At 43.9% G+C, this 72,089-nt stretch overlaps 1 protein-coding gene across 1 annotated transcript; it reads left to right on the top strand.

Moving 5' to 3' along the window:
• The first annotated feature begins 34,583 nt into the window (after positions 1-34,583).
• Positions 34,584-58,179, top strand: SALL1 (spalt like transcription factor 1). Its single transcript, XM_081963129.1, has 3 exons — positions 34,584-34,728; positions 48,470-51,909; positions 56,448-58,179. The coding sequence occupies exons 1-3, from the start codon at positions 34,653-34,655 to the stop codon at positions 56,886-56,888; spliced, it is 3,957 nt and encodes a 1,318-aa protein (XP_081819255.1). The 5' UTR covers positions 34,584-34,652; the 3' UTR covers positions 56,889-58,179.
• Positions 58,180-72,089: the final 13,910 nt, after the last annotated feature.

Below are 72,089 nucleotides of genomic sequence, written 5' to 3'. Positions count from 1 at the left end.
TAGTCAAAAGCCACTGGAATCAATCATAGACAAAGCGCTCTCTCCCTCCCTCCCTCCCTCTTTCTCTCTCTCTCTCTCTCTCTCTCACACACACACACACACACACACACACACACACTCACACACACACAGAGTAATAGTAAACTGGTGTTCTGACCAAGTAGTAAAACATTAACCTTAAACCAGCACAGCAGTGGCTAAACAACAAACTGAAATTTGGGGGGTTGGGAACTGAAAGATTAGTTTTGAGGATCTAATTCAATTGAAGAGTTTTGGCTAAGATGATCCCTGGGGGGTGCCGCCTGTCCCTTCCTGGAATAAGGAAAATAAATCCTTCCCTTCCCCACCATCCAGTCAGAGCTGAAGAAGCTTCTTGGATGAGAAGTGAAATGTCTTCCAAAGGAAAAAAAAAAACAGAAAGCCCGCTGCCTCCTGAAAAAGCACCTTTGGGACAACCATGACCTGGATGGTTGACAGAGAATCTCTACAGACATTCCTGGAATAAGTCATTCAGTTGTTCATGCTCATCCTTTCCATGCTAAAGCCAACTTATAGATATTCAAGAAGAAGCATCCCTTGGGATTTTACAGAGATTAATTAGCTGTCTTTAATCTTAATTCAAAGCAGAGGTGACTGCCATTTTTTTCAGCTGGGGGAATTTATGCACTGAAGGAAAAGAAAAAGAAAATTTATATTCCCTCAGAATATAAATGAAGAATATATTTCTATTCTTATTCTTATTCTCCTCCTCCTCCTCTTCCTCCTCCTCCTCCTCTTCCTCCTCTTCCTCCTCCTCCTCCTCCTTCCCTTCTCCTCTTCCTCCTCCTCTTCTTCTTCATCTTCTTCTTCTTCTTTCCTCTCCCTCTCCTTCTCCTCCTTCTCTTTCTCCTTCCTATTCCTCTCTTTCTCCTCCTCCTCCTCTCAATTACAAGTTGCCTGACTGTCTTTGGTGTGTTATTTCCTGAAATTGTATATAATTGGTTTTGAAAAAGACTGGAACATAGTTTTGAAGTTGGCTAAAAGCATGCCTTCTTGATCACTGCTTACATCATGTTATTTTGCACTTCCTGAAAATGGATTATCTTTGATAATAAATGCAAATTAGGGGGCAATAAATTACAAGTCAACCCATGTCTGATTATATGGAATATAATTAACTCCAGATTCTTTTACATAGTATTTATCTTAATAATCATCTCATGTACAGTAAAAGAGCCTAAACTTGCTTCTTTTTCATTTTTTTTCTTCCAGTTATTATATGCCATTTTTTAAAAACAAAAATATTTAATTTAATTCTAGACTGGAGTGACAATTTTTGAAAGAAAGATTTGAAATAAATGAAAAGTAAACTGCGCTTAATTTTGAGTAATTGAGTGCTTTCTTTCACTGATCTTTCCCCGAAATTGTTTCTAAAATTGTTTATTTATGTATGTGTGTAGATTCTATATTTATCTTCTTATATATTTATCTCATTTATATTTTGGATTTATTTTATTTTGAAAGTGAGCAAGAATTTAGCCAGCAAGAATTTAGATAAATTTAGATAAAGAGATGGCCATGTTTTGCATTTTATGGTAACTATATATTCTTCACCTGTGATAGTCTGGTTCGGTTAACAAATACACTTAATATATTATATGAATATATTCAGTGCCCAGTAAGAGCTTTGTGTGTTTGAAACAAATATTTTATGGGCTGACTGTCATCAACAAGAGAGGCCTGAGGGGAAAAAAATGTCCCTCAGGAAAAATATTCTCAGCAAACAGAGAGCAGTTATGGTTTAACTTCATACATGATAAACAACCATGCATTAATATTTATATTAACTTCTCCTGTGCTGCTATTTCAAGAACCTTCCCGGGAAAGAAGATAGTCATAGATTTTGGATTCAACATGGCAGCTGGCTCTTCCAGACTAGAAAAATAATGAAAGCTTTCTTACCAAACTTGGCCTAGTTTGAATTTGTTGTCAATTTATTTCTTAAGTCCCATTCCTGGCTTGCTTTTCTGATTTGTCTTTTGATTTGGAGCATTTCCGTGGTGTCATGATGAAGATACTGATATAAGTAAGAAAAATGCCAAATTAATGTGCCAAGGGTGGAATTCTTAAGGTACCTAATTGACGGCTCTGGGATTCACCCAACCACGAGAAAAATTAAAGCAATTCAGGATGCCCCTACACCTCGCAATCAAACCGAGCTACAGGCATTCCTCGGGCTCCTAAATTTCTACAGCGTCTTTCTTAAACAGAAAGTCACCATTGCTGAGCCCTTACATCGTCGCCTGGCAAAGAATGCGAAGTGGTCCTGGGGCAGAGCCGAGGCTGCCGCATTTGAAAAAGACTTCTCTCAGCAGACATGTTCCTGGTGCTGTACAATCAGACCCTGCCACTGGTGCTGACCGGCGACGCTTCCCCGTTTGGCATCGGAGCCGTCCTCAGCCACTGCATGCCCAACGGAACCGAGGCTCCCATAGCCTATTACTCTAGGACCTTGTCCGCTGCCGAGCGGAACTACAGCCAGCTGGACCGTGAGGCTTTGGCTGCAGTGGCCAGAGTAAAAAGGTTCCATGACTACCTATACGGCCATGATTTCGAACTAATTATGGACCATAAACCGCTACTGGGTTTGCTGGCTGGGGACTGACCTACTCCTGTGTCATTATCACTGCAGATGACCATTTTCTTAGCTGCCTACTCCTACCACCTCGTCCACCGACCAGGCTCCACTTTGGGGCATGCTGACGCTTTGAGCCGCTGCCCGCTACCAGAACTTCTTGCTGAACCTACCCCCGAGATACCAGTCCTTCTCATTGACTGCTTGGAGACTGGTCCTGTCTCATCTAGTAACGTTGGCCGCCACTCTGCGAAAGACTCCACCATCAAACAAATTTTGAACTGGGTGTGGAGGGGGTGGCCCATGGGGCCTGTTGGGTCTGAATTCAAAATGTACCACGGTAAGCATGACGAATTGTCTGTGGTAAATGGCTGTTTGCTGTGGAGGGACTGGGTCGTTGTTCCACCCAAACTGAGCATTGCAGTATTAGAGGCTTTACATGTAGGGCACCCTGGAATTGTCAGGATGAAGTCTTTGGCCAGGAATTACGTATGGTGGCCTAACATGGACAGGGAGATTGAAGAATGGGTGGCTACCTGCACACCGTGCCACGGAGTCCAGATCAGCTCCCCCAGAGGCGCCTGCTAAGGAGTGGGAGTGACCTCAAGCACCATGGTCTAGGGTGCAAATAGATTTTGCTGGCCAGTTCATGGCCAGACTTTCCTCGGAGTTGTGGACGCCTACTCGAAATGGCTAGAGGTAGTCCTGATGACCTCCACTATGGCAGAAGCGCAGATGATCAGCGCCCCCTATAGTTGGCAATGATTAGCACAGTAAAATCCCCAGGGATTCCCGCTACCATCCTTCTACCCCCCACAAATAAAGGAAGTCAATAAAGGAAAATTTTGATGTACTTTCTTCAGAGAGTTTCTGATTGGAATGAGATACTCCTGTGGGCGACTTTTGATCTTTGTTATTCTTGCTAAGGTTTTGTGGTTTCTCAGCGTTCTTCCAAAGGGACCGAAGAAAGATAAATGGCAGTTCTGTTACTTTTGCTTGAATTGCAGCCTTTTCCATTGCTTGTGCTAAAGAGATCCATTAGTACAACACAATAGAAAACGTTGATAAATGATGGGAGATTAAACTTTGGACAATGCATTACAAGAAAAACCATAAACCGCATTATTACTCAGACATAAACCATTTCCTACTTGGATGACAAGCAGATTTCTTCTCCACGGGGGGCTCCATCTCACCCCAATTTTCATTATTCACCACCAATATATCTGCAGCCGCCACAAAAGGTTCTCATCATCCTATCTTTCTTTTAAGTATCATAAGAGGTCCCCAATGTGGTCGGGTTTCTCTGAAATCTATAAAAATTCTAATTCAAGCTGGACTACGTCCATGTATATATAATTCCATCAGTGGAACATTGCAGATAAGACCAAAGAAGCTACCAATCTTCATCCCTGCACTTTCTACAATATTTAGCTTTTGGAGAAGGATAACAGAATAACAGAGTTGTAAAGGACCTTGGAGGTCTTCTAGTCCGACCCCCTGCTCAAGCAGGAGACCCTATACTATTCTGGGCAATTGGTTGTCTAGTCTCTTCTTAAAAACCTCCAGTGTTGGAACACACCAGGATGGGTGCTCCCACAACTTCTGGAAGAAAGTTGTTCCACTGATTAATTGTTCTAAATGTCAGGAAATTTCTTCTTAGTTCTTGCCCTAAAAGAACTTTCTCTTGACCACATTCTTCCCAGATCTCTTGAACTACAAATCCCACCATCCCTGGCCCACACAGGAATTGTAGTTCAGGAATTTGGAAGTCAGCAAAGGCAACGATAGTGTTTTGCAAAAATTCATTGTCACCACCATTCCTGAACAAAACGTGAAGATTGTATAAATGGCAATATCCCGCGATTTAGTTAGATTTAGTCAGGCCTTGCGTAAATTGCAGCTCCAGTTTGCAAGAAGATTCTCTAAATCATAACCATTTGGCAACATTTCCTAAAATATTTACACTAGTCCCCATTCTTCTCCATTTTCAACTTGGAAAAGCTGCACAGATTCCGGGTGAGTAATAGAAATGCTTTTTTAAAAACAAAACAAAACTTTTCATTCAGAGGCTACTTTTAAGTTTTCATAAAAAGGGAAATGAACAGTAAAATGGGGCAAGAACAGTTGCGAAATGTGCACAAGGGACATTAAAATCCTTCCTATAATTCAATGTACATGTCTCGTTAGATGTAGCTGCTATTTCTGGACTTCTTGTATGTGGCTAACGTAGAAGAAAAAGCAAGCAAATTCAAATTTAAGCCAATAATATTTATTCTGCTCCAAGCAAAATCAGAGCAGGTTCAAACTATGTCCTTTAAAAAAAATACTTAGAGATAAATTAATAAACTAATTATCAGAGAAGAAAGACCCAGATGATCAGCTGAGATGCCAATCAGCTGGGACTTGGGAGGCAGCAAATAGATGGGGGCCAGCTGGAAGTAGTATTTGCCAGTTCTCTGAATTACTCAAACTTTCCACTACTGCTTTACTAGAACCGGTCAGAACTGGCTGAATACCACCTCTGCACCAGGGGTGAAATTCAGCAGGTTCTGGAGAACCGATAGTGAAAAGTTTGAGTAATACGAAGAACCGGCAAATACCACCTCTGACTGGCCCCCGAGTGGGGTGGGAATGGAGATTTTGCAATATCCTTCCCCACCAAGCCATGCCCGCCGAACCACTGCTCTGAACCTACAAGATTACTTGAGTGACTCATGACCATTTTTCGCACTAACAATCATCGAAGCTTCCCCATGGCCATGCGATCCAAATGGAACGCCTGCAAGAAAACAACCAAGCTCAGAGAGCACCAAGGTAGCTCTCAATAGACATCCTGAATCCATGAAAGACACTGAAATATCCCTGGACGGAATCAGCTTTCTCCCCAAACTATTGAGATAAAAATCTGCTCTTTCAAATGCTTTCAAAGGTCTTCTCCATCAATGGAATCAGAAATAGACTTTCCTCAGTTCCCAGCCACTTCTTATGAATTAGTTACATTTGAACAGTAAGCATTTTCTTTTCTTTTCTCTTTTGGCTTAAAATGGGGGGAAAGGACCCTGTAAAAGCCCCACAATAGATGTCCTTACTACATTTCCAAACATCAAATTCTGAGTTATACAAGGGTTAGACAGCCTGGTGGGTAACTATACTGGCCTTTCATGTCTCATTATGTTGTTAATTAGCTAATGTTTGTAAAGCACTTTGAAGATGAAAGACATCCATATACATTCCAAGTATTATTATCTCTGGAGAACTGAGTTCAGCTAAGAGGTGCCTAATTACACATGCAATAAATTAGATTTAATGAATCTCGGAATCCTGGTTTTGTGTGTGTGTGTGTGTGAGAGAGAGAGAATAAGAGAGAGAGAGATGTAGGAGCTTCGGTCAAGCATTGCAATACACGGAAAGAGGGGTGGGGTTTTTTTTTTTTGCTGAAGATGCAATTGTATATGAAAATCAACAAGGGGAAAATAAATTGCCCAGTGATGGGGGGGGGAGTTTTGGAAGTTGGGGGCCATGTTTCTTGTAAATTTAAAACCGCTCTGTACCATCTCCAGAAATCAGGTTTTGCATGAATGAATCAGCTGCATGCATACAGCCAGTGGTGGGATTCAAATAATTTAACAACCGGTTCTCTGCCCTAATGACCAGCTGGGTAGATGAGGTTCGGTGGTCATGTGACCGTGTGGGTGTGGCCAATTCAACGCCACTCACGTCGATGGGTGTTTCGCCTTAGCTGTTACGATGTAATAAGGGCTAACTGTAGAGGCAGTTTCTGTAAGCAGTGCAATAAAGATGAGGCTAGAAACAACAGAATGTTTCCTTCCTGCCTTCCTTACAGGATTAGCCCTGTAAAGTGGGAAAAAAACAAAATGAGATTTCTCCCAACAGCCGGTTCTCCAAACTGCTTAGAAAGTTAACAACCAGTTCTCCCGAATAGGTGCGAACTGTCTGAATCCCACCACTGCAGGCAGCCCTTGACTTACAAACACAAGTTGGACCAGAAATTCTGTTGCTAAGCAAGATGATTGATAAGTCAGCTGCATCCAATTTTACTGCATTTTGGCCACTATGGTTAAGCGAATCAAGCAGGTTATAAATGTATAGCACGTTTACTTGGGTAAAGATCTGGGATCTGGTCAAACAGTTCCACGAGAAATACCCTCAAAAATGAAGGGACCTCCAGTGGGGAGGAAGAGGTGGTTAATTTGAGCACTGATTAAACTTGTCTTTTTCAGAAGCTTCTCATCAGTTAAGGGGGTCCAACTGTCAGCTTCAGGGTTGCCACAAAGAAGAAGAAGTGACAGGGAGGGGAGAGATAGATATCTGGAGGTTTGTAGTCAAAACAAAATCTTGTGAGAAAGTTTTTGTGGGAACCAAGGACATTCCAACAGGTGGCTGGGGAGAGGAGGAGTGGAGTAACCAAGCAACCAGCCAGCACCTCTATTGGACCATGTAACTGATGACTTGAGGGAAGGGAGAACATTTACTTTTTAATCTGGTGAAAACCACGGGAACTCTCAGAGTCGGTTTTCACCAGTTGCGCCAATATGATGGCTCCAACAAATTGTTGCTTGAGGAATCTATCAGCCTCGGAGTTCTGTTTTCCATGGGTGGATTACTTGGAATACTGACAGCATGGTTTTTAAGCGAATCGGGCTTCCCCTTTTGCCTTTACTTCTCAGACGCCAACTGAAAAGTTGCAAATGGCGATCACATGACCCTGGGATATTGCAACCGTCATAAATATATACTGGTTGCAAAAAAACTGAGTTTTGATCTTGTGGTTGCTGGGATGCTGCGGGGGCCATAAGGGCGAGGCTCGCTTGCAAGTCACTTCTTTCAATACCATTGTCAGCGTTCCAAATATCATGCAGAATTAAATCATTGTCCAAAGCAAAGTTATCCTTAAAACTCCAATTTGATAAGACAGACATGTTGGCATTATGCTGTGAAATTTCAACTCTAACGTACATCCTGTGGGTTCACCCAGTTGAAAGTTCATTATCTATCCCCACACCCCATAATTCATCACATGGTCCAATCTTCATCTTCCACGCTGGCATGTACACCCCTCTGCTTCCGGTCAGGTGTCGAGGTGCGGAGACAAAAGATGACCTTGAGCTTCTAAGAAAATCCATAACAATACATTCCACAATCCTACTCCTTTCTATTCCCCCCCTCCCAACTACTACACTAATGAAACAGCATAAGAAATTAATAAAAAGTGTGGCAGGCCAAAGATCCTAAAAGGAACAGAACTACAGGCCTGACAACCATTGTATCATCAGACAGTTCCTAAACAAATAATGCAAGGATGGCCTGTTTAGATGCCGTTTGCTGTAATTTTTTCTTATTCCTCCTGACAGTCCTTTTGAATTTTAAATTGTGTTATTATTAATGGGGTATTTTAATGGCTGATTTTTAACATTCCTAATGTGATGTAATTTGTTACCTCCTCCGTGCATGTATGTCTTTGTATATGTGTGTATTTGGATGTTTATGTGTTTGCACATATGTTTTATGTTTTTATATGTTTTATATGTTTTATTGTACGCCGCCCCGAGTCCTGTGTGGAGAGGGAGCGGCTAATAAATTCAAATTTATTTATTATTTATTTATTTGAGAAAGGGGGGGGGGAACCTAGCCAATATGATGTAACCAAATTAGATTCTTGCCTGTAAGTATAAGCTATTTCGGGAGGTCCTTGGAATGAACCAATTCCGCTCATCACCGTCTGGATCAAACGTCTGCAGGAAACCAAATGCAGAAGCGCAAATTTCCACATCTGAATCAGAGGCCATGAACTTGTAGCATGAATGACCTGTCCCGTTCTGGTTTCGCTTTTGAAGAAGAAAGTTGGCATTGTTTTGTAATTACTCGAAGAGCAGGACGTGGTCAGGATCAACCATCACCTCAGAAAACACCGCAAGATGGTGGCCACTTGTTAAACCCTGTTGATTTAGGGCAGCAGGTGGATTAAAAACAAAGGTCACATTTTAAGGTCACACTGGGTTTTCTGATATGTTTCCATACTACTTATCCACGTTTTGCCAATCTTTAATACTTGCTTGGGGCACAGTGGTTCAGTGGCTAAGACATTGAGCTAGTCAACCAGAAGGTTGGCAGTTCAGCAGTTCGAATCCCTAGTGCCACGTAACCGAGTGAGCTCCTGTTACTTGTCCCAGCTTCTGCCAACCTAGCAGTTCGATAGCACATAAAATGCAAGTAGAAAAATAGGAATCATCTTTGGTGGGAAGGTAACAGCGTTCTGTATGCCTTTGGCATTGAGTCATGCCAGCCACATGACCACAGAGACGTCTTCGGACAGCGCTGGCTCTTTGGCTTTGAAACAGAGATGAGCACCGCCCCCTAGAATCAGGAATGGCTAGCACATATATGTGAGGGGAAGCTTTACCTTAATACTTGTTTTGTGTTAGCCTTTCAGTCTATTTATACTTAGTAGGTGAAAAAAATGGAAAACTGCTCCACAGAGCAAAAAGGGGGAAAGCGTCCTTAGCTTCATGGATTTTCCCCCTTCAAAAACAGAAAGATGCATTTTCTCATAGCTTGCCCCAAAAGAGGAAAACACCCCCAATGTTGTCCATCACATATTGGCTAGATTCAGACAACAGCCTTGACTACCCCAATGACTCAATTTTATGGATTTACACAAAACAATGTAAACACACTTAGAATACAGCATCCAGTTTTAGTCACCCTATTATATATTAAAAAAAGATGCAGAGACAGCATGCAGAAAGGAGCAACAAAGATGATGAAAGGAAGGACAGGATAGCAGTCTTCCCATATTTGAAGGGCTGCCTCAAGAAAGAGGAGATCAAGCTATTTTCCAAAGCATCCGAAGCAAGAAATTTCCTAACAGTGAGAACAATTCATCAGTGGAACAACTTGCTTCCAAGTTATGGGTGCTACAATACTAGAAGTTTCCAAGAAGGTATTAGAAAGCCATTTGCCCTGAGTAGGGTCTCCAAGATCCCTGCCAACTCTGTCATTCTGTTAAACAAACCAATTAGGCTAAGTTATGAAATACTAAACAAAGTTAAAATTAACCAAGCTTTGCACATCGTGTGAATGCAGCTGCCAGGGTATTAGTTGACCTGGTTACACTAGAGATCCAATCTCAGCTGCCAGAGCCAAGTGATTTCTTCCAAGTTCAATGAACATCCTGGAAGTTTCAAGAGGTTACTTTCAGCCAGCTCCACCACCACACAAACACAAAAAGTCTACTTCTCCTTCTGGCTATTTATAAACCTATAAACAGGACTTCCAATTTTTAGACCGTAAGCATGAATGGCTTCAAAAATGAGAGATAATTTGTATTACTCTCCATTTTTCATTTAGGGTTTGAAGGAGCTCTAAACTTATTAGGATCTTAGCTTCAGGTGTTCAGACCAACATGGGAAGTTCAGAGACAGCTTCTCCTCGCTCCTAACTGTCCTATTGAGATGAATAAGGAGATCGTTTTCTTACACAGCTTCCAAGTGAGGCAAAATTTGCCTTCAGCAACCAAGGGAGACTGTGTGTTCCCATCAACAATTCTTTGGAGAGGTACCTGGTCAAGCTATCTGATCACAGTTTTCCCAGTGAGATGTGTTCCATTAATAATATGGGTAGGGTAGGGTAGGGTAGGGTAGAATAGAATAGAATAGAATAGAATAGAATAGAATAGAATAGAATAGAATAGAATAGAATAGAATAGAATAGAATAGAATAGAATAGAATAGGTTCAAGGTGCTGATTACCATCTTTAAAGCGCTCCATGGCACGGGACCTAGTTACTTGCGGGATCGCATCCTCCCACATACATCCCTGCGGCCAATACGCTCACACAGGGAGGGACTTCTCCTGGTGCCATCCACTGGACAATGCCGGCGGGCGACACCGAGGAGTAGGGCCTTCTCTGTGATGGGCCCAACCCTCTGGAATGACCTCCCCCCCGACATTAGAACCACTTCTGGCCTCCGCTCCTTCCGGCAAAAACTGAAGACTCACCTGTTCCGATTAGCAGGCCTGGCATAATTCAACTGTCCCTCCTGGCAAACGTACTATATCTGGTTATTTTAGGGGTTTTTTAATTTACTGTTATTTGTTTTTAGGGGTTTGAATTTATTTTATATCTGCTTTGTACAGTTCTTTTAACGGCATTTTAACCTCCTCTATGTCAACTGTCAACTGTACATATTTAATTTTATTGTATCTTGTTATATTTTGTATGAACTGTACACCGCCCCGAGTCCCTTTCGGGAGAGGGGGCGGTCTAGAAGCATTAAATTAAATTAAATTAAATTAAATTAAATTAAAATAGAATAGAATAGAATAGAATAGAATAGACCTTGGAGGTCTTCTAATCCAATCCCTTACTCAAGAAGGAGACCCTATACCATTTCAGACAAGTAGCTGTCCAGTCTCTTCTTAAAAACCTCCAGTGATGAAGCACCTACAACTTCTGGTTGCAAGCTGGATAATTGTTCTCACTGTTAGGAAGTTTCTCCTTAGCTCCATGTTGCTTCTCTCCTTGATTAGTTTCCATCCATTGTTTCTCGTCTCGCCTTCTGGTGCTTTGGAAAATAGATTGACCCTCTCTTCTTTGTGGCAACCCCTGAGATATTGGAACACTGCTATCATGTCTCCCCTAGTCCTTCTTTTCTCTAGACTATCCAATACCCAATTCCTGCAACGGTTCTTCATATGTTTTAGTCTCTAGGCCTTTAATCATCTGAGTTGCTCTTCTCTGCACTTTTTCTAAACATCTTTTTTTTTTTTTAATGTGGCGACCAAAACTGGATGCAGTATTCCAAGTGTGGTCTTCTAATTTAGGTATAGCCTAGATCTTCAATTTTGCTACCCAACATAGATATTTCCTTCATCGTAAAACTTTGTTTTTCTCTGTGTTCCTATCTTTGGTAACAGCATACCTCTCTCTTTGCTGTGCTTCATTTCTGAAAAATAAACTCTGAGCTTGCTATCTCCTCTTCCAAAACAAAACCAAAATCCAAACTAATTACAGTTTGAAAATTTATATTTTTTTTTCTCCAGACAGGCAATCCAATAAAAAAGTAACTTTAGATATAACGTCTGCTCTACCCCTCGGGCTGCGATTAAATGTTTTTAAAGTGCGGCAAAGTTCTCAACTAATTTTTATTTAGTTACTTGTTTACCGTGAAGCAAGATTTAATTCCCTAGGGTTTGTGATTTCAAGCTTTTTACAAGAAAACTCGGGGAATTATCAAGCCATCTGAAGGGCCACCCTGCCCATTTCGTTCCATCGTTAATTATAGTAAAGCTTGTTTTTGAAAGTCATTTCATATCGCATCTGGACAGCCATGGAACATGAGAGAAATGGAGTCACAGCCTTTTGTCTGCCGATTTGTTTGTGGGTAAGTTCTTCGTTTCTGCAATCAAAAGAGATAAGATCAGAAGCAGTCAGGGAAACCATTGCGCCGGCTAGATTTTGCATGGGCAATTTTGGGGCATCTACATGAGCTTTCTACTCATCTGAAAGAGTGATGAGTCTTCATTCACATCACCAGCAGAGCTGGTTGACAAAAGCTCTCCTGAACTTCGATGTTGCTTGTCCCAGAGGTGCTTTTTTTTTCAAGAGGCAACTGGACATTCTGGTTTTTCTTTGAAGAAGTTTCACTTCTCATCCAAGAAGCTTCTTCAGCTCTGACTGGATGTCGGGGAATGGAAGGATTTATACTCCTTGAAAACAACTGGTCATTTGCAGACAGCTGGTCGCCTCTAAAACAGTGTAATTCTGAGGAAACAGGTAAACCTCCAAATGGCCTCAAGGACCCTCTAAAAGGATGCAAATGACCAGCTGTCTGCAAGGAATATAAATCTTCCTATTCCCCATCCATCCAGTCAGAGCTGAAGAATCTTCTTGGATGAGAAGCAAAACATCTTCAAAGAAAAACAAGAAAGTCTATTTGCCTCTTGAAAAAGCACTTTTGGGACAACCTTGACCTGAATGACTAAGAATCTCCATAGACCTTCAGTTTGGTTGGAACCTCTTTCAGTGAATGAGAGTGAAGACAGCTCCTCTCTAATAGTCCCCAGAGTATATGTTTTACAGGGATGGTAACATGCTTTAGTTTGGCAAGATTCTGTCTATACATGAGGAACAATAAGAAATCTGCTAAGAATAATCACAATGTGTCTTTCTTGGTTTGTTTGGAGCCTGGAATCATGAAAGAAGTTCCTTTTTGAAGAGCCATGATGGCACAGTGGTTAGAATCTGTATTGCAGGCTAATTCTGCTGACAGCCAGCAGTTCAATCCTGATCAGCTCAAGGTTGACTCATCTTTCCATGCTTCCGAAGTCGGTAAAATGAGGACCCAGATTGTTGTGGACAATATGCGGAAATTTCCTGACAGTGAGAACAATTAATCAGTGGAACAACTTGCCTCCAGAAATTGTGGTTGTGCTCCAACACTGGAGATTTTAAAGAAGATATTAGATAACCATTTGTCTGAAATGGTATAGGGTTTCCTGCCCAAGCAGTGGGTTGGACTAGAAGTCCTCTGAGGTCCCTTCCAACTCTGTTATTCTGTCAGATCATTACGGAATTTGGTACCATGCCAGCCATCTAGCTTAGTACTGTATGAATATTTACCTCAGGCATTTTCCCACAGTTAATTCGGACACGTCTAGATGCTAAGAATTCCGTGCTTGAAATCCTACACTCAAAAACTTTCCTTTATGGAAAAAAACACTATGCTTTGGCTGAAATTGTGCGTGTGTGTTTGTGTGTGTGTGTAGGTAGGTAGGTAGGTAGGTAGGTAGGTAGGTAGGTAGGTAGGTAGGTAGATAGATAGATAGATAGATAGATAGATAGATAGATAGATAGATAGATAGATAGTTGGTTAGTTAGTTAGTTAGTTAGTTAGTTAGTTATTAGTTAGGCAGGCAGGCAGACAGACAGATAGATAGCTATACTCTCCAGCTTCTTTATATAAAAAAACCCTGCCCAAATACTCCTGATCACAGAATATGTTTTAAAGCCGCCTATTTAGGAGCCAACAAATGTAACAGTAAACATACTTAAAAGGTGAGGCAGAGTTTTGACAAGAGACCGATTCCGTACGGATACGGTAGGTTTTTAAGGAGGTGAGAGGAGGAGCAGCCCGGCTTCAATTTGGCAAATGAAACCTTTGCTTTCTCTCGCAAATCATCTAGGCCCACCGGGATTTGCATAGAGATATGATATCTGTTATACTAATTATATCTATTTGCGCAGGTAAAAGCGGGCGTACCCCTGAGCCGTGGCACCTATTAACCGATCAGGCTGTGTGCAGCTGTGTTTTGATCACTGGGAAAGGTTTCCTGGCATCCGAGCCCTGAAATCACCTCCCTCAAGTTGACAAATGCATCCCAGCTCCTCGCAAGCAAAAATCAAGGGTTTGTGGGGGGTGGGGGGGAAGAAAGAGGCAGAGCACAGCCACAAAGGATGAAAGAGGGAAAGAAGCTTCCGTCGTCATGGCCCTGCAGGGTTACGCCCAACTTTTCTCTCCTCCCCGATTCTGTGCATTCCTGACTTGTAAACTCAAAAGTCTCTTTTTTTGGGGGGGGGGGCTTGATACATCTTTCTCCCATTGTTGTTGTTGTTAGTTACGAAGTTGTGTCCAGTGGTGGGTTCCTAACAGGTTTACTACCGGTTCACTGAGAGAGGCCATTTTGCGCATGCACAAAAGTTTTTTTTTTTGCCTGGTGGCATAAGGGATTCTATTGTGAGCAGAGGAGTGGAGGACTCTTCTCATGAAATACCTCTTGACTCGTTCAATTGTATTAATGTCCGATATACAGTGTGGATGGAGCTGTAATCAAGGATTGGTCTGGCAAAGGTTTTGTATGCCCTAGTTTGCAGTACAATGTTACTGGAGATGAAGTTTCGTAAAATCAGGTTAACAACTCTTAATGCTATTTTGGCAATGCTGTTACAGTGAGCTTTGGGGCTTGGATCGTTTGAGATGAGTACTCCAAGGTCCTTGACAGAGCGAGGGTTGTCTACGAGGTCGTATCCACCCTGCTTGTATTTGGTGTTCTGATTTTTGTTGCCAGTGCATCAGACAGAGCATTTGTTGGTTGAGATTTGGCGTTGCCAATTGCGTGACCATTCTGACACATAGTCAGATTTTCACGTAACCTTTAGCCTGGCTAAGCATCCTATCACATTTCCCTCCCTCCCCCCATGGATTTTCCCTTCTTCCCACACCCATCACCCCCTTCTCCCTTCCTTTCACCAGGCAATTCCACTGGGCTATCAGTAATCTTCTCGATTCCAGGAAAGACGTTGTTGAAGTTATCCTCCTTCTGAACTTGGTTTCCTGAGTTCATGGCTAGCATTAGCTCATCGCACTTGGCTGTTGGATTTCTTTGTAAAGATGAGCAATTCCAGGCCTTTCCTTCCATTTTCTGTTTTTCCAGCCTCTCTACCAGTTGTTGCTGGAATAAATTCCAAAACACTGGGCCGTTCTGAAAAATGAATTTAAAGAGGATGGTTTGTGGCCTGTTGGTTTGAGCTCCGAGCTCAGCAATTTGATTGCGAACATGTCGTCACCATTTGAGGAGATGCCGTCAGTGCGTTTCAGAATGCACTAACGACAATATCTAAACCATATATCATGGTTTTGTATCCTGTGTAAGCCAGGCCATTGTGGCTTGCTCAGTAAACCATAGTTGAACAAACTCTCATTGGTTTTAATTAAACAATGGTTAATTAGACCATAATTAATTAAACAATTAACCAGGAGGAATGGCTTGCCTCCAGAGGTTGAGGGTGCTCGAACACTGGAGGTTGTTAAGAAAAGATTGGACAATCATTTGCCTGGAATGGGACAGGCTCTCCTGTTTGAGCAGGGGTTTGGACTAGAAGGCCTCCAAGGTCCCTTGGAACCCGGTTATTTTCTTCTTTGCTGTTTGATATATTTTATTGCATCTGTCAACCATCAGGCCATCCCCAAGCTCTTCCATCTCACAAGCTCCTTCAATCTCCACCTGCTTTTTGGAAAAAAAGTTTCATTTGATAACTTTAGCAAATTCAAGGAAATACCTGGCATATGGGGAGGTGTCAAAGGATTCGCTCTCCACAATGAACTGGCAGCCCCTCTAGAACTTTTCCATTTGCTCTTTGTCTTCTTGACATGCAGGCGTTTATGTATCCCCTCAAGCTCTCTCCACACAGCTGAGAATATTTGTTTCCCTGAATATGATTGATTAGTTGGGTTGTTTCTTTGAGGTAGTGTCAGCCTCTCTCCAGGTGAATTTCTTCAGCATTCAAACTACTCTCCTCAATGTCAGAATTCTTTCTTTCCCCCCCTTCCTTCCTTTCTTCCTTTCTCTTTCTCCTTCCCACTCCCTCTCTTTTATTTTCTTCTCTGCTTTCTTTCTCTTCTTCCTCCCTTCCTCCCTTCCTTTCCTCCTCCCTCCTCTCTTTCTTTCTTTCTTTCTTTCTTTCTTTTCTTCCTTTTTCCCTCTATTCCTTCTTTCATTCTCCTTCCTTCCTTCTTCCCTTCCTTCCTCTTTCTCCTTCCCACTCCCTCTCATTTTTTTCTGCTTTCTGTCTCTTCTTCCTTCCTTTCCCCCTCCTCCCTCTCTTTCTCTTTCTTTCTTTCTTTCTTTCTTTCTTTCTTTCTTTCTTTCTTTCTCTTTCTTTCTTTCTTTCTTTCTTTTCTTTCTTCTTTTTTCTTTTCCTCCTTTCTTTCTCCTTCCTCCATCCCTCCCTTCCTTATGTATATCTAATGGCTAAACTATATCTACATATGTATATAGCTATGTACAGTACATATATATATATATATATATATATATATATATATATATATATATATATATATATATATAAACACTGTATATACTATTATAATCATCTATATTTATCTTTGCTTACATACATAGATACATATATACAAGACATACTGCTATTTTAAAATTTATATATTGTTATTTTAATGCATATTTTGAAATACGTATCTTCTATTCTTATACACAGGTCCAAGAGACGAACACAGGGACAAAACAGTCTCATTTTAATCTCTCTTCTTACGTGTTATTTTACATGTTGCTTCGCCCAGCCTGGCTGTTCTTTCTCGGATAATATTTCAAGATGCCTTCACTGATATCCAGCGTAATGTGTAATCTTTTGAACCTCTAATTAAACTAAAGAGAGAAACTGGGGGGGGGGGGTTTAAAAACATAGGAAAGTATTCTAGAAATAGCAAATCTGACAACACTCAACATGGTTATTATCGTCCATTTCTCGTTTTACATAAAGGGCAGCCCTTGCGCTTTGCAAACAAGAAATAACCAGATTTGACATTTACAAATGACTTTTTTTTTTTTTTGGCAATTTCATATTTACCAAAAGGGTAATTTTGGAGCCATAACCATTTTTAAAAGGAATATGGGCATGGTACTGCTATTCTCTACCTAATCTTATTCATTCTTTTTTCAAGTGGACAATATTTTATAACGAACTTATACCGAGGTTCCACCAGTATCCTTCCCTTAGGGGTTGAATGATAACTTTGTTGAACTCCCATTGATATGAATTCCACCAATGACCATTGATTACAGCAGGAGCAAAGACTTAATTGAGATCCAAACCCAAAGCCTGGGTCACACCTTTTTCTAAACCTGAATATATTTGGTTTTGGCTTCAAAAGTTGTGTGAACCCAACCATCTTTGTTTATAAATTGTGCTTTGTGGCATAAATCAGAGGTGCGTTGCTTCCGGTTCGACATGGATCGGGTTAAACAGTTATGGCAGTGGCGGGAGGTTCGCCCACCCACCCGGACACACGTAAGCGCACATGCAAACCGGAAGTTTAAAAAAATGGAAACCCACCACTGGCATAAATGTAATATGGGAGACCAACCAATTTTGACTGATTGAAACAATGGTTTGGGAACCTGGCTTAATATATGAATCAAATCAGGATTCAAAGTATCAGCTGTAACAAGTGAAGTTAAGCTAGCTTGAAGGCTAATACATGGCTAAGACGCAGAGCTTATTGATCAGAAAGGTCGGCAGTTTAGCGGTTCAAATCCCTAGCGCCGCATAATGGAGTGAGCTCCCGTTACTTGTCCCAGCTTCTGCCAACCTAGAAGTTCGAAAGCTCGTAAAAATGCAAGTAGAAAAATAGGAACCATCTTTGGTGGGAAGGTAACAGCGTTCCATGCGCCTTCGGCGTTGAGTCATGCCGGCCACATGACCACGGAGATGTCTTTGGACAGCGCTGGTTCTTCGGCTTTGAAATGGAGATGAGCACTGCCCCCTAGAGTCGGGACTGACTAGCATAACAATATTTTTTTATACTAATGCTAGGTCTCATTTATTTTTAAGGCTTTTTTAACCTACCAGGGTGTTTTTAGATAATGGCAAGAACAATTTTTCATGCATGTCCAATTTTTGAAAAAGAAAAAGGAATTTTTTTAAAAAAAAATCGTTTCTGAAAAGGAAAATTACAATTAGAGCACAAACGAGCTGAAATGACCCCCAATGTGGTTAATGAGTCCCTTCAGATTCCCTTTAGAACGCTTTCCAGATACAAATTTTGCAATTATTTAGCAGGCTTAAATCAGTTGCCCCCTTTATAAATGATACACTGTTTTAACGTTAAGAGAAAACAATTTATATGTTGCCAGGAATGGTTGCAACTGCCAAGACCCATGTTGGTTCATGCAGGCAAAGGACCCTTTGCAAACCAGCTTATCAAGGGGGGAAAAAACTGTTTCCTAATTCAACTTTTCAAAATGACCCATTAGCTGATTAACAGCCCCATCTCCATTAAATATCATTTGGGGTGACTGACCTTTGATAGCAACAAGGTTCGCCTTTAAAAAAAATACTTCTTAGGGTCGCCCGAAGATCAAAAGAATAAAACGTGGAAACCACTTCTGAACTTTGTGCTTGAGGTGGAAAAAAAATGAAACTTTGATTTTGGGTTTTACCAATTCGATTGATGGATCCTTATAGAAATGTCTAGTAGTTTATATTACTATGATAAAACAAAAAGTTGTAGCTTGATGTTAAACAACAGAAAGAATTGGAAGTCAACACTTTTTTCTCTCTTTTTTCCCATCCCTTCCTTACTTCCCTTTCCCCCCACTGCTACCCTATTTACCATATTTGGTATCTTATCTTATAACTTAATAACATGTTAAAACACGAAAAGAACAAAACAGACATCCCCTAAGTAAGAAGTACATTTTTTCCAATGTTCTTCTATTTCTTTCTTTTGGGCTACTTATTTTGTTTTGGTTTTGCTGGCCATTTCCCTTTTATTTTTGTTTCGTTTCATTTTAGAAAAGAATAATAGAGTTGGAAGAGACCTTAGAGGTCTTCTAGTCCAACCCCCTGCTCAGTCAGGAAACCCTACATCACTTCAGACAAATGGCTCTCCAACATCTTCTTAAAAACGTCCAGTGTTGGAGCATTTACAACTTTTGGAGGCAATTTATTCCAATGATTGATTGTTCTCACTGTCAGGAAATTTCTCCTTAGTTCTAGGTTGCTTCTCTCCTTGGTTAGTTTCCATCCATTGCTTCTCATCCTGCCCTCAAGTGCTTTGGGGAATAGCTTGACTCCCTCTTCTTTCTTTCCGTTCTTTATATGTTTTAGCCTCCAGTCCCCTAATCATCTTTGTTGCTCTTCTCTGCACTCTTTTGATCGTATTAACTCTAGCTCATCTTATGCAATTGGTCTCTAAAAATGATCTGCTTGGCCACCTGTTAACTATTTTCCCTGTGGCGATTTTTTTCTTTCTCTCTCTTTCAGAAACAAACCCGCTGCGCCAAATACACCTCTGACATGCTGTGTTTCTATGGGCAGGGATTATTTCATTTTCATTCCTATCTGCCACGGGAGACCTCCAGTTGGAGTTCTTCTGAATTTTTCCTAAGAGCACAAGAGCCATCGTCCCTCTGTGGGATATGAGAAAAATGCAGATTTATAGTTATGGTGGGGTCAGTGCTACCACTAGCAAAAGGAGATGATAATGAGTGACTTTGACAGGGAAGGTCACCTTTGTTTGTCTCTGTGTGAAGGTTTATGCGTCTCCAATTTGATTCTGGTCCGTTATTACTCTAGGTAATGAAATCCCGAAAATAGCCTTTCTGCCTAATAATGAGTTGTAGCTTTGGGGTCTTGAACTGTGAGCTATCTCAAATTCCCATTCATCATTCAACGGCTGGTTCTAGTCTAGGGCAGAGGCTTCGCAGCCATGGTTCTTCCATCCCCCACAATGAAAGCATGGGGACATCCAGAGTGGTTGGGGTTTTTGTTTAAATCAGAGGCATCCAGCCATGGCACATTTAAGACATCTGGACTTCAACTCCCAGAATACCCCAGCACAGTTGAGGAATTCTGGGAACTGAAGTCCAAAAGTCTTAAATGTGCCATGGTTGGATGCCACTGCTTTAAAGCAAGCCCTTCCATCAGCTCAGCTTTCTATTACTCTCTTCCATTGTCTTGACCAGAAGGACTAGGGCAGCTAAGAAAAGGGTCAGCTTTCCTCTTCTGCTTTTCCCTCCTCCCAGTTTGGAATCCAATCTGTTATCCAATCCTCCATAAGGAGAAGATGTAGCGGGAGATATCACCGTATCACTGGTGGGGCTGCCATATTAGATATCTTCACCCCCTCCCCAACAAAGCACAGAGGTGGGGGCAGATGGTGAACGAAACCCTCGAGGAATTAAACAGGGGCCAATTACATTGGGAAGAACACCCTGGAACAGAATGTAGATGATGCCCTTTCAGCTGTGGCCTTACCGGTTCCAAGATTGGGGTGATTTTAGATCTTCGCTCACTCCTTCTTGCATGTTCCACTCAATCCTATTCTGGATCTGTTTTGGCATGAGAGAGGGAGAGAGGGGGGAGAGGGAGTGGGAAAGGGAGAGGGAGAGGGAGATTGCGACTAAAGTAGAAGGAGGTGAGGGAGAGAGGGAGGGAGATGAGGGAGAAGAAGTGGGAGAGGGAAGGAGAGGGAGATGAGGGAGAGGGAGAGGCAAGGAGAGGGAGAGGAAGGAGAGGGAGATTGAAGAGGGAAGGGGAGGGAGATGAGGGACAGAGAGGGAGAGGAAAAGAGAGGGAGATGAGGAAGAGGGAGAGGCGGAGAAGGAGAAAGAAAGCAAACTGTGCCCAGTTGCTTGCTGGATTCTTCTAAAGATACATACATGCATACATGCATACATGCATACATGCATACATGCATACATGCATACATGCATACATGCATACATGCATACATGCATACATGCATACATGCATACATGCATACATGCATACATGCATACATGCATACATGCATACATGCATAATTTGGAAGCAAAGAGGGAAGGAAACTGGGACCTGTGACATTTAACTTCGGAGGAAAGATGCAGAGGCAGACTTGGTGATACATCTCATTAGCGGAAATCAATACATCTCATTTGGATGAATTTCCAGCAGATTTCCCCTCCCCTCCCCATCCTGAAGGGCTACTCCTGAGTAAAAGAAAAGGCCCTATCCTTCTGCTTCACTTGCACTCCTTCTGCTTCACTTGGGACCTCACATTGCAATTTGGGCCCTGATCTGCTGCTAATTACAGATATGGGCAGGAATGACCACAGGGGTTTTCCTTTCATGTGGTCAGCTCAGCTAGAGGAAAGTCGTCAACCTCCGGAACAATGTCATAAATTGCTCTGAAGGCTTGTTCTCAAAGCTGTCTCTTGGCTGTTCGAGAGAGTTGTGTTAAACTTTTTCATGTTTTTGTTACCACCTAATTTCGTTTTGGGTAAAAGATACAGTCCAGGAAAGCCAAGATCTTGAGACACTTTGGTCAAGGTACCAAGTGGAAACCAATGATACTGCCCCACCTTAGCTGTGAAAGCTGGCTGGGGTGACTTTGGCCAACCACCAGGAGAGCGAGAATTCTAGTCCTGATTTATGCATGTAAGCCAACTGCTTCTGTTATCTTTTCCTAAAATCTATTTTTTTTATCTCAAATACTTGAGCACAAGTGAGCAAATAGATAAATTAAGGGCAAATTTTTAATCCTATTTGCTGAGGGATTAAAAAACACAACCCTGAAAGTATGATTTCCTTCAAAGTAACTGTGTGTTATCCTTTTGTAAAATTGCAGTTAAACAGATAAAAGCTAATGCACTATGTATGTACAGTATGTATGTATGTATGTATGTATGTATGTATGTATGTATGTATGTATGTATGTAAATACATATGTGCTAGTCGTTCCTGACTCTAGAGGGTGGTGCTCATCTCCTTTTCAAAGCCGAAGACCATGAAGTGGGAGACTCTCTGAAGCAACACAAACATCCATTGCACATATCCAGCCCAGGGGCCACAGTTTGAGGACCCCTGATTTAGTGCAATATAAAAAAATGTAAACAATTTTTCTGCAGACCGCCAAAATTTTCTCACAAACTACCAGTGGTCCACAGACTACCAATTGTTGACCGCTGTTCTGGATATTTCCCAGAATTATTTTATTTGCACTTATTTATTAACTGAATTGAATTTATCTGCCCCCCCCCACCTCACAATGAACAGATCCTGAAGCAAAACTGGAAAAGCCAGGCAAAGAATAAAAACTGCAATATACCTACTGTTATAGAACAGATTGGAAAGGGCAAACAGTCAGGAAATGTTAAATGCATTGATTTTATTCCTTTACAAGGTTTGTTTTTTTTATAAAGTTTCAATATTACATGTTCTTAATTCCAATGAGGGCTTCTTCTTATTGAATCGTGGCCTTTGATTAAACGCACAGATTTCAATTCATGTACTTACAACTTCAGTCTGAAATGGAAGGCCTCGTGACTTTTACAATGCTAAAGATGTTTTCTTGTCCAGATTATGCAACACACAGTCAATATGCTCTGCTTCTGTTATCTTTTCCTAAAATCTATTTTTTTATCTCAAATACTTGAGCACAAGTGAGCAAATAGATAAATTAAGGGCAAACTTTTAATCCTACTTGCGGAGGGATTAAAAAAACACAACCCTGAAAGTATGATTTCCTTCAAAGTAACTGTGTGTTATCCTTTTGTAAAATTACAGTTGTACAGATAAAAGCTAATGCACTATGCATGTATGCATGTATGTGTGTAAATTTCCTGACTCTAGGGGCTGGCGCTCATCTCCATTTCAAAGCCAAAGAGCCAGCACTGTCCGAAGACGTCTCCGTGGTCAGGTGGCCGGCATGACTCAACACCGAAGGTGCATAGAACGCTGTTCCCTTCCCACCAAAGGTGGTTCCTATTTTTCTACTTGCATTTTTTACGTGCTTTCAAACTGCTAGGTTGGCAGAAGCTGGGACAAGTAACGGTAGCCCACCCTGTTATGCAGCACTAGGGATTCGAACCGCTGAATTGCCGACCTTTCTGATCGACAAGCAATTATATATATACTGTTATTATTATAAATTATAATAAAAGAATTCATGGATGGATGGATGGATGGATGGATGGATGGATGGATGGATGGATGGATGGATGAATAGGAAACAAGCAAAAAGTGCAGAAAAGAAAAAAAGATTTTTTTTGCTTTTATCCATTGGAACGTTCCTCTTCTCTAATATTCTCATCTATGATGGCAGGCATTCTTAAAATTAATTTCTATTGTTCCTTTATTTCCTTCAATACATTCTATGTTAACAAGTCAAATAGGTGCTATCTTTTGTTCTTCTACTCTGTGTTTCATTCATCATAGATTTTAACACACAGTTTTTAAAAATAACGTACAGTATTAACCTAGAGAAACCTATAAACCAATGTCATTCCGATACTGAAAGTCTTGTAGTAAATAATGAATGCCATATTTGGAGGATGTGTTTTAAATTCTCCTTCTCTCTCTCTCTCTCTCTCTCTCTCTCTCACCCCTCCATTAGCAAATAAGTTTTGTCCTTTGTGTGGTTAGGAGAAATCCACCTTTATTAAATATCCTGAGTTAACTCTCCTAGCCGACAAAGAAAAGGATAGAATTTCATAGCCGAATGGATTGATCCATTGGTTAAAAGCTAGAGAATCAATTGACAATAAAACTTTTTAATCAGCGGATGGGCCTGTTGAGTCAGAATATCAGGTTTCACCTGATCAATATTACAAAGTAATAATCTTGCTGCTGCTCAAATTAATAAACAGGGGTGGCGGGGAGAGAGATAAGAGAACGAGAGTGGTAACAAGCATGCTCATTTCGGCAGCCGGCAGAAAATTAGTCTGCATTTGAATGCAGGCATGGGGAATATTTGATGATCCAGATGTTGTTGAGTTGCAGTTCCAAGCAGCTGGCAATAGTGAGGAATGCTTGGTTCAGCTACATCGAAAGGGAGACTGTGAGTTCTAGTTTTGATGGATCCTTGGTGCTCTCTGAGCTTGGTTGTTTTCTTGCAGCAAAGCAACCTCATCAGGGCTAGAAGAGAGTGGGGTTTGTGAGGAGGAGGGGGGGAGGAGGAGGAGGGGTGGTGGAAAGGGACTCTTGTGTCATTGGCACTCTCTGTGCTGGGTGGTTTTCTTGCAGATGTTTCATGACCCAACACTGAAGATATTACTTAGTTGGGTCATGAAATGTCTACAAGAAAAGAACAAGCTCAGAAAGCACGAAGGACCCCTCATTTCAACCTTGAGCTATAAATATTCCCCCTTTACTAGTTCTAGTTTTTGCCCTAGGCACAAAGCCAGCTGGGAGGTCTAGGACCAGTCCTCCTCTCCCAGACCTAAAAAGGCAGACAATGGCCAACTTCTGAAACACCTTGCCAAGAAAACCGCCTGGATTAGTCCATGCAGTTGCCAGGACTCAAAAACTCTCTCTGAGACACTAATCATCCTCAACAAACCACGTTTCCATTCTGTGGATAGGAGTATTAAAAGACTGGATGTTCCCGAATTATGATGTTCAAATATCTCTAGTAGCTTAGAGATGCAAGATGGAATATATCTCCAATGTGAACTCAAAGCTAAACACTGAGCAGACTGCACGTGTGCAGAATGGAGAGTCCTTGGCAGTGGAATCAAAAGATGGGAGAAAAAGGAAGACAAAATTAATCTTGCAAACTCTGACGTCCCCCCACCACTCCTTTAACTTGCAGCCTTCCCAAATTAAGATGCATTTTCTCTCTTGTTCTGTTTCCAGCAGCAGCTGGCCAGATGCCACCAGCCCAGAGCAGTAAAAGCCACAATTCTGACACTCCAAGAAATGGAGGATCACAAGCCAAGAAATCAAAGCAGGCTTCCAACACCGGTTGGCCCTCCTTGTGCCAATCTAGTCCATCAAGAGATGGACCGAAACACCTTCTTCCATTAGAAGGGGATATTTGTAGCTCAGGGTTGAACTGGGGAGTCTTTGGTGCTCTCTGAGCTGGCTGGGTTGGGATTTTCTTTTCCTTTTGGCCTGCAGAAGCTTTATGACCCAACTGGGGAACATCACCAGAACTTGGCAACCAAGCAGAGAGAAAGAGCACTGAGGACTCCACAGAAATAGCTTCCGCCACAGGGAAGACTTTGGAGCAAATCGTTCACCAGGCAAAAAGAAAGTTGTAAAGGGGCATCTAGCAACCCGTGGCTCTGGAGCCGCATGTGGGTCTTTCATCCCTCTGCTGCAGCTCCCTGTCAACGGTTGGCTCCACACTTGATAGGGCTTTCGGTTAGGACAGGTAAAGGAAAAAGGATGCTGCGCTAGGAGGAAACTCTATGGTAGGGGAACTGGGCTTCTGGTTGGCTTCAGAATTGAACGGGGGAGGGAGGAAGGAAGGAAGGAAGGAAGGAAGGAAGGAAGGAAGGAAGGAAGGAAGGAAGGAAGGAAGGAAAGGTTTTCAAATGTACCATTAACTTTTGGGAGTTAGGGAGTGGAGAAATGGTTAGGGGCTGGAGAAAAGGGACTAGTAATTGCCAAAGGCTGTCTGTCTATCTGTCTGTTTGTCCGTCAATCCAACCATCCATCCATCCATCCATCCATCCATCCATCCATCCATCCATCCATCCATCCATCCATCCATCCATCCATCTATGCTCTCATCCTCCCTCCCACCAAATGGTCTTTTTAATTATTAAAAATGCTGTGATCAGGTTGGTTGGTCCAAACATTTGCTTAAAGCATGCCGAATATAAGCATCCTTTGGCTGAGGCGAAAGCCATCATCTAACCCAACCTTAGATGGATGGACACATACACACCTAATACAAGTGCTGAATTCAGTAGAAGTGACTTCCAAACTAGCTATTCAGTGATCTAAACCAGGCAGGATGTGTGCAGAGAAAAGCAGAGAATGGATGTAGCAGTGATGGCTGGAAGGCTGTGGCTCATATTTAAGGCTACTTAAATCCGATGAATGGATGCACCCAAGATGCCACCTTAAGATCCCAATCTTAAAGGTTTCACAGCACCCAGTAGGGACTTTTCACTCATTCTTTTATAAGAGAGTCTTCCTTCCTTCCTTCCTTCCTTCCTTCCTTCCTTCCTTCCTTCCTTCCTTCCTTCCTTCCTTCCTTCTTTCTTTCAATTGTTCCTTTCTTTCTTCTTTTGTTTTCCTTCCTTCATTTGTTCCTTCCTTCCTTCCTTATTTCCTTCAATTGTTTTTCTTCCTTCTTTTGTTCCTCCTTCCTTCCTTCCTTCCTTCCTTCCTTCCTTCCTTCCTCCCTCCCACCCTCCCTCCTCTCCTTTATTCTTCCTTCTTTTCTCCCTCCCTCCTCACCCCTCTCCATTTATTTTTTTATCTATCTCTCATTCCTTCTGGCTCAGTTGTAATTCAGTTCTTAAGCTAAAAAACGGAATATGGTTGTCACTAATGATAGGTAGGCAAGGTGACATCTTTTAGAAATAAAAAGGGGGAGGGCGATAAGGGGCCGTCGGGGCAAAAGAAGAACGAACCGTTTGAAATAGAGGAGAGGTGGCTTCCCCATTTCCCCCTCCCTTAAAAAAAAGCTCGGGGGGGGGATTGAAATGAAATAAATCGCTAGATCGTTTGAAGAGGGGGGGCGGGCGAGCATTTAGCGATGAGGGAGGGGCGGAAAGGGCGGCCCAAGGTAATTTGGAAATTGGAGTTTGTTGTTTGGAAGGAGAAGATCTCACTTGTTTCTGTGGATTCGTTTGAGGAGATCTTTCATTCAATACCTAAGACACAAGAGGGTTAAAGGAGACCGTTTGACGGCGGGATTTTGGTGGGAGAAATTGAAAAGCGGCGATGAAGGCTTTCGAAAAAGATAAGGAGGCTGAGGAAAAAAGAACTAGAAGAAGAAGAAGAAGAAGAAGAAGAAGAAGAAGAAGAAGAAGAAGAAGAAGAAGAAGAAGAAGAAGAAGAAGAAGAAGAAGAAGAAGAAGAAGAAGAAGAAGAAGAAGAAGAAGAAGAAGAAGAAGAAGAAGAAGAAGAAGAACCCTAGGGAAAAAAATGATTTGGAGACTTAGAAACTTAATTTGGAGATAATCAGGACAAGCCAGGGAAACAGGCATTGATGATAGATAGATAGATAGATAGATAGATAGATAGATAGATAGATAGATAGATAGATAGATAGATAGATAGATAGATAGATAATTGATAGATAATTGATAGATAGATATAGATATAGACACACACACACAATATATATATATTGTGTGTACACACACATATGTATATACATATATACACACATATACACATGTATACACACACAGAGAGAGACATAAATAGATAGATAGACAGACAGACAGACACACACACACAAACACATACAATCTCGCCTTTACCAAATTCTTCGGAATTTGGGAAGAGCGGGGAAGAGGCGCTTTTTTTCCTCGATTTTTAAACATTTCTCTTCTGTGCTGGGACGGCCAGCCAACTTGACTGATCGATTGCTTCGCGCGGACGGCTTCAAAGGGTTTGCTGCCAATTGGCTGCTGCGGGGAGGGGGGGGGCAAACTTACACAAGCGCGCGCGATTCCAAGCATGGGAAAGTTCAGCTACCCCCCCCTTCCAGGCAGAAAATGAGTGTATACATTTAGATACATATACACCACCACGAGTGTTTATGGAAAGGTGTGCGGGTGTTGGTCAGCCAGATGTGAAGTTACCCTCCCCCCCCAAAAAAAAGAAATCCAGAGAAATCGGAAGACATCAACTATGGGATCCCAAAGGGTCCCCCCCCTCCTCCAAAGGGCAAGTGGACTTTTAAGTCCAGTTGTCTTTTTTGGCGGGGGGGGGGCGAGAGGGAAAGAAACACTTTAGGGCCCACTATGACCTGGATAGCTGAAAATCTCCATAGGGATTTATCCGTGAAAAGTTTGCTTAACGCTTTGTAGAGAGCGTGGCGTTTTGTCCCGAATGAGTAAATGAATCAATGCAGCTCCCAGCGAAAATTTTATTCGCCAAAGGGAAAAGAGGGGAAGAAGGAGAAAGGAAAGGAAAGGAAAAGAAAAAAGAAAAAAGGAAGGGAGAAGGAGAAGGGGAGTGGAAAGGGAAAGGAAACAAAAGGAAGGAGAAAGAAAAGGAATGGAAAGGAAAGGAAAAGAAAAGAAAGGAGAAAGGAAAAAAGGAGAAAAGAAAAGAAAGGAAGAAGGGGAAGGGAAAGAAAAGGGAAAGGAAAGGAAAGTGGTGGCGCTCGCAAGCGCATCGCGGCAGGCTCATCCAGCGCCGAGCCAGGATCTCCCGCCTTTCCTTCCCCCGCTGGAAGTGCGAAGTTGCCACCCCCCCCCCCGCAACCGCCCGCTTCCCAAGTCTTCCCCCTCTCCTTCCCGTACGTTCCACTCTCCCTTCCAGCCTCCCTCGAGCCAAGCGTTTGTCTCCCCTCCGAGCTTTGCATTGCATTGCAGAGCCCCTACCTCCTCCAGAGCCCGTTTGGGTTTTTTTTTTTTAAAGGGGGAACCGAACATCCTCCCCCCCAAGCGAGGCAGGAATCTCTACAGTGGGAAAGAAAACACCCCTTGCAGTTTTGCTCCCCTCTACTGTCCCGTAGGGGAAGGGGAGGGGGCGTTGAGAGACCGGCAAGGGGGGGGGGGAGACTTAGCGGCGGACAGGGAACCAGGATAGTCTGCGCCTTTGGAAAGTTCCCTTCCAAGGCTGTGACGTTTAATGGAAGGGTTGCTAGGAACAGGGGACGAGCCAAAGCGGGAGTGGGGGGTGTCGGTTCGTAGGAAAGCTGAACCCTCCCCCCCCACACTTCCCTCCATCTGGGTGGAGGTGGGCCGAACGGCAGGAAATAAACAAACCCTCCCTCGCTTGGCGAGGCTGTTGGGAAGTAAGTCGCGCGGAATTTTTTTTAAAAAGGGTTTTCTCCCAAGGAGAAAAGCTTTGATGGCGAGCGCTCCCGCCGCCTTTTCCCTTCGCCCCTCCCCAAACCGAGGGGCCAGGGGGCGCCGCTCGATTCCCTCCCTCCACTCGTACCGGGATACTGCGGGATCCATCCCGGGTCGTTGTCGGTTCCTTTTTTTAGTCGCTTTTAGCTAGCGATCCCTAAGCGCGGCGATCCTGTGGGTGATTTCAAGCCGGTGGGGAAAACTTTCTTGGTGCGAGGGCGCACGGAAGGGACTGGAGATAGAAGAACCAAGTAGGGGGAAAGGCCCCCAGGCGCGAGGGGGGGGAGCCAAAGCCTCCCTCCCCTACACACACACACACACACACACACACACACACACACACACACACCAGACCCGAGGGAAACAAGCGCTTGGAAAGCAAGCCAAAGAAGTGGCTTCTCCAGAAGAAGTGGCCGCGTTATAGTGGATCGCGCGCAACATTCCCAACGAAAAGAGTAGGAAACGGATCGATGGGTGTAGGAGCGAGCTGCGCCCTTGGCGCATCCGTCCGTGTCCTCGCATCTCCCCCGGTTGTCATTCGAACAAAACCCCGCAAAGTTTCCGAGCAGGAGAGAGGAACCACAAGGAGGGGAAGGGGGCTCCCAACAGCCCCTTCCCCTTCGATCCGTCTCTGCCGAAGGCTGTCTTTTAAATATTCAGAGCGAAAATAAACGTATCGGGAATTTGGTTGATTACCGTCGTTTTTCAAACCTCTGCCCCAAAGGCGGCCTCCGTTTCGTCTTCGGGTCAAAACTCGCTTTCTGTCAAAAGGCGCAACAACGGCTGCGGGCGAAGGTTAGAGGCGGGAAAGCGCGTTAAAGACCGTGGGCCCGCTCGCGTGTCTGTCCCCGCGTGCGAACGTTCAACTGGACACGCGCTATCCAGCCCGCAACTTCTCTTCTAAGAGTTGATGGGTCGCCCCGCTTTTCGCCGCCTTTGCAACAAAAGCCCGCAACATTTAGACGCGTGTTGGGTCAATGGGCGCCCAACGTGCGGAAGCCGTGACCTCCGTTGGTGGTAGTGGGGGGCTACAACAACTACACAAAAAACGGGAGTGTGGGTTTCGCCTGTTTCGCAGGCCTCGGAGGGAATGTGGATATTCTGAGACGAAGTTTCACCTTTGGCCCGTTTCGGTTCAGTCCCGCTGGTTTTAGTTTGTGTTTGTGTTTGTGTGTGTGTGTGTACACTCAGTGTACGTGTACCCATCTATTTGTGTTTAAGGCAACACAGAAACTTCACAGAAAGACATTTCTGTGCGAGGTTCGCCTTTGTCCCATTTTCGCAGAATTTGCCCATTTCGCGCCAGGGTTGAAGTCACATACAGACACGTGTGGATCTCTTAGAAGGTCATTTCCGTGTGTTCCTGGGAGGGAAAAAAAACTCCTATACAATCTTGTGTAAAAGAAAAAAAATACACAACGGTTCTGCCTCTGAACCCACCTTGGCAGAATTTCGCAAATTCGCGACTTGTAACCAACAACAACAAAAAAAAAGCGTGGAGAAAGCGGGCCAGAATTTCGCAGCTGGCTGTTTGGTGTGTGTGTGTGTGTGTGTGTGTGTGTGTGTGTGTGTGTGTGTATCTTTTGTACCGGATCATTTGAAATGGAAATGAATCGGTCCTCCCCTCCCCCCTTTGTAACAGAAACAATGCGCAAAGTGACACCCGGGGGAAACCAGCCGCTTCTGTCACCGACGCTCAGAAAGAGGCGGAAAGAGAAGGATGGTTTGTTTAAACCCGGTTTCCCCTTTGTCGTGACGCACGTGGGAACGCCGCGCCCTTGCGCCCGTGTATGTCAATCCGTTTGTTCGTCGACTGGTTCGCGCAAAAGTGTCTCGAGATGATTATGGAACAGGCGTAGCGACCCCGAGTTTTGGACTTCGGCCTAACCCCCTGAATCAAAGAACTAACCAAGACGGGCCTTGTTCCCACAACCTGTTCAAAGCCCATACAAAAAAACAAAACAAAACGCCGTTTTCCTAAAACCGGATTATAAAACTCCAATGGAATCCGCGCGCAGTGCCTAACGAGGCACTGTCTTTGGAACCGACCTGCTAAAAGCAAGTAGGGCCGATTTCACAGGACCGGAATACACGAGTGAATGACACAGATCCGCACGTTTCGGGTGGGTGATGGGTGGGGGTGGAGGGGTCGGCCCTGTTACAAAGCAAAGGGGAATGTTTCTTAGATTGGCTTGTCTCCGCTCTTTTTCTCCTCCAGCCAGGTTTTAACAGTTCCCACGTAAAAAGAGGGGAGTTCAATTGCCTTTTTCCCCCTGTGCTACCCTCCCCTCCCTCAGCTCTTACTATCCGGACGGGGGGTACCCCCAAATCCACCCGCGAGGCGAGCATAAAGGTTTGGCCCTTTTGCGGAGACGGTTGGGAAGGCTAAGGGGCCACCGCTCTCCTCCCACCCCGGTGCGCCAAGCGGGACCATCTCTCGATTCCTGGCGGGCAGGCTTCTATCTTTGCAACCAACCCCCCCCCCCAAAAAAAATCTCTCCCGTCTCCATTTCTCTAGAAAAAGATCCCTGCAGAGCTTCCCACTAGGCGCCCAGGCCCGCAGGTTCGCTTTTTTGGCGGATCCGGAGGCCTTGAGTTTGGGAAAACACGCGCACCTTCCCCGCCAGAGGAGAGACACCCCAAAACATCATGCGGACAGCCCAGTTCGTCCGCGGGCCAAACTGCCAGGTTAGGAGGAAGGGAGCGGTTTCGGAATAAGCCCTCTGCGCATCGCAAAGAGGCGATTTTGGCTATAAATCAGAATCCCAGAATTTACGGTTCCATTCCAGAAATGCCACCCCAATTTTAGGGGGAAAGGGGGAGGGAGGGGGCAGAGATGACAAATCAGCTTTCAGCAGAGTGGATCGCGGTCGCCCGGAGGGGAGGGAGGGGGGCAGAGGTGCAAAGAATGGGAGGGGCGCTGGGCTTCTCCAGGCGGAATACCATCTGACCCCCACACCCCCCACTCCACCCCCAGCAGAAGGGACAAACGCGGCAAAGGCACGTCGTTCCCCGGCACGGCTGCGTTAATTTGGACCGGGAGGGGGGGAAAAGGCCAAGCCCGGATGATGAAATGAAAACGGGCCCGGAGAGGAAGACGGGAAGATGCGGAGGAAAAGTTGAAAGGGAGGAGGGAAACGTTTGCTTGGTGTATGGACTGCGACGGCAAACTCTCTCGGTTAGGGAGAAATGGAGAGGGAATTCGGGAAGGAGGAAGGAAGGAAGGAAGGAAGGAAGGAAGGAAGGAAGGAAGGAAGGAAGGAAGGAAGATTTATTGATTAAGGAAAAAAAGGGGAAGAAAATAGTAAATCAAAGAAGGAAGTGCATAAAGACTAAAAGAAGGGAAAAGGAAGAAGGAAATGAAAGAAGGAAACGAGGAAAGTCACGAAAGAAAGGGAAAAAGAAAACAGGAAGAAAGGAGGAAATGGACAGAATAGGAAGGGGGTGAGAAGGAAGGAAGGAGGAAAGAAGAAAGGAAAAGAGATGGGTAGGGAGGAAGAAGTTGGGAAGAAAGAGAGAGGGGAAGGAAGGAAGGAGATGGGAAGGAAGGGAGAGGGGAAGGAAGAAAGGAGATGGGAGGGAATGAAGGAAGGGAGAGAGAGGGAGGAAAGGAAGAAGACAGAAGGATAATAGAAAAAAGTCTGGAAAGAAGGAGAAAGAAAAAAAAGAAACGCAAAGTAACAGAAAGAGCGTAAAAGTAAGAAATGAAAAGAAAGAGTGGAAAAGAGCAAAACGAAGGACCGCGCAAGGGCCCGAATGAAAAGGGTCGCCTGAACGCGGCTGTTGTCGCCTCTCCCTCCAGACTCCGCCCACACGCCCCAGGCCCCGCCTCCCCTGTCCTCGGGATTCGGCCCAGGAGACCAGCTCGCTCGTTTCCGCCACCCACCCTCCTCGGAGAGAGACTGATTCCCCCCGCAGCCAACCGGAGCCGCGTCTGCCTGGGAGAAAGCCCGCCCCTCCACGGCTCGCTCGGGGGGCGAGGAAGGTAGTGAAAAAAAAGGAACAAGAAAAGTTTGCAAGAATTGTCCCGGGGAGAGGAGACGTGGGGGGGGGGAGAGAGAAGGGAAGGAGGGAGGGGCTTCCTATTTTGAGAGCGCCCCCCCCCGCTCCATGATGGATGGATGGAGAGGCAGGAAGGAAGGACGGAAGGAGGGGGAAAAGAAAAAACCGGGGAGGGGGGTATATTTCCAAGGTCTGGCTTGCTTAACCCTGGAAATGGGGAGGGGGGCGGTTGAGGGAAACTCCCCCTCCCCAGGGTCTACTGCCCCCCCCCTCCCAGCCCTGGGCAGCTCCTAATCGGCGCGCAGATGCTTTGCACGGCCAGCCCGCGTGCAAGGCGGTTGGTGCGCGTGGAGCCTGCCGTGGCAGTCGCGGCTGGTCGCGAAAAGTGAGAGACGGGCAGGGAGGGGGGGGAAGCTGGGAAAGTTTGCGAGTGACAGCCGCGGACCCCCAACCCCCCAACGTGGGTCTCTTGCTGGGAGAGAAGGAAGGAAGGAAGGAGAGAAAGGCAGGCAGACAAGAGGGACGAGTTTTTCCTCCTTCGAAGAGTGGGTGCTCTTTTGGCCTTTTTTACCTCCCCCTCAAAAGTCCAGTCCCAGCCGATGTTTGGAGATTCAGAAGCTGCCCCACACACACTTTTCCTCCCTCTCTCACGCCCCCTCCTTGCCGCTGGAGGACCCCCTCTCTCCCCTCCCTCCATCTGCCCCCGAACAGATCTTCTCCCCCCTCCCCCAGAACTACTGGGAGGGGTGGAAGAGCTGGGGTGCAAGGCGTCTACTCCGCCCAGCGAGAGGATCCAGGGGAGCATCCCAATAGCCAGATCCCGCGATCCCACCTTGGGACCCAGCCCGGCTTCCTAAGGAACCCAAGTCCTTGAAGTCTCCGGGAGTCCCTTTGGCAAGCAAAGAGGGAGATAGATGAACAGGCTCTCCCCTCCTCCTCCTCCTCCCCCAGGCCCGGGATTGCAAAACGGGGCTCTCGGTTCGAAACCCGCGCTCGCCCCATCTTCTTGCATCCTACCCCCCCAACAAAAAAACAGCGCTTCGCATTCGATTCGCTCTAGAACAAACTTCAAAACAAAACCAAACAAAACTCCAGCTGCAAAGAAACTGGAGGGAGAGAGAGGGGGAAAAAAACAACTTTCCCCCTTCCTCTCCCCTTCACCCCTCCCTCACCCAAACAAGGACCCCAAAAGTTGGGGACCGGGAGGGAGGGGGTCCCTTGTAGCGCATTCCTATAGTAACAGGCCCGGCGAGTTGCTAAGAAGGTTTTAAAAATAAATAAATAAACCCCAGAAACACACACAACTGTATCCAAACAGCTTTTCTGGAAGGGAGGGGGCGGGCGGGAGGGAGGGGGCGGGCGATGGTCCTGCGACCTGGGTCGCCTGATTGGGCGGCCGCCTGGGAGCGACAAGGGTCTCCGCCCAATCCGCGGCTAATTGATTAAGGCAAGCGGGTTTGAATAGAGGCTTGGCCCGGTGCCAATCGCCTTTTCAAAGCGTCCCCTGTATGATTAATCGCGGTGCATTATTGATAATCACAATTATCGCAGGACACATGCGCGGTGCGCGGAGGATCGGGCTAGCTGGAGGAGGAGGAGGAGGAGGAGGAGGGAGGGGAAGAGCTAAGAGGAGGAGGAGGAGGAGGAGAGGGAAAGGGGGGGGCAAGCTGGATTTCCGTAATTTTGAGAAGATTTTTTTTTCGTAATTTTTTATTCGGCCCCAGCTGATGTTTGAGCCAGCATGTCGCGGAGGAAACAGGCGAAGCCGCAGCATTTCCAATCCGACCCCGAGCTGGCCTCGCAAGCTCCACGCAACGGTGAGGGGGCTTGGATCGGGGAGGGGAGGGGTGTGTGTGTGGGGGTCCATCTCTTCGGGGAAGGAGGCCAGAGAGAGAGGGAGGGAGAGAGAGAGAGAGAGACCTGTCTGGTTGCCTAGGGGGGAAATTTTGGGGAGATGGGCTGGGGGGGGTCCTGCCCAAGACATTGTCCCCCTCTCCCCGAGGATCTCCGGTGGGCGATCTGCCTTACTTCCCAGAAGCCTGCGTCAAGCTTTCCTCCCCCTCTCTTCAACCGCCCCCTCCCCAAATAACAATTCGATCTGAATTTGCCCAAAGAAAGTGCAAAAGAAACTTACCTACATGGGGGGGGGGGCTTAGGAGAAAGGATGGAAAGATGACCCCGGGGAGGGGGGGCAGGGAGGGGTGGGGGCAGACAGCAAAACAGGGAGGAAAATAAAACGGCTCTTTTCCCCCCTCCTGGGTGGGTGAGAAAGTGAAGGGCTCCCCGCACGAAGTTGTTTCCACTGGGGAAGGTTTGGTGCCTTCTCCACGCGCGGTCCTTTCCCGGCTAGGTTGGGTCGTTTCTGGGCTCTACTCTCTGTCTGTCTGTCTCTTTCTTTCTTTGCCCCCCCCTCCTGCTTCTCCCCACCAGCCCCCACCCCACCAGCCTTGCTCTGACTGGATCCTTTTGCCGATCTGCTAAGCCGAGAGCCGGATCTCTCACAATTCCCCACGCTGCTTCCCCCCTCTAACACACGGACCTACCACCGCGCGGCCGAGCTTGGGGAGGGCAGGGGGGGGGAAGAGGCCCGTAGGGAAAAGGCGCTGCAGGATCCAGGCTTGGGGGGAGGGGGCTGATCCTCTAGAAACTCACCACCACCACCCCTAGGATATTTTTCTTTCTTTCTTTGCGGGGACAGAAGCGATGCGGGCCTGACTCTCGGGGAAAAAAAGAGCTTTCTTCCCAAATCTACCTCCCACCCACCACCCACTTGGCCTGCCTTCCCTCCTTCCCCCCCTCCCCGCAAAAAGAAGCGGCCCCTGGTAGCAAAGGCTGCGCCGGAGCGATCCCAAGTCCCCTTCCCTTCAATTTTAGCGAGGAGAAAGGGAGGGAAAAACACAAACACACACGCAGGCAAACACCCACGGGTTTTTTCCCCCTCCCGGCTGCGGCGCGTAAAATCTATTTCGTTATAAAAAAAAAGAGGAGGGAAAGACGAAGCGCGGCTTTTCGGCTCCCTCCCGGTTCAGATGGGTGAGTGCGATCCGTTTGCCGGCTTTTTCTGGCTTTGCGTGGCATCCACCGGCGCCGGAAAGTTTCCTAGCCGGCAAGCTCGCTCTCTTTCTTTTTCTCCCTCCCTTTCTCCGCCCTTTCTTCTCTCCTCTCTCTCTTTCTCTCTCCAACTTGCGCGCAATCCTCGCTCGTCTGTCGGAAAGTTTCCCAGCCGGCCAGCTCTCCTCCTTCCCACTGCCATCATCCCCCCTCTCTTTTTCTTTCTCTCCCTCCCTCTCCCTTTCTCTCTCTCTCTCTCCTTCTCCTCCCTCTCCTCTCTCCCTTTCTCTCCCAAACTTGCGCGCAATCCTCGGCCGGCTTTGGAGTCTGTTCTGAAGGGCACAGCGCGGGAAAAAAGAAAGAAAGAAGGGACTCCAGACGCGCTTCGCGGGCCCCCGGCGGTCGTGGGAATCTGAGCTCCGGAGAAAGTTGCGCGAGGAAGACCGAGGAGGTTGGTGGGGGGGGGGGGCACGCTGAGTAAAGGTGGCTTGGTTTGCTGGCAACCTGCCCCTGCTCCACGAGAGTTGGGGAGTGGACGTCGGGCGACGTAGATCCCCCGTCGCAGATCGTCTTTTTTCCCTTCCCACCCCCTTTTTTACTTTTCTCGGGTGCCGAAGCGCGTCGGCATCGAATCGCGCGTGGATGGAAAGTGAGAAGGGAGCGAAGCGGAGCAGGAGGCTAAACGGGTGAAAAGAGGCTTTTTTCTGAGTGATGGGTCTGAGTGGGTCGGTGGGGGAATAAATAGAGCAGAAAAGAGGAGAAGCTGGAACTGAGACACCTTCTTCTTCTTCTTCTTCTTCTTCTTCTTCTTCTTCTTCTTCTTCTTCTTCTTCTTCTTCTTCTTCTTCTTCTTCTTCTTCTTCTTCTTCTCCTTCTCCTCCTCCTCCTCTTTCTCCTCTTCCTTCTCTTTCTCTTTCTCCTTCTCCTTCTTTTTATCTGTCCACGCCGATTTCACGAGCGGCTCGGAGAATCTGACCAGATTATTTTACTCTGGAGAAAGAAAAGAAAGAAAAGGAAAAAAGAGGTGATCTCGTTGGCTCCAAAGTTGACCGTCTGTTTGTTTGTGCCTTTCTCCGTTTGTTGGTGGGTTCTGCTAATCCACCTCCGTCGTTGACTAAGGTTGCGAATAAACTTGGTAGGGGAATCTAAAGAAGATTGGAGGGGACGGGGGGGGGGGCGAACTCCAACTTGTTTCGGCTCCTTGGGAAGTCTCAAGGTAGAAAAGAGGGGTCAAATACAAAACCCGGCTTTTCCGAAACACTTTTTTTTTCTACGCATGGAGGAGAAGCGGAATCGGGTGGATTTCCCGGGCACGCTTGGAAGTGTTGCTTGGGATCTTCTTCTCTTTCCCTTTCTCTGCAGACCTCTTTTAAATTTTATTTTTTTAAAAAAAAAAAACTTTCTTCCGCGGTCGCTTCTAGTGTATCTAGGAATGCATGCGAGTTTTTAAGGTACAGGGGGGTTGGATCTGCATAGGCACACATACAAAGGTTAAATTGTGTTTAAACTGGGATTAGCAGTTGAGGGTGGGAGGTGAAAAGAGGGGGGGAGAGAGAGAGAGAGAGAGAGAGAGAGAGAGAGAGAGAGAGAGAGAGAGAGAGAGAGGCCTGAGTGGCAATGATAATTTCTCTTGTTTGGGATGTGTACAAGAAAGTCTCTTCCCAGGCCACTGGGAGAAAGAAATGTGACTTTAAAACTTTCTAGTATTTGTGCTAATATATTTGGAGGGATGCAGTTCTTCCTATTTATATACGTATCTTTATATCTATATCTTTACAACTCTATCTATCTTTCTATCTTTCTATCCGTCTATCTATCTTTCTATCTATCATCTATCTATCTATCTATCTATCTATCTATCTATCTATCTATCTATCTATCTCTTTCTATCTATCTATCTATCTATCTATCTATCTATCTATCTATCTATCTATCTATCTATCTTTCTCTCTATCTATCTATCTTTCTATCTATCATCTATCTATCTATCTATCTATCTATCTATCTATCTATCTATCTCTTTCTATCTATCTATCTTTCTATCTATCTATCTATCTATCTATCTATATCTATCTATTTTTCTCTTTCTATCATCTATTTATCTATCTATCTCTAGCCACCCATATGCATACAAACATACATACACAACACACATGGGCCTCTTTTGTAAGGGGAAAAATATTCCTTCCACTATCTGAAAATATGTATATTTATAGATTTGTGCCCCAAAGCTCTGCATCTGTCCTCCACAGTGCCCTTTAACATTTCGCACTCACAAACAAACAAACTAACACACACAGAAACATTGTTGGAAAACAAGCTCCCCCGCACCCAAAGTTTTCAGCATCCTAGCCAGCCAGAAGGATAAGGGGTGTGTGTGTGTGTGTGTTCCTAAAGTCTCTCACACACTGCTCCTCCACTGTATCCCTCCCTCCCTCCCTCCCTCCCTCCCTCCCTCCCTCCGTCTTTATTCTTTTCAGGAGGTTCAAGAGGCTTGAAAAAGTTTGAGAACTAACTCAGCCACTCAAAGATGCAAGGGAGAAAAATCAGGGTTTTTTTTTTCTTCAAGGGAAAAAAATACTATTTTTTAAAAAAATGATCAAGTCTTGTTTCAATTTTTCCCCCAGTTATTTTCTACAACTTCTCAAATCCTTGGCAGACATTGGGAGCATTTGGAGCCATTCTTGAGCACTTTTTTTTTTTTTTGAAAAGTGGGCTAGAAGATTTCTTCTCTGTGTTCACTACTATGTTTGTCTCTAAGCCCAGGTATAAATTTCAGTAGAATACTTGAAGTCCTGCTCCTTTGTGGAGGGCTGGTTTCTCCAAAAGAACTTGTAACAAAAGAATTCTGTGATCTTCAAACTAAGTCAAACCTCTTCTTTTGAGGAAGATCTTGGTCGCATCCCCTTTCCATCCTGACTTCTTTCTTTCTTTTTCTTTCTTTCTTTCTCTCTCTCTCCCTCTTACTTTCTTTCCTTCTCTCTCTCTCTCTTTATTTCTTTCCTTTCTCCCTCTTTCTTTTTCTCTTTCTTTCTTTCTCTCTTTTTTTCTTTCTTTTTGCTGCTTCTGTTTAGAATATCTGGATCCAGGGTTGCTATGAAGAGAAAAGTAATTTTATCTCTCCAGGCTTTTCCTGTTCAGTGATGTGCTGGAGGGAAAAAAAATCAGTTTTAATCAAAACGCATTAATATGGAGGAAAATGACAATTCAGTTTTCTTAGTTGCTGACTTGTTCCAGTTAAATAATCCTTCCTTCCCATCTTTCTCCCTCCCTCCCTTCTCTCTTGAAAGAGCAATGAGTTGCAGAAATGTTTCCCTCCTTTTCTTCTTCTCCCAATAACTCTACTGCCAGCAGTACATCTAGGTTACTACTGCCTTACATAGTTCGACTAAGTTGCCTGCAGGCGATGCATTGTAATAGTGTTAACAGGATTGTAATAATAGTATACAGTGGACGAACTTTGGTGAACGCCATCTGTCAAGGCAATTTGCCTTCGCATTTGATCTATTTTTCAGGAACATGCATTTTTGGAAACTGTGTGTACCCTACAGTCACAGTATCAAAGTGAGATTAGGTGGGGGTAATTAAAAGCTAACCTTGATGGTTGTAAAAAAATAACACAACCCAATATATTATTTATTACAAACAGAATGGTCTCTTCATTTGATGGTTTGGGGTTTTATTTGCAATCTCCATTGTGAATCAGATGTTTGAAAGTTTTTGGCAGTTTGATTTGATCTTTTTCTCCCTATTTTTTTTTCATTTAGTAATGCCTTTGGGGGTAGAGGAGAAACAAACATTTGAAATTTTAAAGTATATTCAACAAGTTAGACCTTGCCAATGGCAATACAGAATTCTGCTCCGTTGCTTTTTTTTTTTTTTTTTTAAAAATAAGGTTATTATTTCATAATTATTTTCCTGGGAGGAAACCCCGATTCGAACTTACTATGAGTCAAAAATGCAGACTCCTAGGGCAATTCTCCAACTTACTGGGATTCCAGCTTCCTTTTGAGCTGTGCTTTTCTTTTTTCCTACAGTTTCTTAAAAGTGTCTGCTACAAAAATACATTTCCTTGCAGAATTATTCTACAAGCGTGGGAGAAAGCACAGATATCTGGAGAGCATGAGATGTAAAGAATTCCCTCTCGCTTTAGGCAAAATATTAGAAATGGTTATGATTTCATATTTTAATACCTCCTTATTTTATCTGTGCGAGTCCTGCCCAAGTTACAATTCTACATTCAGTGAGGGTTTTATAATATTTTTTTTTAAAAAAGCTTTGTTGTAGTTCTTGCTATGATGAGATATTCTTCCAAAGATGGTTGCTGCAATTAGTTGACATTTTCCATTCTTCAGTCAGAGGCGTCTAAAGCAACTTGGTTTGAATATGGCAGGATTAACTTGTTTAATGGCCCTTTGTGCTTCTACCTAGAGGTAACAAATAATTTTTAAACAACTTGGCTTTTTAAAAAAAAAATAGAGCATTTTTCAAGGGGGAAAACTTGTCTCCATTTCAGTTAAAAAGTTCTGTGTGGGGAAAAAACAGTACTTGACATTCTCAGCACATCCAAACATCCCTTATTGTTTGCCGTGGTTTGTCCTCTGCAAACTTCATTTAATTTTCGGGGCGATTATCTCAAAAGGGACAGTTCTCACAAACAGATCCTCTTTCTCTAGTTTCGCTCCCCTGGTTCCTCCACACACCCCCACCCCTTCCACCATATTTACACTTCTGGCTGTTTTGTTTGATAAGTTCCTTCAAAAAAGGGTAAAAAAAAGTGTCCTGTACGTGTAGAAAAATAAAACGTTGCTGTTTTATCAGAGCCACAAATCCGACCGACCAAAGAAGGAGAAAAGGAAGAAGCAAATGGGAATTGGGGGGGGGATGGTGGGAATGAAAAAGGGAGCGAGAGAGAGAGAGAAACAGAGAGAGAGAGAGAGAGAGAGAGAGAGAGAGAGAGAGAAAGAAAGAAAGAAAGAAAGAAAGAAAGAAAGAAAGAAAGAAAGAAAGAAAGAAAGAAAGAAAGAAAGAAAGAAAGAAAACAAGGGAAAAAGTGCCGGTCAAGAAAACCAATCTGGAGGGATTGGTCAAGTTTGGCTTTATTTTTTTTTTGCCTTATTATTCTAAGCTGTGGAAGCTTTGGTAAAAACCACCACTTGGATTCTGGAACTGGGCTGGGTTGAGAGAAAGTGGGGGGAAACTTGCCAAGGCAAACCGGACCAACTGGAGCTCGGGAGAAGTGAAGAGTTCAGATGTTTTAACCTTTGTCAGCTTCCTTCCCAGCCAAAGGTGACAAAGTTCAGATCACAATGTGTGCTTCAATCTCTCAGCTGGTGACCTCCAAATAGACTTTTCCCAGTCACTTAGCAGGAAGTAGGTAGTTGATTTTAGCTTCGGCCTTATCAGCTCCGCTTCTTTGACTAACTCTTATTCCCTTGTTACGCCTCTGGATATCGGACCCCCAAAGAGAAGATTGACAGGCAATTGTAGCCGCTCCATGGTGGGGTGGGGTGGGGTTTTTTTTTGTTTGTTTGCACCTTTCCGCCACCAACAGATGAGCAGGATCCGGTTTCTTGCCCCTTCGCCAATGTTTACGGAGCTGAAGTTGAGATATTAGGTCTATCTTACCGGCCCTTGGCTCACCCACCCCCAATTTATTTTGGGGCCTGCCATGGTGAAACTCTTCTCGAGTTTGAAGGGGGGGGGGGTGGAGAGAGAGAAAAACTGTTGCAAGTGAACCCCACCACCTAGTGTTCATTTTTCTCCCCTTCCTTCTGAAGAATGGATCCATTCTTTCTCGGGCTTTTTTTTTTTTTTTTAGAAAACAAATCGCTGGGCTGGCCTGTTACTTCGTTTTGCAAACGAAATGCATTTGTTATTACTTTTGTTAATGGGCCATAGTCTTAGCCTATTCAATCTCCAGTGGAACTTTTTCTGAGAGAGTTTAAAAAAGAATACATATATAATATTATATAGATTATATATAATATGTATAATATTATATAATATATATATAATATTATATATAATATATATACATACATACATACATATATATATATATATATATATATATATATATATATACACACACACACACACACACACACACATACATACATAAACACACACACATACACACACACACACACACACACACACACATGACTTGGGGCATGGATATGTATGTGTGTATGTGTGTTTGTATGTATGTATGTATGTACCCCATTTCCCTGAAAATAAGATCTCCCCGGATAATAAGGCCAATACGACTTTTGAGCGCATGCACTAAAATAAGCCCTCCCTGAAAATATTGCAACACCGCAGCAGCCATGAGGTGACCACGCTCACCGCCTCCTGCACCTCAAAAATAATAAGACCTCCCCAAAAATAAGTCCAAGTGCTTATTTTGGGGGTGAAAATAAAATAAAACCCTGTCTTATTTTCGGGGAAACACAGTATACGCACACATACAGGAGGTGGGGCATGGATATGTGTGTGTGTGTGTGTGTGTGTGTGTCTGTCTGTCTGTCTGTCTGTCTGTCTGTATGTATGTATGTATGTATGTATGTATGTATGTATGTATAAAATCCATGCCCCAACTCATGTCCCAGTTTTTATTACAAACAATGACAGGAGCATATCGAAACTAAGTCCCCTTCACAATATCTTAGACCATATTGAAATCTGATTTCATGTCAAACAGAGAAGTGCAAGTGCGGATTGTGAAGGTTTGGTTCGAAGGGGTGTGTTTTGTGTGTGTTTGTGTACATTAGAGAAGAAGGGGTGCCTGGCCTAAACCCTAACTCTGTTTTTTCTCTCTCGGTGAATATATATATATATATATATATATATATATATATATATATATATATATATATATATATATATATATATATATATATATATATATATATATATATATATATATATATATATATATATATATATATATATATATATATATATATATATATATATATATATATATATATATATATATATATATATATATATATATATATATATATATATATATATATATATATATATATATATATATATATATATATATATATATATATATATATATATATATATATATATATATATATATATATATATATATATATATATATATATATATATATATATATATATATATATATATATATATAAAATCTATTCTAGTAATGTGGAGGAATGAACTTCAAAAGCTGTTATTCAGGAAGCTTGGTAACTTTTAAAGACCTGCCTCAAGACACCTTGATGGGGGCGTTTATTATTCCTTTTCCGAAATGGTGCAAGATAATTTTATATTTGCGTTTCTGTGGTCGGGGCCTATGTCTCCAAAGTCATGCAGAACCCCTCGTTTCCAAGGGAGAGCAATACCAAAATAGTTGGTTTTTTTTTTTTTTTTTTTTTTGAGTTGGCAGCAGAATTCTCGCCATTTTTAAGAGAGACCAACAGATTGGAAAAATCCTGCAGCTTATTTGGGGAATAGAGGCCTTTGCCAGCATAAAGTTCCTTGGATAATTTGCAGGGTTTTGTTTTGTTTTTTTAAAGAGAGAGAGAGAGGGAGAGAGAGAGGGAGAGAAAACATGATTGTTGTAGTCGTACCTTTCTTATTATTTTGTTTGGGGTTGGACAGATCGCTGCCTTTTCTGTTCCAAATGTCTGGATGGAAATTCATTTAAACTTTTCTATCAAAAGAGACAGGAGAAGATGGAAATCTCACTTGTCAGGTGACAAGGTTCCATTGTTTGAGATAACTATGTCTCCAGTTGCTAAGATTTAAAAAAAAGATCCCCCCCAGGAGGCTTTTTTTTTTTTAAAAAAAAAGGCAGGGGGAGGAGAGAGAGAGAGTTACTTTAAGCTATAATGCATTACACCATTCCCAAGGCCCTAAACTGCCTTCTATGCAAATTTCACCCAAGAAGCATCTGTAAACTTTAAAAGTTGTTTTTGAACAAGGGTTGAAGCTGGTGAGAATGCTTCCTGGTTTCTATCAAACCTAGAATGTGGTTGGATGTTATTAAGAAATATCTTTGAATCTTTTTTAAAAAAATATTTTTATTTTGAACATTGGGAAATAAAAAGTGTATGAGATTTAATTTGGGGGAAAACGAAGTCCTTTCAGGTATTCTCTTGGGGAGAAATTTTTGCAGGAATTAAAGGGGGGGGGAATAAAACTTTGTTTGTTTTTAGAAAAGATATACACTTATCTTTTCCTAAATAAAAGCAACAGCATTCCCTTTTCCAAAATAAATGAAATGGGTATGTGAATATGCCTAATGTTAGCCTGTGGGTCATACTTCTTGATTATTAAAGAAAGTATGGACAATTCTAGAAAAGCTGCACGCATTCTCGGTTTGATATTTGAACCTTTTTACTTGCTTTCTAGTAAAAGAGAGAAAAAAGTTGGTAGGTGAAAATATAGAAAAAAACATTTTTGCAAACTAGGCAGAGAAGGCAGCATTATAAAGGTGAAGAGGAGGATTTAAGGCACGTTTTGATATATATATATTTTAGCATAGACGTGGTATAGATTGGAAGCGAATCCATTGTTCTGCGTATAATTCATCAGTTGCTTTTTCTGATTTCCCTCACTAGTTATTTAGTTTCTGAATCTGTCATTATTTGTCTAAGCACAGCTGACCAAGCAAAACCATGTTTTAAAGTGGGCTTTATGTTTTGATAAATGTGATCTGGTTGAAAAAGTATTTTTCGACTGAATGCCGAGCTTAATAGAACATGCTGACATAATAGTTTTAATGCATTTTGTTCAAAATGTGTGAATAAACAGAATGGCTTTTGTTCCTTCATAATTGGCTGGAAAAAAATAGAGGGAAGCCTCAACCATGAGATATGGAAATGGGAGAAGAGAAAAGAAAAATGTTTTTTCACCTGACAGTATTCAGAATGGACTCCTCTGCTTTTTTTTTGAAACAAGCATCTAAAGAGGATGCAGCATTTAAGATTAGTTGTCAAAATACAGCGCTTTAAATTGAGTGTGGGTTGGGTTGTGTGCATCCTCACTCACATATACACACAGGTCTACATTGGGTTCGGCAGTAAAATGAGCACAACAATATATTCAAATTGTTGTGTTTAATATTTTACGTCCTCTTGCCAAAATCCTAAAATTCTAATCACGTACGTCTGCTAAGAGACCAAATGATCAAATCTTCCTACGTTAAATAGACTCCTAGTTACTAACTTCAATACACAACTTTTTCTTTTTGTCCTGTTTTCAAACTCCGGAGACAGGGTAACTTAAAACAAAAGTGTCCGTCTGGCACCCATGTCACAAACTATATGGCGTTTAAAAGGAAACAGAATCGATGCCATTTTCTTTTCTTTTCTTTTCTTTCTTTTTGATAAGCCCAAGGACTGTTTTGAACTTGGATTGGTTTTAACTTGTAAAAGAAAAAAAGGGGAAATTGTATATTCTCTCCCTTTTTTTGTCTTCGCCATCCTCAGAACTTTTTAATGTTTCTCCCCCCACCCGCCCCTCTCTTCGAAGATTTAATTTGGAAGTCATGGAAACTACCTATTATCTGATTTTAGTGTCGCGGGAGAACAGGAGAGGGAGGTAATCCTTGAATTAAATGGGCTTCCCCCCCCCCTCTTCCCTATCTTTCTAAGTTGACCACACGCAATCGGTACAAGAGAATATTTTGTCCTCATGCTGAGAGAACAATAGGGGACCATCCTTCCTTTGAATAAGATCAGGGAGTTTGAAGGCAGAGGAAGAATTTTCCTTTCTTTCTTTTTTTTCTTTTTGGAGGAGGGGGGGATAACGTTTAATTTACAAATGGATCTTGGCGATAAGGAAAAAAAAAGCAGCCACTGGTTGATAACAAACCTCAAATGAAAGGAATTTCCCTCCACCCTCTAATGAACAGTTCGGAGCTATTGCTTAAAGAGCTAAAAAGCAAAGGAGTTTTGATAGGGTCACAGACAAGTAAGAAGATTGCTTGGCGTTATCAACCTAAACCATCCAAATTGATTTCTTATTGGTAGGGCAACATTTTCTCTTACGCTGCTCATCTTCTCCCTTTCTTTTAAACCCATCTGCTGCTCTTTGCTCCCCCCCCCTTTCTTCTCTTAAACAGAAACGTAATATTTTTAATGCTGTTTTTCATAGAGAGGTTATCATCTAATCTAATCTGCGTGGTGGTAAAGGGACAGGGTCTTTATGGAGCTGGCCACTGGTGTCTATTTTCAGTGGGGCTACCCTGCAATTTTTACCACGGTCTAGGTGAGGTTGGAAGGAGCATGTTTTTTAAAAAAAAAAAAAAGAAGAAAAGAAAATGGCATTGGAAGCGAATCTTATCGATTAGGAAGGGACTGGTTTTGCAAACGATGCCGTTTTTTCAGGAGGTCGCACTGTAGTCCTTAGAAGTTCAGAAGGGCTTGTTTGGGGAAAGGCCTTTTCGTAAAGGCTTAGAGCTAACCAAATGTTTAGCCACCTGTGGAGCCAGGCCAAATGTGTTTATCAGAAAAGAAAATTGCATTGCATAGAAGTCTGTTTTGGGGCTTTGCGGAGCAGCAATAAAATTCAAAGAACACTGCTGTCTTCAGCTAAGTGTCATGGGAAAGATTAAGCAACAAACGCTTGATTGTGAAGAGACAGATATTATTCTTTTGAGTCTCTCTGTCCCTCTCTTCCATAAAGCCCCTAGAAATAACAGAAGGAACAAATGGAAAACAAGAGGTTTGCCCGAAAACAAACAGTTAGCTTGTGTGTTCCTGAAGAGCTCAGAAGGTTGTCTTGTTGTTGTGGCCAACCTGAGGCTCTGGTGACATGTGCTCTTTTTCTCCTCTTCAGTTCCCCATCCCAACCTGTTGACTTTTGTCCATAACTGATGGAGGCTTTGAAGGACCACAGATTAGTTTCAGCGATAAGGCGATTGCCCAAGAGATTTTTGAAGCAGCCGAAGATGAACAAGGTTGAAAGAAAACTAGATAGTCAAATGAGTCAACAGATGGTTGGTTTTCCATTTGACGGATTGCTAGATGATAAACCAGAATAAAACAGACAGAACAATCCGTTTCTTGCTGTGGAGTTTTGATTATGCCCCATGTCTTCAATTCATGCTATTTTACATCACTGTGGATTATCTGAAGGACCCATATTCTTGAACACGAATATCGGTTTAAAGATCTAATTGTACAGTCTTAAAACTCAGCCATGGACAATGTTTGTGACGTTATATGTGACACCACCTTGTGTGCAGCTGGTGGTCCAAACTTGATTTTGTCCTGGGCCACTAAGATGTCTTTAAAAAAAAAGAAATGGAAACTGTAAGGTCTACAGATTTTCTTGCCAACATTTAGCAAGTCATGTCATCCAAAGGCTAGGCGTGGCTTAAGGGAAGAAGATGATTTTCTAGATGAAAATTTGAGATATGGTACATAAATATCTTAATCTGATTTCATCAGATTCCTGAAATGTCCCCTTTTTCTGCCTATCATTTCATGTAGAGTAGCTTAAGGGGTTTATGTTGCATTTGTCACAGCGAAAACTGATATCTGATGTCCAACTTGAGCATTGGAACACAATCCTTTAGATTTCGCATTTCTCCAAATTGTGACACGGTAAATTTTCCACCCAGGAACTGCTCGAAAGATTTAAAATCTCTATTCCTGCAGAACTGGGATGGTATGTGCAAATATAGATGGAATTGTAATGTATTCGTAGTTGTATTCAAATTGTGTCTTAATTCCTGGTTAAAAGACCTCAAAAGCTCCATGTTCTATTTTTCTGTGCTTATGTTTTTGAAATCAGGGCAAGAAGACAGGCGTGCCTTGGTAGAAAAATTATAATAATTATCTTATCATAGGTTGTTGTGCTGAATAGATGTGGGGGGCAACTTCTATCACATGTTACATGGGCATCTTGTTGACCAGCACTGGTCATGGGCACAGATCTATGAAAGCCACCATTTTTGTTGTGAACTCCTTTTCTTGTCACAAAATTGAATGTTTAAGGATCATCTTAGAAAGCTGCACCCCATCCCATCCTCTAGATTCACACTAGGAACTTCTTTTTTTAAAAAAGGCATTGGTAGACTAAGGCACCCTTTAGTGACGTGGAAAGAAAACGCCAAAATTCTGTAAGTGTCCCTTGTTAAACAGGAAAACTTTTACAGCAATGGAAGGCATGAGACTTAAATAGCAACAAATTAATTCAGCGATAGGCTGACTGGCCAAGAGGTATTTGAACAACCAAAGATGAACAAGCTTGAAGGGAACTTCAGACTCCGATGAGTTGAGTTGAGATGGTTGAGTTTTCCAATATTATTTTTCTCAAAAAGGAGAACCAAAGGGATTTTTCCAAAGGGATAACTCTTGAGGAATGAGATAAACCCCATGTCCCCTCTGGTTGCCTTCTTTTACCCTTGTAACCTATTTATGTTTCTGTGCAATTGTTAATTTTGCTTCTTTTCTCTCTCTCTCTTTTTTTCTCTTTTTTTCCCCGCCCTTGCCTTGGGTCTATAGGAGACACACAGAAGGGTCAACCCAATCGGACCCCCAAGACAAAGGATGCCCATGTCTGTGGCAGATGTTGTGCCGAGTTCTTTGAACTGACGGACCTGCTACAACACAAGAAGATCTGTACTAAAAATCAACTGGTTTTAATTGTGAATGAAAACTCTGTATCTCCTTCGGAAGCCTTCCCTCCTAGCCCTCCGAAAGATAATCCCGATGAACGGAAGAACAACACAGATAACAACGCGGGTCAAGTCGAAGGCAGCAACGTTCCTGAGCGAGACGACAAACTTGACAAGGAAGAAACCATGGATACAGAGCCTTCTTCTTCCAGCATTAGCAAAAGCACTAGCAGTACTTCCCAGACCGTCAACAGTACTATTGCAAGCAGTAACTGCTCCACCAAGGGAACCTCAGCTCTTACAACCTCTCTACCTCAACTGGGAGATCTGACCATGCTGGGCAATTTCTCCGTGATCAACAGCAACGTCATCATCGAGAACCTTCAGAGCACGAAAGTAGCGGTGGCCCAGTTCTCTCAGGAAGCGCGCTGCAATGGCACCACAACCCACAAGTTGGCCGTCCCTGCCCTCATGGAGCAACTCTTGGCTTTGCAGCAGCAACAGATCCATCAGCTGCAACTGATTGAACAAATCCGCCACCAAATATTACTGCTGGCATCCCAGAATGCAGACGTGCCAACAACGTTGCCGAACCCATCGCAGAGTACAGTACGAGCATCTGCCAACCCCTTGTCGACATTAAGTTCCCATTTATCCCAACAGCTGGCTGCCGCAGCCGGATTGGCACAAAGCCTTGCCAGCCAGTCTGCCAGCATTGGTGGTCTGAAACTCCTGTCTCCTCTACAGCTACCTCAGAGCAATTCTGGCAACACTACGATTCCATCCAGTAGCGGCTTATCTCCGAGTATTAGCCTAGCTACCGCAGCGATCACGACGTCATCTTCCGACAAAGTCACTACGAACACTGGTGGTCCACCACTTGGCAACCCGGCAGGGACTGTGTCATCATCGCCAGTTTTTGCAATAAGCAGTTTATTAAGCCCTGTATCAAATCCTCTTCTACCTCAGCCCACTTCTAGTAATAACTCTGTGTTCCCCAATCCTTTATCCAATCTCGGAACAACCGCAGAGGACTTAAGCCCATTGTCTGCTTTGGCCCAGCAGAGGAAAAACAAGCCGCCCAATCTAGCCGCTTTTGAAACGAAAAGCAACTCGGACGAAGCCTTCTTCAAGCATAAGTGCAGGTTCTGCGCGAAGGTTTTCGGGAGCGACAGTGCCTTGCAGATCCATTTGCGTTCTCACACTGGGGAGAGGCCCTTCAAGTGCAACATCTGTGGGAACCGGTTTTCCACCAAGGGGAATTTAAAAGTCCACTTCCAACGGCATAAAGAAAAATACCCTCATATACAAATGAACCCATATCCGGTGCCCGAGCATTTAGACAACATCCCCACCAGTACGGGGATCCCGTATGGGATGTCCATACCACCAGAAAAACCGGTCACCAGTTGGTTGGACAACAAGCCAGTGTTATCTACTTTGACCCCATCTGTCGGCCTGCCGCTCCCGCCCACAATCCCAACCTTGACACCGTTCATCAAAACGGAGGAGCCTCAGCCCATTCCTATCAGCCACCCTTCATCTAGTCCTCCATCTTCTGTCAAAAGCGACTCTGGCTCCATCGACCCCGCAGGGAAGAACTCTAACGGGCCTCTGGTGGAAGGGGAAATGGGCGCTTTGCTGCCCTCCGGCGACAAACCAGAAGAAAGCATGCCCAGCATTTCTTCTAGTCTGAACCACTCTGTCACCTCCCCAGGAGCAGAATCGGATTCCAGCAACGTGGTTGCTTTTACCAGTCCACTGATGCCTCTCATGTCTGAGCAGTTTAAGGCTAAGTTTCCATTTGGAGGGCTGCTGGATGGAACGCCAGCCTCGGAGACCTCAAAGCTACAGCAACTTGTAGAAAACATCGACAAAAAGGCAAGCGATCCAAACGAGTGTCTCATATGCCACCGAGTGCTCAGCTGCCAGAGTGCTCTGAAAATGCACTACCGCACGCACACTGGCGAAAGGCCCTTCAAGTGCAAGATCTGTGGCCGGGCCTTCACTACGAAGGGCAATCTAAAGACCCACTATAGCGTCCACCGTGCCATGCCGCCCTTGAGGGTGCAACATTCCTGCCCCATCTGCCAGAAAAAGTTCACCAACGCAGTTGTGTTGCAGCAGCACATCAGGATGCACATGGGAGGCCAGATCCCTAACACACCAGTGACGGAGAACTATCCCGAGTCCATGGAATCTGATACGGGCTCATTTGATGAGAAGACCTTTGATGACCTGGATACCTTCTCCGATGAGAACATGGAAGACTGTCCCGATAGTAGCATACCAGACACCCCTAAGTCTGCCGATGCCTCTCAAGATAGCTTATCATCCTCCCCATTGCCACCAGAGATATCAAGTATTGCTGCTTTAGAAAACCAGATGAAGATGATCAACGCAGGGCTGGCTGAACAGCTACAAGCGAGTTTGAAATCTGTGGAAAATGGATCGGTCGAAGGGGACATTATGACAAACGATTCTTCCTCGATTGGGGGTGATATGGAAAGTCAAAGTGCTGGAAGTCCTGCCATTTCGGAGTCTACCTCTTCCATGCAGGCCTTATCCCCATCCAACAGCACAACGGATTTCTACAAATCACCGGGCATCGACGACAAACCGCTACGGACTTTACCGAACGACTTTGCCAACGGTTGGCCTGTCGCCTTTGCCAACGGCGGTGCTTTGGACCTGACCTCGGGCAACCCAGAAAAAATGGTGAAGGAAGAGCCGCTGGGCATGTTGTTTCCTTTCCGCGACAGAGGCAAACTTAAGAACACGGCGTGCGACATTTGTGGCAAAACGTTTGCTTGTCAGAGTGCCTTGGACATTCACTACAGAAGTCATACCAAAGAGAGACCGTTTATTTGCACAGTCTGCAATCGTGGCTTTTCCACAAAGGGTAATTTGAAGCAGCACATGTTGACACATCAGATGCGAGATCTACCATCACAGCTCTTTGAACCCAACTCCAATCTTGGCCCAGCTCAGAACTCTTCCTCCTCCTCCTCCTCTGTCATACCTGCAAACTCTCTCTCGTCGCTCATAAAGGCCGAGGTCAACGGTTTTGTACACGGGCCTCCTCAGGACCACAAAGAGACACTGCCCAGCTTGCTTCCTTCAGGACCTTTGCTCCCTTCGGCGACATCCCCAGTCTTACTTCCAACTCTGCCTCGGAGGACGCCCAAGCAGCACTTCTGCAACGCGTGTGGGAAGACCTTCTCGTCTTCCAGTGCTTTGCAAATCCACGAAAGGACCCACACAGGAGAGAAGCCTTTCGCCTGCACAATTTGTGGAAGAGCTTTCACCACCAAGGGCAACCTTAAGGTACTCTCCCTTCCTCCCTCCATCTTACAACACTCTGTTTCCCCCCCCCTTTAGCTGCCCACTTGTGTTGCATCGTCCCAACGGGATTCACATTTTGCAACAAGCCATAATGGGGTTGATTTGGTATTTGGTTTCCCTTCTTGGGTGGATCTAGCCCAGGGATGGGATTCAATGTTTTTTTACTACCAGTTCTGTGGGCGTGGCTTGGTGGGCGTGGCAGGGGAAGGATACTGTAAAATCTCCATTCCCTCTCCACTCCATGGGAAGGATACTGTAAAATCTTCATTCCACTCCAATGGAAGGATACTGCAAAATCCCCATTCCCTTTCCACTCCAGGGGAAGTATACTGCAAAATCCCCATTCCCTCTCCACTCCAGGGGAAGGATACTGTAAAATCTCCATTCCCTCTCCACTCCAGGGGAAGGATACTGCAAAATCCCCATTCCCTCTCCACTCCTGGAGAAGGATACTGTAAAATCTCCATTCCCTCTCCACTCCAGGGGAAGGATACTGTAAAATCTCCATTCCCTCTCCACTCCTGGGGAAGGATACTGCAAAATCCCCATTCCCTCTCCACTCCTGGGGAAGGATACTGCAAAATCCCCATTCCCTCTCCACTCCAGGGGAAGGATACTGCAAAATCCCCATTCCCTCCCCACTCCAGGGGGAAGGATACTGTAAAATCTCCATTCCCTCTCCACTCCTGGGGAAGGATACTGCAAAATCCCCATTCCCTCTCCACTCCAGGGGAAGGATACTGTAAAATCTCCATTTCCATTCCACTCCAGGGGAAGGATACTGTAAAATCCCCATTCCCTCAGCATAATATGTTCACTGGGCCACCATCACATGAACGGTGTATGGGATCTGGGCTATTGATTTCTCTTGGTGATTTTTGCATGATAAATAGGACTTCTGTACAGGCAGTCCTTGACTTACAATGTTCTGTTTAGTGACCATTCAAAGTTACAACAGCATTGAAAAAGTGACTTCTCTCGCTTAGCAACAGAAATTTGGGGCTCAGTTGTGGTCGTAAGTCGAGGACGGCCTGTATAACCAGTAGGGTTTGTGTATGACTTGTGAATGGCTGTATCCATGCATTCTGAAAGCATAGTCCCAAGTGGAGCCCTGATGGCCCATTCTGGTGGATGTATTCCTTCCATGCTTTTTTCTTTTTATCCAGTGATAAAATTGCAGCCAATTTTAAGTGTATAATGTTTAAGAAAACAATACAATACAATAGCAGAGTTGGAAGGGACCTTGGAGGTCTTCTAGTCCAACCCCCTGCCTAGGCAGGAAACCCTATACCGTTCCAGACAAATGGCTATCCAACATCTTCCTAAAGACTTCCAGTGTTGGGGCATTCACAACTTCTGGAGGCAACTTCTGTTCCACCGATTAATTGTTCTAACTGTCAGGAAATTTATCCTCAGTTCGAAGTTGCTTCTCTCCTTGATTAGTTTCCACCCATTGCTTCTTGTCCTGCCCTCAGGTGATTTGGAGAATAGTTTTGCTCCATAGTTTTAAACAGAGGGACAAGTTCTTTTCTTAAGTATAAATAGATTAAAGAATTTACAGCTAATGTTTGAGTTACAACCATTTTGCTCATCACGTCAAAACCTGTGAGTTTTGAAATAACAATTCAAAATAATTCAGTAACAATTTTGAAACCTTTTTTTTGTAGCAACTGTTAAGTGAATCCACAGTCGTTAAGTGAACCTCTGGTTTACTACTGGTATTTTTTTTTTTTGGGGGGGGGCTGCAAGCTGGAAGTAAATACTGGTGTTAGGCAAAACTGTCCCAAAATATCATTATGAGACTGAAGCAGCCATAAATACATCCCAGTTGGTGAACATTTGAAGGGGGCTGGGGTGTCACAGGAGTGTGGAAAGGGAATTTTGGACCACTGGAACCTCAAATATGGAGTCATAAGCACCCCCTGTTGCCCCCTGGGTCCATCAGAACTTCTTCTAACAGTCATTTAAGTGACTGGACGTAAATAAAAACTACTTTCACATGTGTTTGTATGTGTGTTATACGTGAACGCATCATGCGCATGCTGTCCTTGTGACAATATAATACAGAAATGACATGGGTTTGTTTTGGGTTTTTTGGAAAAGTTATGGGAGGAGGATTAATATATTTGTAATTGTTGATGGACCAGGGTTTAATTGGTTTTCTCTTCATTCTTTTCTTTTGATCCTTCTGCATATATTTTTTTCCTGATGGTGACTTCCTTTGTAACTCCTTCCTTACACCTTTCATCCCTATTTTAAAAATTATTTTTCACAATTCCGAGCTTGCCTGGGTGTTAAACAGTGAGAGAGGCATGTCCATTTAGACCCAAATTGTGCTTCCCAAGACAGAAATTCAAAATATAGAGGTCCCTGTGAAATGCAGCTTCTACCAAATGAGAAATTACTTCTTTCTTGTTCTTATTTACTGTTTGTATCTGGCTGGGGCAAAGTTTTTAACGACTCTTCTAGATTTTATCACTGCCTCTAATTTGAAAAGTTGGTAAAACCACTTTTAAATGGAGTTTTGTTCTCCTGTCCATCCCATTGCTTAGCTGAGCATTCCTGCAGAAATGGTTGCAAAAAAATATGAAATTAAAACGTACCATTGTCAGGGTCGTTTAAAAACTGTTATGACTTTCACTTTGAATATTTGGGGACCACTGGCCTTCATGTATGTGAGATGAGCAGCAAATAGAGACATACAGTTAGTCCTCGACTTACAACAGTTTGTTTCAACGACCATGCGAAATTTCGGACGCTGGACAACTGGTTCATATTTATGACCGTTGCTGTGATCATGTGGTCCTCTTTTTGTGTCCTTCTGACAAGTAAATTTAATGGGGAAGCAAGGTCAAACAATGCGGCATAACTCATCTAACAAATGTCTCACTTAACGACAGGCATTTGGGGCTCCTTTGTGGCCGTAAGTCGAGGACTACCTGTATTTCAATCTGTGAAATCTTGACCTTCTTCTAAATTGGATTCTGGGCTCATTTATGACCCTTCAAGGTCATCTCAGGACATTTTTTCTTCCACATGAAACTAACTCAAGGTAGTAATACCTTTTGAAATTTACTTGAGTCCTGCTCAGTCATGGGCCAAATCCTAAACTTGGTTGTTGCTGTTGTTTTTAAGCAAAGTCATTCTGTGGTATGTATCTTAAGATCCACTTAGATCTATTTGGGATAGGAAAAGAAGATGTTGTGATGATAAGAGACTCACTGGGCCAATGGTACAGATAAGAATCCTGCTGTCCTGTTGCTTTGAACTAGAGTTTCTTCAAACTCTAATTGTTGATGAATAGAATTAGAATAGCATTAGAATAGCATTAGAATAGCATTAGAATAGCATTAGAATAGGACAGGACAGGATAGGACAGGACTGTATAGCAGAGTTTGAAGGGACCTTGGAAGTCTTCTAGTCCAACCCCCTGCTCCATTTCAGACAAATGATTGTCAAAACTCTTCTTGAAAACTACTAGTGTTGGAGCATTCACAACTTAGAACTGAGGAGAAATTTCCTGACAGAACAATGAATCAGGGTAACAACTTGCCTCCAGAAGTTGTGAATGCTCCAACACTGGAAGTTTCTAAGAAGATGTTGGACAACGATTTGATTGAAGTGTGTAGGGTTTCCTCCCTAGGCAGGGGGTTGGACTAGAAACCTCCAAGGTCCCTTCCAACTCTGTTATTTTATTTTATTCTATTCTAGTTGTTCCACAGATTAATTGTTCTCACTGTGAAGTGATGTTGATAGGTAATGTTCTTTATTCCCAGCTTAGACCAGAGGTGGTTGTCCAGATGTTGCTCAATTGCCCTCCTCCCAGATGCTGTAGGACAGCCAATAGTGAAGAACACTTTGAGTTACAAATCCTGAACATCTGGAGGAATAACTCCCCCATGTTGGAGGCTAAACCATATGGTGAATGGTTGAGGGAGAGAGATATGTCTGGTTCATTGAAGTGAAGACTTGAGGATGACAGGATAGCTATCTTCCAGTCCTTGAGAGACTGTCAAAGAGGATTGACTTAGTCTCTAAAGCACCTCAGGGCAGGACAAGGAGTAATGGGTGGAAGCTTGTTAAAGAGACATCCCACATGGAACTAATTCCTGACACTGAGAACAATTAATCAATGGAATAGGTTGCCTCCTGGGAGTTGTGGGACTCCATCACTGCAGGCTTTCAAAAATAGACTGGACAACCTTTTGCACCGGGATGGTATGAGGGTCCTTCAATGAGCAGGAGTGATTCTATGTTCTGTGTTGTGTTTAGCTTAAGACCATGGGTCTCCACACTTGTCAACTTTAAGACTTATAGAAATCAATTCCCAGAATTCCTCAGCCAACAGACTTCAACTCCCAGAATCCCATGCTGGCTAAGGAATTCTGAGCGTTGAAGTTCCCAAATTGCCAAATTTGGAGACCCTGAGGCTTAGACCACAAAACTCAAGAGAGAGGCTACCGTATTTAAGAGTATCTTGACCCTACCTCACAGCCGCTGCTAACCTGTGTCTCTTTCAGGTGCACATGGGAACGCATATGTGGAACAGCACTCCCGCCAGGCGAGGCAGACGGCTCTCCGTGGACGGGCCCATGACTTTCCTCGGAGGCAACCCCGTCAAATTTCAAGACATGTTTCCAAAAGATTTGGCCGCGAGGTCGGGAAATGGTGACGCTTCCAGCTTCTGGAACCAATACGCCGCGGCCCTCTCCAACGGTTTGGCCATGAAGACCAATGAGATCTCAGTCATCCAGAATGGGGGGATCGCCCCTGTTCCCGGGAGCCTGGGCAATGGCAGCAGCTCCCCACTTAGCGGTTTGACCGGCAGCCTGGAGAAATTCCAGGATTCGGAACCTAACGCGCCTCTCGCTGGCCTGGAGAGGATGGCAGGCAGCGAAAATGGGACCAGCTTTCGGCTCACCCGCTTTGTGGAGGACAGCAAAGAGATTGTAACGAGTTAGGACAAAAAGGTTGCGGATACTTTTGTGCAGTTTGTGGCAATTGAAAGTGGGTTGGGGAGGGGGTTGTGTTGCGGGGTGTTTCTCCCCCCCCTGTTTGTTTTCGTTTGTTTTGGCAAATCCACGGCACAGAAACATTAAAGACACATCCTTTTTGTACCCGTTCGACATCTAGAGTTCTAAAAAAAAAAAAAACAGTTTATTTATTAGTGATAATAACTTTTTTGTTTGTTTGTTTGTTTGTTTGTTCTTGGCTTTGCAGGGATATGCAAGCGTTAAGTTCTGTAAGTTGAAGTAAATACTAATTGACTAGAGTGCTGTAACATTTATGGCAACACAAGTCTGTTTTTGGCCAGGCGGCCCCTCGTCCTGGCTTTTTAATTTATTTCTCTCCTTCCAGTTTTAGCCTAAACATTTTGGTGGTTCGTGCGGTTGTGCCTCCCACCCCTTTCCGCCACACTTCACTCCTCCCGCGCGTGTAAACAAACAAACGTACGTACCTGTGTGTGCCCTTCAATCCGGACAGAAACGCTTCTTGGCGAAGAAGTTGCTTTAATTGCACAACCAGCTCTGCGCCCTGGATTGAAAAAAGGACCACGTTAAAAAATATCGAAGGACGCCTATTCCTTCGCCGTGGGCTCGATTTGTTTTTCGTTGGTTTGGTTGGAAATTTTCTTTTTTTACTCGACGACGAATTAAATTGGCTACGATTATGATTAGGTAGATATCTTTTGTCCCCTTTAGAAATGGTCCTCTATTATTATTATTATTATTATTATTATTATTTTGGTATTGTGCTTTTTTACTGGAGTCGTCTTAGATGTCCGTTTGTTTCTGTACAGTAAACAAGCACGAGATGATTAGCGAAAACCCCACAGTGTTGTTTTGCTAGTTCGAAACCCTCTGCCTTGTAGGTATATTATTAAAAAAAAAAAAGTACTGGACTTTTGTGCTGCTAAGATTATCTCAAACCACTCCTTCCATGGACAACTTAAGATGCTCTTGTACATACGGTGAGAAATATCAAGGTCATTAAAACAAAATGTACATATCTACTCAGCGAGATCAACGTCTTGACTAAGGGAATTAACTGCAGTGTTGTTTATTTTGTATTGGGTACGACAGGAAAACAAAACAAAACAAAAATCTCTTGGGACTGTTATATGCACTTTCTTGGAAAGCCTGAAAAGAAATAAGTCCAGTTACTTTATCCTTTAATACTTACTAACAGCAGAAAGTCTGTAATTTTCTGCCAGTAATCAAATACATTTTTTTCCTCCAACAGATGAAAACTGGATTGTGTGTCTGTTTTAACGAAGATGGTTTTATTCTAGAATATGTGGGACCTTTTAGGTGAATGGGCCAGTTAAAAAGATGGGAAGGGGGACACGGAGAAGTTTTAGAATAATAGAGTTGGAAGGGACCTTGAAGGTCTTCTAGTCCAACCTCCTGCCCAGGCAGGAAGCCCTACACCACTTCAATCAAATGGTTGTCCAACATCTTCTTAAAAACCTCTAGTGTTGGAGCATTCACAACTTCTGGAGGCAAGTTGTTCCATTGATTGATTGTTCTAACTGTCAGGAAATTTCTCCTCAGTTCTAAGTTGCTTCTCTCCTTGATTAGCTTCCACCCATTGCTTCTTCTCTTGCCCTCAGGTGCTTTGGAGAGTAGCTTCACCCCCTCTTCTTTGTGGAAGCTCCTGAAATATCGGAACGCTGCTATCATGTCACCCCCTAGTCCTTCTTTTCATTAGTGCTGAACAGGAGGGGGGGACACAAAGAATGGAACTACAGCACCTATCACCCCCAGCAAGCAGGGCATGATGGGAGGAACAAGCATGGATTTTCAAGTAGCAAATCGAGTCTCGAGGGCTTTCTGTTGGTGCCAAATCCATGCCTTAGATTTGTTACATTAAAAAATGGAAGGTGGCCACTTTTCACACCCACTCCTATTTTATCATTATTATTTTGTCCAACGGAGAGGGCCTTCCCTTGCTGGAGAAGGGAACATTGAGTGGCCAAGCTTTGGATATTCTGGGGGAGGACAATGCCACACTCAGGGCATGTTTGACAAAGGCAACATGGCGATAGCATGTTGACACATGTGTGTGAAGTAAGAATGGAATGGAATAACAGAGTTGGAAGGGACCTTGGAGGTGGGTTGGGATAAAGTATTGTCTATAAAAATTTGAAATTTTCAGGGAGGGAAATGTTGCTTTCATTCCCAATTGTTTCCCCTATTCAAAGGAAAACCTGTGGAGAAAGGGAAAGAAATCATCTAAGGCAGTGTTGGTGAACCTTTTTGCTAAATCTTCCAGTTTCCAGTGCACATGCGCATGCGAAGACCAGTTGGCCAATGCACAAGCGCATACCGGAAAGCAGAAGAGCAGCCTCCCGGTGTGCATGCATGCGCTGGGAAGAAGATCTTCCAATTTCCGATGATCTTCTCGTTTCTGGAGCGCGAAGACCAGCTGGGCGTTGCACATGTGCGCACCAGAAACCAGATGATCATCTTTCCAGCACTCACATGCGGTTTTCGGCTCTCCCACATGCGTGAAGACCAGCTGGCCAGCGCACTGGAACCAGGAAGAGCAACGGGCGACAGCTTGTGTGCCTGGAGAGATGGCTCTGCATGCCACTTCCGGCACGCATGCCATAGATTCACCATCACGGATCTAAGGGATGCTTCCTTGGGAATGCTTGTTATAATGCTTATAATATACAGTATGAAGATTGTAATCTTTGTTATTAAGCTAGGATTATTCTGGATTCCCTTGTAAAGGCCAGATTTTCTGTAGGAAATTTCCATATGTGGATGTCTTTTCTTTTCTTAATCTCGGATGGTAACGCGATCCTTTGAAAGTTTACCTTAACAAGACCATCAATTAGACTAGTGGGTTTTGGGGTTTTCGCTTTGCTGAACTTGTTCGTGACCAAGTAATCTGAAAGGTTTTGATAGTTTGATAGTCCCGTGCATGGTTTGTAAAGAACAGTTTCCTGTTGCATTTGTCTACGGAGATTCTCAGTTCATCCAGGCCATGGTTGTCCCCAAGGTGCCTTTTCCAAGGGTCAATTGGACTTCCTTGGTTGTTCTTTGAAGAGGTTTCGCTTCTCGTCCAAGATGCTTCTTCAGCTCCGTGGGGATAACTCGTTCTCCCAAATAAAGATTGGGCAAGATAAACAAAATTGCCGATGGATTTTCATGCCAGGTTGGCACAGGAAAAGAACAACAACTTAATTGTGCCAGTCAACACTGTTGCCCTAGACCAAGGCCACCGTGAAAGGGGTGATGATGGCTGTATGACAACATTATAGTTGTTCATTCCTTTCATAACTTGATCCAGAAGAGGAAGAAGTAGATTGCAAGAAGCAGAGATGTTATCCGACTAGTTCAGCTTCCTCACTGCCATCGGTTTCATTTGGGAGAACGAGTTTGTTCCAACAGAGCTGAAGAAGCCTCTTGGATGAGAAGCGAAAAACATCTTCAAAGAAAAACCAGAAAGTCTAGTTGTCTCTTGAAAAAGCACCTTCGGGACTGTTGACCTTGGCTGATCCCAAAACTAAGCAGTGGCAACCTGTGACATGTTCTAGGCACGGATAGCTCCATGCATACCCCAGCTGGTTTTGGAGGTCCCATGCTCAACCCACGAGGCCTGTTCCATGCAGAGCATGAAAGGTAAACCATTTTGCTTGGACTAAAACAGAGAACAGGCGAGTTTTATCATTGCTTTGAAATTATGACTGTTGCTACTGCATATTTCTCCTAGCTAAGGCGGGTGCTCAGCTTGGTGGCAGGACCTAACCAACCTTGGCTGATCTCCAAAAGCTACGAAGAACGAGGCCTACTGAGTTCTTGGAGGAGAGGCTATAAAGCTTAGAGGCTAGGACAGGAAATTGAAAATCATCCCACGAGAAGGTAATGACAAATGACTTATTGCTCTCCTGCCAAGAAAACTACAGGAACGTTCAACTTGAAGCATGCTTCACCTTCTAGTTAAGTCTACGTATAAAGGAACGGAGTCTATCCGCAGATATTTACACTCGGAAGTAAATCCCATTGAGTTGAGTTGAGCTTACTCCCAAGTAATTGGTGCAGGTTCAAGTTATTGCACGGAATTGTGAACCCCTGAAACACATTACGGACGAATGCCTTGATTTAAGAGCTTTTTAAAGTTTGTTGGAAACGGGTCTAAAGCGGTGATGGCAAACCTAGCATGCAGAGCCCTCTGTGTCGCCAAGCTCAGCTTCACCGCGCATGTCCGCGCGCCTCCCACCAGCCAATTTTTGGGTCTCTGCCATACTTGCGGGAGATGTGCGGGCATGCGCAGAGGGTCTTGCATGCATGCACTGGGGGTGGGAGTGTGGGGTGGTGGTGGTGGTGCAGTCCCCCCCTCCCATGCCCCATTTTTGGTTTCAGGAGGCTTCAGGGCCCAATATAGGGTGTGGAGGGTTGCATGCATAAGCGGATGGAACAAAGCGGGGCTCGCACACATGCGTGGGGCATGGAGTGTGAGAAGGGAGCATGGGGGGTCATGCATGCATGTGCAGGGGGCAGGGCGCATTGCATTATGGGTGAGGGCAAGCGCGCACGATTTTGGCAGACGAAAAGAAAAAGGTTAGGCATCACTGGTCTAAAGTCAACCGAAGGGATAAAATTGTCCTTTACGGTTTTCTTTGGTGTTCTTGGTTTGCATCAGATCACATCTGTGGAAGTCGACCACCACCATCATGGCACGTCCTGGAAGGAAGAATCGCTGCTTGATTATTGCAAGTGGATTTTGGAAATCCCCTTCTGTTTACTGTAGCTTTTGACGGGTTGAGTTTGAAGGTTTTGATGGTGGTAGTTGTCGTCGTTTTTCTGAAAGTCATGCTTCATAATTTTGAAGCTCATCTGGCCGGGCTTCCCTTTGAAGTGGGGCTTCGCAACGTCCTGGAAGGACGCTGGGATTTTGTACACTCTCTTGCAAATGGTGCAGTTTTTCTGTAGCAAACTTGAAAAGCGATATTTCACTTTCTTGTTTTAGAGAAGGCGGGAATATTGGACAAAACAGCAGAGTCTTGCGGCATTAGACCAGCTTTTAATTTGATTGCTTAAGAGTCGCAAGGAGACCTTCACAGGCAGTTGTAATTGTCTATCATAACTTATGTGAAGTTTTTCTCGTAGTGAGAATGCTCAATGAACGCTTGTGTTACTGCAGAGAGTCTCCCCCTTTGGGGTCTTTTTGTGCGGGTTGGAGGGGGGCAGAAATTCCAACTTGGGGTCTGCTTCAGCCTCCTGGTGTGGGGCTTTGGGCGAAGGCTGGAAGGAAGCACCACTGATAGCGAAGAGCTGGAGAGCTTCATTCCAGTGGGACTCCATCATGGCCTGGAACTGGCTGACCATCTCAGCCCACTGAGCCTCCAGGCGCCGGTACCTGGCCTTGCACTCCTGCAGGTCTTCCCTCTGCTTGGAAAACCTGTGCTCCTAGTCCTCAATGAAGTGCTTCTGCTGAGCTTCCTTCTCGGTCAGATCCAATTTGAACTGAGCTGTTTTGCCAACTCTTTCTCCTGGGGGCTGCTTAGCTCCAGCAACTGCTTCCTGTTGGGGCCCTAAGGAGCCCGGGCAGGAAGGGGAGGAGTGGCTGGGAGGGGAGGGGCGAATAGAGGCCGGCGAGGCGCCCCTCGATGTGAGTGACATTGAGTTGATCATGCCTATCCAATCATATGAGCACCTAGTCACGCCCACCCACCCAGTCATTAGGCAGATCCTATTAGTGGTCCATAGGATTTAATACTATGAATTTAGTGGTCCCTGGGGTCCGAAAGGTTGGTGACCCCTGGTCTGAGCTGTCTCTCTGGCAGTCTGCAACTTTCGACAGGAGCTTAAATCTCAAGGAAAAAGATAATAAATTTTCCCATTGGGCTTTTCTTCAGATACCGGTAGGAAGTTCAGGAAGTGCTTGACCTATCACCCCAGTCAGGAGCAGAAGTTTCTTCGCTGAGCAATGTGGTTGTTGAATGAAACTTGGGGCCCAATTTCATCACCGTGTTTTGGCCGTGATCATTAAGGACTCTCATGTGAGGATGCTTGGAGGTGGAAGAGGAGAGCTGTCCATCAACAAACCACAAGACTCACAGTTGCTCCTTTTAGGATCTCCAGCAATGAAGTGAGCTCAAAAACTCTAACTGAAAGAAATTGGAAAGAAGTTCTCACGCTGGAAGAAATGTCCATCTGGGTTCAGTTTCAAGTATGGGAAAAACACACTGGAAACATGGAGGCTGCTTGGAAAGATGGTTTTAATGGTGGACAGGACCACGTGCCTTGGAGCTCCTGGGTGAAAAGGGAAGAGATGCAGAGAGTCCCTGATTTTTATGCCCTCTCTGAGCTTTGAACTTCTTGGGGCACAGGAAGAGTATCCTGATTGGTTTCTGTCAGAGGTCATAGCTAGCTTTACCAGGTTGTCTAAGTTTGTGGTGCAATGAAAGGCAATTAAATGGGGGAAACTTTTGTTATGTAGAATAGACTGGCCCAGGCCTTAATGGCCCATTGACAAAGGGGAGAGGGGAAGGGAGCTGCTTTGTCTTTAAAAAGATGTTTCTCCTTTTCTCATCTAGGGAAATATAATATTCTGCCTTTTTAATATTTCCTAAAATATTTCATTCTTCTAGGAGAGGAGTGGGTGCTAACTTCCTTCAGGAGGGGAAAAAGGCAGAAAAAGAAATTGGGGGGGGGGGGCGGCAGGGAAGCAACACATTTGAAAAAAAAATTGGAAAGGCAGAATTTCAGTGATTTTTTTATGCATGCCCCCCCCCCCAAAATAAGGAAACAAATGCATATGGGCTCTCATTTCCTTGAGGATCGTTATGCAATTTGGATGCTTTGTAAAGCAGAATTCCTGGGGGGGGGACAACAAAGATATAAATCAGATGTTTTCCTATATATCTGATTTATCTCTTATACACCCCAACTCTTTCATTTTGAGTTGTCTTTCGATGGAATTGCAAAACCAGAAAGTGCAACTTCTAAACGTTTGGCTATTCCTTTCCCATTTTTTCTAACTTGGCTATTTGTTCATTGTTTTAAAAAAGTAATTGAATATACGGCTTGAAACATTCTCTCTCCTTTTACCGTGTAGTTGTAAGATGGTAACGGCGCTTTTGTGCCCTGTTTTGTATTAACAATTTCACCATGACACCACGGCTGGATATTCACGAAAAGACTTTAGAAGCAAAACAATTCCTGTCCTGTATAAAATATTAACGTTTTGCCCGTTCTAAGCGAGTTTCTGATGCCGTAAATTTTTCTAGCCTTGATTTGTAAGTGTGGTTGTGGATGAAGTTTTAGTGAGTCACTAAGGTTGCCACAGATACAATTTCTTTTTTAAAAAAGAGAAGTAACTCCTTCAGTTTTGCAATAATGTGGTTTGGCAACCACCGGAGCCTTTAAACTTGTGTTCAGTACTTTGTTTTAAGTGTGTGTGCGTACGTGCGTGCGTGTGTGTGTGTGTGTTTAGTTTCTAAAGCTTTTGGTATGGAAACAATTGTCGAGTGCTAACCAAGGTATGGAAGACAGAAAGCATGTGTGTGTGGGTAAACAGGCAGGTTGCACTTTTGCGTGTTGTGACAATGTGTTAACGGCTTCACCAAATAAACTGCTGATAGATTTACAAGAGGAAAACAAATTTGCCTTAAATAGGAACGTTGTGCAAAAAAAATCAACCACTTAAATTCCTCTTGGCCCATGATTCCTTAAGTCCTGGACAGGTTGGTTAAATAGATGGTCCCAGGATAATGATGCAAAATCAAATAATTTTCTTGCTTCCTAACTGTTTTTATTGCTTATTCCAGTATGTGAGCTTAGGACACGATGCGCATGTTGTACAGTAGTGCAAAATGTTGACCTTGCTCTGTTCTGAAAGGTCATTTTAATTTTTAGAAAGGTCCCAAGCTGAGTCTCCCAACATCTGGAGAAGGGTTTGAAACCAGGTGAAAAGATTCTGCTGGAAACGTTACCTGCCCTGTGCTTGAGGTTCTGTTGGACTACCTATCTTACGGTGGGAAATAATTTGATTTCACACACCTAATTCCTCTGGATTGCTGTATTTTTTAAAAGCAGTGAACTTTGGATGGTGTCTTAAGCTGTCAATTTCCCAATTTGCTGGTCAGTGACTACATAAAAATTGATTGCAAGTCATGCTCCCAAAAATTCCAGAATAGGAGCACTTGCAGCTCAAAATTGTGAGAGAGAGAGAGACGGAGGGAGGGAGAAAGAGAAAGAAAGAAAGGGGGGAAAAAAGAGAGAAGAATGTGGAAGGGTGTGATACAATTAAAGGTTCAGGAGTGAATCAATCAGTTCTTGCTTTTTACTTGTGGATATCAACTTGCAGCAAGATTTTTTTAGAAATATTTATAATGGTTGCAGGCTTTGGGGATCATGTGAGCCCATTTTGCGACCTTCTGATTAGCAAAGTCAATGGGGAAGCCAGTGTTACCAATTTAACAAGTGCAGTGTTTCAACAACGGTGGCAAGGAAGGTGGTAAAATGGGTCAAAACTTACTTAACAACATGGATTTCAGGCTCCAATGTGAACAAAAATAGAGATAGATAAAGGTAGATTAAAAATAGGCAGGCAGGATGGATGGATGGGTGGGTGGATGGATCATAGATGATAGATAGATGATAGATAGATAGATAGATAGATAGATAGATAGATAGATAGATAGATAGATAGATAGATAGATAGATAGATAGATAGATAGATGATAGATAGATAGATAGATAGATAGATAGATAGATAGATAGATAGATAGATAGATAGATAGATAGATGATAGATCTCTATCTATGACAGAGAGACAGACGGTAGAGATAGATAGATGATAGATAGATAGATAGATAGATAGATAGATAGATAGATAGATAGATAGATAGATAGATGATAGATAGATAGATAGATAGATAGATAGATAGATGATAGATAGATAGATAGATAGATAGATAGATAGATAGATAGATAGATAGATAGACAGAGAGACAGACAGACAGATAAGATAGATAGATAGATAGATAGATAGATAGATAGATAGATAGATAGATAGATAGATAGATAGATAGATAGATAGATAGATGATAGATAGATAGATACTGATAGATAGATAGATAGATAGATAGATAGATAGATAGATAGATAGATAGATAGATAGGTGATAGATAGATAGATGGATGGATGGAAGGATGGATGGATGGATGGATGGATAGATAGATGATAGATCTCTATGACAGAGAGACAGACGGTAGATAGAGATGATAGATAGATAGATAGATAGATAGATAGATAGATAGATAGATAGATAGATAGATGATAGATAGATAGATAGATAGATGATAGATAGATAGATGATACATAGATAGATAGATGACAGAAAGAGAGAAATAAATAGATGATAGATGATAGATAGATAGATAGATAGATGATAGATAGATAGATAGATAGATAGATAGATAGATAGATAGATAGCCAGACAGACAGACAGACAGACAGACAGACAGACAGACAGTGTAGATTGATACTGTAGATAGATGAATGGATACATAGATGAATGGATGGATAGATAGATAGATAGATAGATAGATAGATAGATAGATAGATAGATAGATAGATAGACAGACAGACAGACAGACAGACAGACAGACAGTGTAGATAGCTTGATACTGTAGATAGATAGATTAATGAATACATGGATGGATGGATGGATGGATGGATGGATGGATGGATGGATGGATAGATGATAGATAGATAAATGATGGGGAATGAATGAATGAATGGATAGATATATAGATAGAGATTTATCAGTTTAAATCTACAATTTCACTGTTTTGTAAACTAGTTGAGGATTTCACCCACGGTGTCGCACCTCCTCCATATTCCTGGGTGACCTAAGAACAACAATGGTTTGTACTTTCTCTGTTAGTTTTGTCAAAGCAGTAATTAACCAGCCTTCTCTCCCTGGAGCTGTGCATATTCATGCTGGCACCATCAATAAAAGGCAGCGCTTGGAGAAGAAAGCAAACAAAACCAGCCACGGAGCTCGGCAAGGCCTTTAAACCCTGGGCAGGCGGGGGGGGGGGGAATGGAGGGGGGAGAAATCAATCAGGGTTTGTCAAATGGATAAAATAAAGGCAACAAAGCCTAGGGAGAACTCCAGTACCTGAAAGCTTTTAAAAGCATTTGGGCTCCGGAATAAAGCAGGAACAGGTGTTGAAGGGAACTGGGCTGGCTTTTGCTTGGCTGGCTGTGGGTGGCATGTGCGGTTGTGTGTGTCTTCTGTTTTTGTGTGTTGTTTTCTTGTTGCTGCTGATAGTCGTCAACTCTCCCGACTCCTGGGAGCATTTCTGTGAGTCATCTGAGTGTGCTAGATAAGTGGAACTCTGGCACTCGGGACCATCTCAGCATCTCAGATAGTGGAGTGGAGCAAGGAGGAAAAGGAGGGAGGGAGAAGGAAAGGAAGGAAGATGGGAAAGAAGGAAGGAAAGAAAAAGAGGGAGGGAAGGAAGGAGGAAGAAAGGAGGGAAGGAAGGAGACAGAATGGGAGGGAGGAAAGAAGGAGACAAAGGACAGGAGGCAGGGAGGAACAAAGGAAAGGAAGGACAGGAGGAAGGAAGGAGATGGGAAGGAATGAAGTTGATGGAGGGAGGGAAGAAGGAAGGAAAGAGGAGGAAGGAAGAAAGGAAGGAAAAGGAGGGAGGGAGGAAAAGGAGGGAGGGAGGAAGTTGAGGGAGGGAAGGAAAAAGGAAAGGAGGAAGGAAGGAAAAGGAAGGGGAAGGAAGTTGTGGGAACCAAGAAAGGAAAGGAAAAAGGAAGGAAAAGGAGGGAGGGAGGAAGTTGAGGGAGGGAAGAAGGAAGGAAGGAAAAAAGGAAGTTGTGGGAGGGAAGTAATAAGGAAGGAAGGAGAGGATGGGAAGGAGGGAGGGGGAAAAAGGAAGATAAGGAAGGAAGGAGACAAAGGACAGGAGGGTGGAAGAAAAGGAAAGGAAGGAAGGCGGCAGGATGGGAGAGAGGGAGGAACGAAGGAAAGGAAGGAAGGGAGGGAGGGTTTTTCCCCTTATTATTTCTCTTCTTGGGGAGTTTTCTTCAAGCTACCCAATAAGGCTAGAGAGCCCTTGAAATTCCTTTAAAACAAACAGTATTTAGTAAATGGAGCAAGAGGCTTAGAAATGGCGGACTTCTTTTTGCTTTTCAAACAGGAGTTGAGGGATGATTAATGGATTCCTTCACTGGATGAAGGTGGGACTAGAATCGGGGCTTCTATTTCCAACGTTGTCCAGCAGAATCCTAGCATTCTTGAAAACTTCAGGAGAAAGGAAGGGTGTTTTTTTTTTAAGTCACCTCAATGCAACCAATTGTCTATCTCAAAACCTTTGCCTCTTGGCGTCCCAGATTTCCCTTCTTTCCCCATTGGTTTCAAAGGTTGAAATGTTCTGCCTTTCTTGATGAAATCAAAAAAAGTCTCTTCCAACCCGCAAGAGAATTTAACAGAAGAACAAAGTTGGAAGGGTCCTTAGAGGTCTTCTAGTCCAACCCCCTGCTCAAGCAGGAATATCATTTCAAACAAATGTCTGCCCAGTCTCTTCTTTAAAGCCTCCAGTGATGGAACACCCAGAACTTCTGGAAGCAAGTTGTTCCACTGATTTAGGAAATTTTTTCTTAGTTCTAGGTTGCTTCTCGCCTTGATTAGTTTCCACCAGAAGTCAGTTGCTCCCGGTTTGGCCAAACTGGTAGTTCGTAATCTGGCTTGGGTCAAAGAACTGGCAGCGACCCAGGCTGGCCACCCCCCTGAACCGATTCCCCTGTCTCAGTTGGCGTTGCTGGCATCTTGTTTATTAGTTTTCAATGGTCTTTGCGCATGCGCACAACCATTTTCAGCAAACTGCACAAGTGTGGCCGGCGCACAGGTGAGCAATCTGTTACCAGTTCATGTAGGAACCCACTCCTGGTTTCCACCCATTGCTTCTTGTCCTCCCCTCAGGTGTTTTGGAGAATAGCTTGACTCCCTCTTCTTTGTGGCATCCCCTGAGACGTTGGAAGACTGCTATCATGTCACGCTCAAGAAGTCTTCACTTTTGGGGTTCCCTTCACCTGGAATGGCATCTTCTAAACCAGCAGGAGAAGCTAGCCAAGTGCTCTTCAAGGTTACAGTTAAATATCCTTAATTTCTTTTCCCCAGCTGCTGGGCTTCACTGCAGATGTTTATTGAAAAGGCTGCTCAGTTTGAGCTTGTGGGTGTTTATATGCATGGGAAGGAGGTGGGAAGCCACCAGTTTCCAGAGTCGTGATTTATTCAAGAGCCTCTGAAACAGATAATGTAATTTTGCAGTAGCCCACCTCTGGATGAACCTCTGCTCTGCTTCGTAACTCCATGGGTTGCCTGAGGGACAATCCACAAAAGGCAAGATTGGGTGTCATTCAACTCATTATTGGGGTTGAAACTTCTTATGCAGGTAGTTCTCGATTTAAGAATAGAATAGAAATAGAAATAATAGAAATAGAAATAGAATAGGATAAGGAGTGGAGTGGAGTGGAGTGGAGTGGAGTGGAGTGGAGTAGAGTAGAATAGAGTAGAGTAGAGTATTAGCCACTGAGCCACTGCATCCCTTATATTTTGCTTACTTTAACATAATTTAGATGTGCTTGGTGAGGAACTACATAAACGTCATAACGTTTTAAACATTTGGTTTGTTTCGTGCCATCACCTTTTCCCTCCATAAAAATGGGATAAATTTGAGGGGTGCAAGGATGAGGGAGGTGGGAATGCAGAACACAAATCCTCCCCCCACCAGCCTCCTTGGCTGAGACTTTGAAAGGAGGAGAGAGAAAAAAAAGCCCCCGTAATGATACTCACTTGAGCGACTCCTGGCATTAATCTTTATTTCAAATTAGAGAAGGCAACATGCTTTTAGTGCAATAATAAACCCTCAGCAAGCCGTCGCTTGTAATGTTGTCACTTTTCCTCTGGGCTCTTAACGGACCCGGGTATTGATTAGGCTTTGAAGTAACACAACAGCTGAATTGTGGATAGCAAATATGTGTTGAATTGATCTCCTCGGGTGGGGGAAGGACACCCCGCCCCTGCTCCAGTTGACAGTATTTATTGGCGAAGGTCAGATGTGAGTTGGGGTTGGAGAGAGGAATTAAACCTTGCTTAGCTCTTATTAAGGTGCCCCTTTGGAAGCAACCATCTTTCTTCTCTCCCTGTGGACACTTCAGACTGGTTGTCCATGGAGATTCTCAGTCCTCCAGGCCGTGATTATCCCCAAGGTGCTTTTTCAAGAGGCAACTGGACTGTCTTGGGGGTTTTTTTTTTTCATGAAGATGTTTTGCTTCTGTTGCATAGGTAAATATCTATGGCTGTGATGGTGAACCAATAGCACGCAGAGCCTTCTCTGTGGGCACATGTGGCATTGTCAACTGCTCTTCTGGTTTTTGGCAGCTGGCCTTCGTGGGCACTGAAGCACCAGAAAATGACCTGAAAATGGTCCCCAAATTAGCCAAAAAACAGGCCTTTTGGGGGCTGTTTCTAGGTCATTTTTGAGCCATTTGTCAGGCCAAAAAAGGCCTGAAAATGGCCCAAAAATGGCCTGAAAATGGCCAAAGAACAGGCATGCCAGCTAGCCTGTCTTCGGTTATCTGGTGCTCTGGCGTGCATGTACACATTTTCCAGTTTGGGCACTTGGTGCCGAAAAGGTTCACCATCATTGCTCTGTGGAGATTCTCAGTCCTCCAGGCCATGGTTGTCCCCAAGGTGCTTTTTCAAGAGGCAACTGGACTTTCTTGGGTTTTTTCATGAAGACCTTTTGCTTCTCATCCAAGAAGCTTCTTCAGTTCTGAAAGGATGGTGGGGAATGGAAGGATTTATGTTCCTTGCAGGCATTTGGTCGTTCGCCTCCTTCCAGAGAGTCGTTGAGGCCACTTGGAGGTTTATCTCTGTCAGATGGATACGACATCATCTCTCTCCCGTCTACAACACAGTCCTTTCATCCATTCTAAGAAGACTCCACACCCACTTGCACTACTCAGGTGACCCCGAGTACACAGATAAGCCTCCAAGTGGCCTCAACGATGCTCTAAAAGGATGCAAATGACCAGCCGCCTGCAAGGAGTATAAATCCTTCCATTCCCCGACATCCAGTCAGAGCTGAAGAAGCTTCTTGGATGAGAAGTGAAACTTCTTCAAAGAAAAACCAGAACGTCCAGTTGCCTCTTGAAAAAAAAAAAGCACCTCTGGGACAAGCAACATCGAAGTTCAGGAGAGCTTTTGTCAACCAGCTCTGCTGGTAATGTGAATGAAGACTCATCACTCTTTCAGATGAGTAGAAAGCTCATGTAGATGCATGAAAGTCCAGTTGCCTCTTGAAAAAAAAGCACCTTTGGGACTTTTATTTTATTTATTTCCCTTTAAAGATTGGGGGGGGGAATGTTACCTACACAGTATATAGTCTGCATACAACACTCACCTACTGCCTCTTCACCATTCCTTGTGGAAAAAACAAAGAGGCATGAAAACGTATCCTTTGGCCGGAAAATACATGGGATTTTCCAGCTAGGCAGCATTTGGGGAGGGTGACCAATGTTTTTCCATCAGGGGTGGGCTGCTGGGGGTTTGCAGGGGTTTGGGAGAACCTCTAGTTAAGATTCTGTGCAGTTCGGAGAACCCCCAAATCCTACTCCTGGCTGGCCCTGCCCGCCCCTCCCTCCCAGGAGTCCCCATGCGGCCCGTTTTAGCTGCAGGTAAGTGCAGAGCACGCGTGGAAGCTCAGGGAGGGCAAAAAATGGGCCTATCAGAAGTTCAGGCCCATTTCTGGCCTCCAGATGGCTTCCGGAGCCTGGGGAGGCCGTTTTTGCCCTCCTGGAGACTCAAGGAAAGCCTCCGGAGCCCAGGGAGGGCAAAAACGCCTCATCTCCCACCATGGTGCAGGAGGCTGACTAAGCCATCTCTCTTCAGCGAGATAAAAAGGAGGATTGTGTTTATTTACTCCTGATGAGGCAGAATATCACAAGAAGAGCGGTAAAAAGCCATCGCTGTTTTCCTCCTCCGCGAACAGGGGAGGAAGGATTCTAGTAACGCTTAATTTGAGTGATGGTGGGGGATAGGTGGGCTTTTTATTATAAGCTGATTTTCCTGAGCGGTTTCCCCCCCCTTTTTTTTTAAAGGAAAAGCAGAGTGCTACA

This window comes from Natrix helvetica, assembly GCF_964273705.1.
Source record: "Natrix helvetica genome assembly, chromosome: 10".
Taxonomy (NCBI): Eukaryota; Metazoa; Chordata; class Lepidosauria; order Squamata; family Natricidae; genus Natrix; species Natrix helvetica.
The sequence above is the reverse complement of the archived record's forward strand: the minus strand, read 5'-3'. Positions and strand labels throughout refer to the sequence as shown.

Excerpts from the sequence above, each read along its gene's own strand:
- SALL1 (XM_081963129.1), top strand. The coding sequence starts at position 34,653 with ATGTCGCGGAGGAAACAGGCGAAGCCGCAGCATTTCCAATCCGACCCC. Across the intron at positions 34,729-48,469 it reads CTCGCAAGCTCCACGCAACG|GAGACACACAGAAGGGTCAA; the intron begins GTGAGGGGGCTT and ends TTGGGTCTATAG. Across the intron at positions 51,910-56,447 it reads CCACCAAGGGCAACCTTAAG|GTGCACATGGGAACGCATAT; the intron begins GTACTCTCCCTT and ends TGTCTCTTTCAG.